Source organism: Cajanus cajan, chromosome 5 (assembly GCF_000230855.2).
Source record: "Cajanus cajan strain Asha chromosome 5, NIPB_CcT2T_4, whole genome shotgun sequence".
Classification (NCBI taxonomy): Eukaryota; Viridiplantae; Streptophyta; class Magnoliopsida; order Fabales; family Fabaceae; genus Cajanus; species Cajanus cajan.
Window position 1 is genome coordinate 44,833,252 of NC_138521.1, and position 72,089 is coordinate 44,905,340.

Genomic DNA, 72,089 nt, shown 5'->3' on the forward strand with positions numbered 1-72,089 from the left:
GGACAGAAAGGTGCCACTTGGATCAGATTAAGGTATTAAAAAGTCATAATAAGAAGGACACCACTTGATATTTAATGCTCTTTGGAGAGAAAATGGCATAAAAGTACTAATTTATGGCAGTGATTTAAAAACTGGACCAAACCGGCCGGTCGGACCGGTTGGACCGGGAACCGGTGGTCTAGCCGGTCCGAATCTTAAGTTGGATCGGTTATGCAGTCGACCCGTTTCAAATCGAATTGAACCGGTCAATTTTCCGGTTCAACCGGTGAACCGGTGGGTCAAACCGGTTCAACCATTTTTTTTTTCTTTTTTAAATTTTTTTAAGGGACCATAAACCATAAAAAAATAATAATGAAAATTGAATCTCTTAATGAAAAAGGAAGGAGTCATATTAAATATAACAATGACTACTTGTTCTAATATATTTGTTTGCAATATATACAACTTAAATAACTTTTATAATATATTATTAATTTTAAATTATATATTTAATAATATAATATTTATGTAAATATTACATATATTATTTTGTGATATTAATTGTAAGCATATTATATATCTACATATTATTTATATTTTTAATTTGTATTAATATACCGTTTAACATGTAATTTTTTATGTATTTTTTTACAAAATAAAAATAAAAATAATTTTAAATAAGATAAAAAAATTGAAATTTAAAATAAGATATGAATTTATTAAAATTTATAAGTATAAAATATATTTAATATGAATATTTTTTTAATAAAAATAAATAAAAACCGAGTCATGCGGTTCAACTAATGACCCACCGGTTCAACCTTTGACCCACTGACCCAGTACCTTAACCGGTTCGATGACCGGTCCGGTTTTTAAAACTATGATTTATGGTGTGTTAGGTGACGTGGCTATCAATGTTGTTGCCACGTGATTATTTAATGGAGATACTCGACTATAGGAACCAAAAATGTGAATGGAGGAAAGATTTAGGGACTAAGAACGGTCAAAATTTTGTTTAAGGACAAAAGGTGAAATTCGAGAAAATTCAAAAGATTTAAAATATATTTAATCCTAATTATAAAATAATTACCAAGTATAAAGTAAAAAAAGTGTACAATCAAAACTGGCTAAGGAGTATGGACTTAAAACTTTTAGTTTTCTCTTTGACAACATTATTGTATTAAAGTTGTTTTGCTAAATTTTACTGTATCAGTATTGAGTATTTCATTTCATGTTATTAGATTTATGTCTATTTTCTTTTAATGTTTTAGCTCATTTTTTGTATGCTTGTATAACTCCTACCGCAACATAGTGTGAAGGTATAAAACATTAAAATCAAATTATCATTAAGATGTCATGACTTTAGAGTTTACGTGAACAAATAATTAGATTATCGAGCAAAAAAATTGAAATAAAATGGTGAAACCCAAACATAAAAAATAATAATAATAAATACTTTTGAAAATGTGCTTCAAATTATTATGGAATAATTACAACTCATTTTTCTATTCTTCAAAAACAATTGATGATATGTAGACATTGTAAAGGATATTCCCGTTTTGTAAGAGAAACCCAAAATTTGAAACATGGAAGTCACTCAAGCATCCACATGAAGAAGGTGCACCACAACGTGAGACTAAATGTAGCAACAGCATATGACCATAACATGATAAGAGAACATTCGCTCTCACCAACCCCATGCAATTGGGCAACGGAACCTACCAAGTTCAAATTTTCGACATATATGTAAAATACTTCTAAAGTAGAAGATTTAATAATAAAAGATAGCATGAAAAATTAAATCAGTAATATATAGTTGCGTATTTACTAAAAAAATATTTATTGCTTCTACTTGAGGTGGGTCAAATGACATACGACAATAAACATAAATGCATTTAGTTACTCATTTAAACACATGTCTCATTGTAAAAAAAATTTACTAAGATTAATTTTTATTTTTCTCTTACAAGTTTCATCCTTCAAAAATAAGATTTATATTTGAGATATAAAAGTAAATACCTTTCTCAAAAGAAATTCAAATTGTGTGATTCCTTACATTTTAAGGTACCTCAATATGGCAAACAACTAATCTTTGTTGAAATTATCTTGCACACAGCACACATATGTTTAATTAAATTCAACTTTTCAAAATTAGTTTCACTTAAATCATGGATCATTCACGTGATAGCACCATGATGCCAATTCTAAATTAATTTTATCCAACTCTTGGATCGTTCCTGTGCAATTGCATTAATGTAGTCATTTTTTTCTATTTTGGCATTTTCAACCTCTATCAATGTTGTATTACTATTTTTCTTCATTTATTTTACACATATGATTTACTTAAAAATTTTATTAATAATTAAATGTCCTAAATTTTGAGTATTTGTTGAGAAATGCACATAAAACTATGTATAGAATATAAATTATGCATATATATATCATTTAGTAATTTTCCACTATACTTACTATAATCTTAGATTGATAACTATGGCCAAAATTGAAGGATTTAATTATTGCAAATCGTTAGAGCTATATAATCCTTAAATATTGTTAATAATAAATTTATAAAAATATTTTAAGTAAAAACTTTGTGCCACCATTTTCTATATATAATTTATATGTAAATCCTAAATCATGTATGTTTTTCATACTCACACATTGTCTTGGAAACTTTTCTAGAGTTAAATGACTTTAAAATTGTAAGTTATGAAATATGCATAGCATGGTAAAAACAAACCTAGAAATTAAACACTTTATGCAAGCTAAGTTGCTTAAAAATAAAATCTCCTAGAATTGATCCAATCATATGGAATTTGGATAGTTCAAATGAAAACATAAGTTTAAATCTCATTGTTTTCATTGTGCCTCCAAAACATTTCTTAAAAAACTACCTCACGTAGTGGTAACCTTCATAATTTTTTTTATCTTAATAAATTACAACAAATATTGAAAAGTAACATCAGTTACTAATGTTAAATGCACACTAGAACTAAAGATGGGATATAGAGTCAAACTAAGTGATGAGTCGTTATTTTTCCTTATTTATTTATCTTTCTGTATTTATTTTAACTGTTGATTTGGGCTTAATCGCTTATTAATTATACAATTTTACTATTTGGGCTTCATTGGACCAGTAATTTGAATTTTAATTAATTTCGATTCACTTTGTCTAATTTTTATTTATCAATTATCTTCAGGCTAATTGTGGAGCATTTTTGGGCTTGGATATTAATTTTGGACTTCAAGAGATAAATGCCACGTCAGCACCACTTCACCACATCAACGCCACATCAACATTTTGTTTTATTTTATTTTTCATTTATTTCATTGTAAATTCGGGTCAGACTTGGATTGGGGGCCTTTTTTGACTTTTCTAGGGTTTTTTGGACCTAGAGTAGGGACCATGCAGCCACCATCTGAAGTGATCACGTTGCTCTCCTTTTCTTTTACGTTTTTCTCTATTTTTGAGCTCATCTCTGGGCATTTTTCTTTGCTTTTCTCTTCTCTGATTGTAGAAACTGAACCTTTATAATTGAATAATACAGATTACTCATTTCTTGTTCTTCTTCTTCCTTGCATTTTTGTTTCTGTTTTTGTTTCTATTTCCATTTTAATGGAAGGCTGAACCCTTGGGGTTGGCTCCTTGCTCTGGATTGTAATCTCTATTTGGGGTTGGATACGTTTTGCATATCTCTGTTCTACTTGGTCATTCTTCATTAAATCTCTGTATTAAGGTGTTCATGCTTATGGGTTGTCCTTAATGCCACAGTTGCTTAATCTGTGAAGAGGTTCAATGTTGTATATGTTTGCTTAATTCGTGTAGGAAAGTCTTGAGTTAATCTTCGCTTAGTTGGTTAACTCAGATGGAACAAGGATTAAGTGGTTGACAGAGTAATCTCATTGTGAACCAAGGATAAGAGAGTTACAATCCGAACAAGGAGTCAATCTATTTTACTTGTTGTGTTACCTTGCATTTTAGTGTGTTTTTAAACTGAAAAACCTGAACCAAACCCTCCCCCCCCCCCCCTTCGTGTTTGAACCTTTGGCAGAGACAAGTGGTCCTTGAGAGACGACCTAGGAAAGCTTCCTAGTATTACATTTAACTGTTTTTATTTGACCGGGTACGGCCTCGATCACTAATAATTATATTGAATATATTTTTGGTTATTATTAATAGGACATTGTTCACTTTTAGGATCTCAAAAATAAATTCACTCTTTTATCCCTTATATAGTCCTTATTTCAATAAATAAAGAATAAAAAAATTATTTGTGACACATTTCTATAAATAGTAGAGCAAAAAAAAGGTTAATTATTTTTAATAGACTAAAAATGAGTATTGTCATTAAAAAAAAATTTAATCCAATAAAAAATAAGTTGTATGTCATGCATGTTATAAGCATAATGAAGATTTAATGAGGCAAATGCATTTATCTAATAAATATTAACAACATAAAATCACATTTAAAGTATAAAGAACTATTGAAACATATGGCAAGATGTGAAAGTGTACGACAAACAAAATTTCATACAATATGCATACAGCCCAAAAAACAACAAATACATCCTAAATGAAAACACAATTTACACCACAAGAAATTATTACTTGTTTGGGTCACATGACATGTAATTAACTATTATTATTTCTTTATCATAAATTGAAAGAGATAATTATGAGTAATTTAGAGATGTGTTAGGATTATTAACACATGGTGGTTCGATAATATCTAAAATATGTGAATCATCCATAACTTCAAATTATGTGTAATGTTTGATTATAAATTTAGGACAAAAGATTCTTGCATAAATAAAAATAATAAAACACATAAATCATCGAAAAATACATTTACAAGGTCAATGGCATCTCATATAAGACTAATCATAACACTACTTGAAATCAAGTTTGAGAAAGTTATCATACCTGCGGTGGTTGCTGGTGGAAGCGCATATTGAAGCATAAGAACAAATTGATATAATGAATATGATCCTACGAATCCCCAATAATATGCAGCTTTAACAATCAAAATACCCAAGAGAGGTGAAATTATAAATCGCACTACCATAATCCCCATAATCAAGTAAAAGCTTATTCCTGACTTCTTTAAACCTAACAATGGAAAATAAACCATTATAGAGAAATATGTAAGAATACTTAGTAACACTTTCAATTTCAATAAGTTAGAAATGTAAATTTTAAAAAGAGAAAGGGGGAGAAAGAAATAAAATAAATTGACAAAGTACCATCAAGAAGATTTGCTCCAACTATCAAAGTCGTAGACACAATCATACCACCCCTACAATTTCCACAATTTGGATGAGAATGGTGATAGAATATTGTACATTATACATTTATCTTTTAAGTATCTACTATTTCAATACATTTAGGAAGCGTTTGGTACACAAAATTTTTTCTCATGTTTAAGAATCATGATTCATAAAAATCATAAATCTTGAAAATCATGAAAATCTGTTTAATTGGTCCTAGGTGTTTCTAAGAATTTTTTAAATGTTACATGGGAATCAATAATCATTACTGCATTAACTAAGCAAATAAACCTAACATGATATTTCTACTGCATTAAAACTTTTTTTTACCTCAAAAAAGTTAGTTCCTCACCTCTCTCATCAGAATAATTTCATTAGAAACCTAAGTAAAAACCATTCCAAAAAACGATGTTTTTTAGGAATTTTATTTTTAAATAACAAATCAAACATGGAAAACTAATATTCCTAATGTTAGAATTTTGAGAGAAAAATTTGTATACCAAATGCAACCTTAGTTTAGTTGAACCAATACCTCAAGAATATCCCGTACTTTATTAATTTCTATATAAAATAAGGAATAAAAAAGTTTTAATACAACATGAATGTCAAAACAAAAATATATTTTTAACAAGTTCACACAATCTTGGTTTTTGGGAAAAGTGCAATCATGCATCCAGTAACTATTACGATGATTCGCTTATATCAAAATTATTGAGAAATACAAATTTCTAAGGAAAAATATTTATTGATTGGCCTTAAAAGTGTAAACATCCAAAAAAGTGATAAAAGAAAATGAGATATAAGAGATGATAAGGTTGATGATATGATGTAATAAAGAAAAATATAAGGGGTATCAGGTGGGTGGATGCATTAGTTAGAGTGTCAACGGATCATTACTCAAATTCTAATGTCATGATTGTTGCTCCACTATTTTTATCAATAAATTATGCCTCACAATGTTATCTAATCTTAGTCATCACTTGTTGGGAAAAGAAGTCTTCAACAGCGAAAGTACACACATGAAAGAAACAAAAATAGATAAATAAATTTAGAAATTATTTTTATTTCTTCACTTGTAATTTTTACAAGGACAAAATTACAAACACTCTCATTCACAAGTTTTTAGGTGAAACTTGGAAATCTTCTCAAACAATTTTTGCACGAAAAAATTACAAACCCTCTCATGACACACAACTACCCAAGTCTCCAATATACTCAAAGACTAGTGTTACTGTGGTAAGTACGTAGACCCAAACTATCACCTCTTATTTATAGTAGTAGTCTACCACTTCTCTTCTTCAAAACTACCCGATGTGGGACTTTGGAGGATACCCACACACTTTAGGCACAACATCATTGCACTTAATGATAAACAATGAGTAATAACCTTTCTAATCCCCCACACCAAAATAGAAAGAGCTATATTTGATTATTAACACTTCATATTTGAAGCTTTCATACTAATAACTCATCTATAACACATGGTAAGAAATTTATGCATATATATTACAATACCATTTTTTGCTATCTTAGGGAGGAGAGTCCAAGAATGTTTTCCAAATAAAGAAAAGTGAGACTTTTCTCCCCATGTATACGAATTGAAATTATGGATAGCAAGATTATCCTTAAACTTCTTTAGGAATTCAACTGCATATTTTGGAGGGATTTTGAATACCTTGAAGGGGTTATGATTTATATTTATTTTTGGTTGAATGATTTGGTGAATAGCCAATTGAATTGCTTTGACTTTATTAAATTAGAGTTAATGATGTTTTGCCTAATTTGGATATGTTAGGGTTCCTAAACCATAATTGAGTTGTGTATTCAATGTTTTAGTTAATCATTTGAGTAATTATGCCTTATAAATGAGAGACAATTCATAATGTGTTAGAATGGATTAAAATGTTAGAATTAGTGTCTTTTTGGATTGCATTCAAAGAATTGTGAACAAAGTTTTGAAGGCACAAGTGTGTGCATGGGAGCATGATCATGCTAAGAGAGACACAAGTATGCTCAAGCGGAGCATGATCGTGTTGAGTAAACAATGACCTTGTTAAATTAGCAATAATCGTGGTCCTTTTTCTAAACAAGATGGTGAGAACCTAAACACGGTGATGCTCGAAAAGATAACAAAAATGTTAGTTTATGAACATGACCTTGCTTATTGAAGGGCACCGTGATTAGAAACAAGGAAGAGATGTGATAGGAAACATGTAACATCTTGATTTTCAAAATAAAAATAAAATAAAGTTATTTAAGATAAAATTTATATTATGAATTTAATTAAATTATTTAATTGGGTATATAATATAAATACAAAAGTTTTAATTAATAAAATAAAAGAGAGTAGGTAGTGGGTTAGAGATTCTTGGGTTAGGCTCTTTAGCCGAACCCAAAGATTTATTTTTTAAAAAAAAAAGGTTAATTCATTTTGTGAATCTATTTTGAATCCTAAAAGTGCCTATAAAGGAAACATTAGAGCGAAACATGAAAGACAATGGAAAAGTGTATCAATGCCTCAAAAGTTGTCACCTAAGGTAAAGGTAAGTGAGAAAGTCTCATTCATGGGCACGTATAAGAGGTATATGTAGTGAGGCGATCCCTAAGCCTCTTATGTTGTTGGTTAGATTTTGTTGATGTCCACGTGGGTAAATTGAGATTGATGAAACTACATAATTATATAATTTTGTAATTTTTGTAAATAGTCATGATGAAATTTTGTGGTCTAAGATGAAAAATTGATTGTGATGTGCTATACGTCGTCTTTTTGAGAATTAGGTTTTGTATGAATTGAGGATTTTTACAAGAATGAATTGATTGGAGTTATTTGATGTTACTTTATATTCTATGAGTGATATATGACTGTTTAACTGATTGATCTGAGGCAATAAATGATTAGATATAGTCATATGGGTTTTGGGGACATTGAATCGCAAGGTTCACAATTTTGTGAAGTGCAAGACTTGTTGCAATGTTGGGTGCACATGTAACGCGTCGAGCATAATAGGTTTAGTTCTTTACCTTGGGAATGGAGAAGGCCACATCGGGCATGTGAACCATAAAGATGTCTTTGACTTCTCAATAATGGCGATGGGTGTCTTGCCTGGCGCGATTTGATGTCATTTTTCCAAAAGATAATGTTGGGAGTGACCAAGATGACGCTAGGTGCAACAATACTAGAGAGGTTCCTAACCTTTTTGTGTTGGGGCTAGGAGTATCCACACTAGGCACGAAAGCGATAGAAAAGTCTCTAACCTCTCCACACTAGGTGTGATCATTTTCTCATTAGGTGCAACTTTGTTAACAAAAAGGGAGCAAGAGAGAGATAAAGAGTTTTAAAAGTAATAGTTAATAGAGAAGCCAATGAAAATGTAATACAAGTCATAGTTCAAAGAAAAGATAATTAAAGAGAATAGATAATCGTGGATAATCAATTATAAAGAAAGAAATGGGTGTTGATAAAAAATAGAAAACAATAAAAAGAAATAGAAGAATAAGATGACTAACTGAGTAAATATAGAAAATAAATGAGTATAATGAAAAGACATAATAATAAGAATATAGGGGTTATTGATGATGATGATGATGATGAGATGAGTAAGCCCATGTAGAGGCTTGACAGTGATGAAATCCAAGCAGGGCTTGGTATTTTGTGGAGAAGCCCAAATAGAGAAGTATAGCTAACAAGTTGTTTTTGTGACTAAAATTTCATTGTCGTTGTATTGAGAATGTTGTAAGGAGTCCTTGCATTTCATGAATACTTTCTTTGGGTGATGATGATGAGATGAGTAAGCCCATGTAGAGGCTTGACAGTGATGAAATCCAAGCAGGGCTTGGTATTTTGTGGAGAAGCCCAAATAGAGAAGTATAACTAACAAGTTGTTTTTGTGACTAAAATCTCATTGTCGTTGTATTGAGAATGTTGTAAGGAGTCCATGCATTTCATGAATACTTTCTTTGGGAGGTGGAGTGAATCTATGTAGGAGGATCTTTATGGTCTTTTACATAAACCTTGGGGTGTTATGATAAGGAGTTCCTAATGATTATGGGGGCAACCAAGGCCGACTGTAATGCTTCAACTAGATTCATGTTGATCTCTCCTAGTCGAGAATGGTTTGTAAAGGTCACTCAACATGTGGTGATTCAATCCATGTGCTCCTATGTTTCCTTTATGTTGGAGCATCTTTTGACGATGTTGGAAATCGATACCACATGCTACCTATATATATATATTGAGTATTATGGGGAATATTTAAATAAGAGTACATACTTATACAACAATTGAGGGGTATTAGTATGAATAATTTTACAATTTTAGAAGTATAAGTTAATGCTTAGCCATTTGTGAGAAAAATAAGTTTGGGGCTTAGCCATTGGTTAGGTCTAAGTTGAACACTTCTTAGTGCATGGTATCTTTGTAAAGTTAAAAATATCTTCTTAGTGCATGATATTTTCTTTAAAATAGTGTGAGATATATTCTCACTCCCCGTGTGTTTTTGTTGTTATTCTTGTTGTTTCTTTTTTTTTTTTTTTTTGGATTGAACACCATGCAAGAATTGATTAGGTAGATGATGTTAAGTATGAGGGAATTGAAGTTTGATGCTTCGGCTTGTTTTTTGGATTTTTCTATGATTAGCATGACATCAAAGCTAGTGAACAATGATGTTTTATGTCTTTTGAAAACCATGTTTTAGACTTAGAATTTGTTTTGTTATATTTCATTTACTTTGAGAATTTGTAAAGGCTGATTATGCCTTCATTTTTTCAAACTTGTTTCTTGTTTTATTTTCTTTATTAGTTAGAGTTTTATTTTATTTAAATCCCTTTCTAAATGATGATTTTTTTAATAAATTCATATTAAACATTTTGATGTAAAAGGGAATCACACCCATAACCTAAATAGGCATCAATGTAGAAGATTGAATTTAGTCTAGGCCTTTATGGCCCAGTCCATTATAGCTCGTGGCCAACATTGTGTTAACCCGCAATAGTTTGGGTAGTCAATTTTGCTATCTCTTGTTACGTTGTTGTGTTGTTTCACTGATGTATGGCTTGTTGTGTCATTACATTCCTTGCCACCAATATCCAGCACTCATATCTCTAGAACCATCACACCTTTTTATAAATAGAGACCTTCTCCAAAGGTCCCTCATAACCATCCATAAGTTTGAAAAAAAATTCACTTAATAGGATGCTAGTGAGGAAAATATTGATGGAAGGAGAGAAATTTAAGAAGAGTCTCTCATTCTGGTGTGTCACACCCAAGAAAAAGATATGGGGGGAGGTGATTTCCTTCATTTTGATCTTGTTTTGGTAGGAGAGATGAGAAGGGTCTTAGCACCCAAGATCCTTTCACTCTAAGTGATTCTTATGAACTAAATGTGTTGTTGCATTTTTGGTTCTTGTCCATGTAGTTGTAAATCTTGACAAATGATGTTTGAATGTATATAACTATGTTATGACTTGTTCATTCTAGGTAGATCTACAAAAATGTTTACTATACTTGCATGTTTATATTTTGTGTATAAAGTTAACTCATGATAACATGATTTCATGTGCTTTTATGGTCCTATGATGTTCTAGAAGGAAAAAAAAAAGGTTCATAAGTAGCAAAGATGTTCAAAACAGTTATAAAATTTTTCTTTTTTCATTTTTCAAACATTTCATTTAAACAATTCAAAAACTCATTTTTGAAGATTCTAAAATGGATTTAAAGAGCTAGATCACTTCTTGCATTTTTACAGATTTAGAAAAGACCTCCAGGTGAGAGAGTTAACTCTCTAAATAAGGTCTCTCAATTTTAAAAACATTTGTAAAAAGTTGGCTAGAAAATTATTTTTATGAATTATAAAATTAAATATAATTATTTCAACCTATAAAAATTGGTTCTTACTTGTTCTAGAAAAACAACACCTTTAGAAATAAATGGAAAGAAAATAACATGTTTTGTAAATTAACTAAACAAGATACATATTTAAGTATTTAGTTACTTTTATAAAGAAAATTCATGGTTTTATGTATAAAAAGTGACAAAAAAATATGAAAATAATATATAAAATTTCATAAGTTTATTTTAGAGGTGCCTTGGTAAAATATTTAATTCTTAAACTAGTTACTTAAATAGTAACACCTAAGTATTTTTCTCAAAGACCAAGATATAAGTATTTTAAACCATTAGGGTTAATCTAATGTTGGTGTTGTGCCCACGAACCTTGTTGTCATCATTGTAATTCCTATGGATAAGAAAGATATAAGTATTTTACATATAGCACTATGGCCCTATTTGAAAAACTTATGAACAACTTATTTTTTCTTATCTTATTTTCTAAGTGCTTATTTGTAATTTCAAATATAACAATTTATTGAATTTTAAGCCCTTATAATATAAATTATTATTATATAAAAGTTTATTAAATAAGATCTTAATAATTTGTTTGTCGAAACAGGTCCTATGTAAAAATTTAATTACTTACAACTACTTTATAATTGCACAAGAAATTAAACAGGATACATTTTTTAGTAAAATATAAATAAATAATTGATAAAGAGAAAAGTTACTATAGTAATTAAGGGCCTAAACACTAAGTTAATTATGACTTTAAATAAGGTAATCTAATCTAAGTATTAAAATAAATTTCAAAAACTAAAAGAAATTATATTCTTAATCTATAACTAAAAATAAATCGCTTATAGTTTTCCAATACAAAACTCAATTTGAAATAAGTAAATTCACATTTAAATAGAAGTTAGCAGCTTATAATTTATCTTTTTACTAGATAGAGTAAAGTTCCTATTAAAAACATTATATATACAAGGACATCAATTGATAATATAAGTTACAATTAAATTACAAGGTATAAAGTTAAATATCAGAATTACTAAGAAAGTTTGAATTAATTTTTATAATATTAATAGCTTATGAATATTATGCAATATGATTGGCATATTATATATTTATACGTGTTTTTCACGCTTTTATAAGTCAACATATTTACGTATGAACTTTGTAGAGTTTATATATGAAAGTTTGTACTTTAGTAATTCGAAAGACTTGGATAGCTAAGTTAGTTGGAATGTTGATTGGGTATGCAATAGGAAGTAATACTTTGGATAGCAGAAGATTGAAGTGCAGGCCACAAGGTCTAGGGATGACGATGTGACTACGGGATCCCAATGGATAGGATCGCATATATGCATCAGGATAAACAATGTCAACTTGTACAATCCTAATGTCGCCAAACAATGGGTAAAGAGTATATTTCTTGTAGGTCTATATCAAGGTTATATTTAAGAACATATATGATGTTTGAAAGTGGGTATAGTGTCAGGGTACCATGATTTGGATCGAAGATAATTTACTCCACATCACTTTCAAAAGGAAGTGTCAACAGTGAATATGGACCCATACAAAGGAATTAAGGCTAGGGGAGAAAGCCTTGTGAACCCAAATCAGGTTGTAATGTGTGAAGGTTGAGGGGGGAAAAGCCTTGAGAGCCCAGTCGAGTTTGTTTAATTTGGAGAACTTCATTGAGGTAGTTTTTAAGGTTGACATTGAGGTCTAGATAATGTAGTTAAACTCTCAGATTTTCCTCTATATGTTTTTGTGTTGTCTGTGTTAGATAAAGATAAGACCTAACTCATTCCATATAAATGAAGATAAAAGTATAAAAGTTCCCTTTATACGTCTTCTCTATTTTCTTTTGCATGTAGTTCTTTACGTGATGATATAATTGGATCGACAAATCGAGTTTGTGCTTGTTTGACGACTCAATTACCAACCATGAGAGCTACCTAGGTGACAAAATAGGAAAGAACTAGAAGTTTAGGAATTTGATTTGTAGGATTTAGTAAGGGTCTTTTATTGTAATGGGAATCCTACATATAATGTACTAGTTTCTTTCTATGTAATTTTGTTTCAAGATAAAATCATTGGTGTATTATTTTCTTTGTAATTAATGAAAAATCTATTATTAAAGTTATATTTATATCCTTCTATTTTTGTTTTGTAACATGTTATCCAGGAAAAAAAATCCATTGATTTAATTAAATATAATGATTGAAATAAAATAAGTTAATTTTGGGTTAATAGTTTAATGTAATAAGGTGTTACAAAAGAGTTGTACTTTAGTGAATAAAATCCAATTAAAGCTACTTATTTAAAAGTCAATAGTTGAGATGCATTTTATCGTAATCTCAATGCATTTTATCTTCTAAAGCAGACCTCTCACTTTTTTTCAAGAGCTATAAATAACATTGCAATGACTCTTTAAGTGTTCTTATATGCATTAATGCAAATTCAAGTCATCCACATGTATGAAGAACACATACCCCACTAAAGATGCCGAAGAAATGATCACACGAAGGGGAGCATTGTCACCAACCATGAGCTTTTGAATTGGAGAAATTGCTCCAATGGCAAATCCAATAATCTAAATAAAACAAGAAGAAAAAATTGAGTTAAGGATACAATTACATACAACGATAGTAATAATTCAAAATCCATTATATTTTTCACTTACAGATTATGGTATTCACATTTAGATCTAATTCAACAACTCAACTAGATCAAATAATTACCAAAAAGTAGTTAGATTGGATCCACTATGCCTCAGTAAAGATTGGAAAATCTAATGTTATGTAGAGTTACCACACTATACATGTTAAAATTGCTTAACATTGTCATATTTCTTTTTGACCGAAAATAACTTTAAGATATTAATTCTTTAGCATGTACTTTGTTTAATTTAATCAATTTTATTTTTTATTTTTTAGATCATAGCCCAATTTCTCCTTGGAAATCATGCTCATTTTTTTCCAATAAATCAAATAAAAAAAGTTATATTATAAATTTAGTTCTTATTTTCAACACTATTTTTGATTTAGACCTTGGAAAAAATTATAATTCGTTCCCTACATAAAAGTTTTTTTATATAAATTAATTATTCTTTATTATTTATTAAAAAATTTAATAATGTTAGAAATTTTTATATAGAAACCAAAAAGAAAAATAGAATGTAACATATAAAGACTAAAACATTAAAAAAAATTATGTAAGGACCAAAATGCAGTGTAAAATACTTTCACATAAGAAAAAAAAATATAGGTATGAGGATCAAATATAATACCATTATAACTTTGGAAAATGGTAAGGGAGAATTTATAAATCTTTTTTATTCATTAACTACACTGTAAAGATTTTCATATAAGGGTTAAAACGAAAAAGGATATCAACTGAAAGGATCACATTTTAACTTAACGGTAAAATAAATTTCAAAACTTCAATTAAAGTAATGTTTAAATTAATGGAGATTAATAAATTACTCGAGGGACAACAAACCTAGAAATACCAAAATTTATGCATTGTAGGTTATGATATATATATATATATATATATATATATATATATATATATATATATATATATATATATACCAGATGTCCCGGAAGTGGATCTAGGGAAAACGAGAAAGGAGGAACATGCAGATGAGCATGCAACAATTAAAACCAGATTTACGCGGCGGTAGTCCGCACAATACTGGGTATCAAGGGCACACCTGACGAGTCAGGCTTACGAATCCCAGGTTTTCACAAAGTTTTATGATGCAAGAAATAAAAGAAGAAGAAAGAGTAATACAAAATTGTTGTATTGATTTAACAAGAAGATACAAAGGCAAGAGAGAAGGAGGAGGTTCTCACTCTAGACTCTCTTCACGCTTACCAGTCCCCCCTCTATTGTGGGCAGGATACAAATTTATAGAAAACTTAAAGATACTATTACAACAGTGATTACTATTACAACAGTAAAATGAGTTTTCCGCTACAGTGAACAGTACACTTCCGCTTCCGCTACAGTGAACAGTACACTTCCGCAAAATGAGCAGTAATTGTTGACTCTGGGTTGTTGACTTTTTTCGTCAGGATGACGTCAGGATGTCGTCAATATTCAGAGCCGGAATAGTGCTTTAACAGCGATTGGAGGAACTCAGTCTTCTTCGGATGCTTCATCAAGGTTGATTCCGAAGCAATCATCTTCATTCTGGAAATATGACCCGGATGAAGAGGATGGAGAAGAGACTTCCTTCTTGGCTTTTCCTTTCGACGAACTGGACTCTGAGTCTGTCTGCAGGAGCTCAAGAATTTGATGAAGATTTGTTGCTAAAGCTTCATCGTTTGTGGATGCTGCAAGGGCTGCTGCGATCTTAGCCTTTCGATTAAGAAACTGGCAAGTTTCTGGATCAGCGGCCTTGAGGCTCTTTGGATTCTTTTGGAACCAAAGCGCTACTCCTTGTGTATTGGCTCGGGATGCATCAAACTGATCCCACCATTTGACAGAGGCTTGCTTGCCTAAGATTGGAAGAAGCTTGGAGGTCTTCTTGAACTGGTGTTGCTAGGCAAAGATCCAAGCTAAAGAGAACTTTGAGAAGAAATGAAGAGATGTATGGAACTGGCTGGTCCCCTCTTCAAACCTTGATTTGAATTGATTATATCCTTCTTTGATGTCTGGGGGAAGGATACTCAGGATTGGTCCAAAATACTCCCACCACTCGGCGAACCATTGTGGAAAGAAATACCGAATATTTTGTTTAAAATAAATAAGCCAGGAGTGCTTGTGGTGTTTGTTTTGAAACCAAAAAACATTTGTCCAGGCATTAAGATAATCCCAGTAATTGTACCCAATTGGGTCAAATGGCTGAGAAAATTTTCTGACTTGATTGGATTTATTGTCAAAATCTTTGAAAGTCAAAATTTTGAGGATTTGAATTATTGAGTGCGTGATAAGCTGGTTATCATTTTTGTCAAAATTGTGTTTAATTGAAACAGATTTAGAATCCACCAGTATGAATTCGTAAAATCTCCTTGTCTTGATAAGACTAAGGGGTTTGAAAAGAAAACCTGGTGGAAAGATTTTTTCGCAAATCTTGTTTGGATTTGGATCCCAAAATTCGGGTTCCATTTGGATTGTAGGATAAAACCTTCCTTCTTTTGGTAGATAGGAAGATGGTTGTTTTTGGGCAACTGGCTGAGGCTGCTCAACCAATTCTTCTGATTTGGAAATTTTTGAAATAATTGATTTCAGATATGGGTCAGGTTCTTCTGCAAGAATCTGTTTCCAGGCCTTGGAAGGTTGTTTTTGGGTAATTGGTTGAGGCTGCTCGACCAATTCTTTTGGATGTAAAGTTACCTTTGATTTGGAAATTTCTGAAATAATTGATTTCAGGTTTTGATCCCAAAAGAGGTCATTAGGTTCTTCTGAAAAAATTTGTTTCCAGGATTTGGAAGGGAGGTTGGTTAACCCACAATCCTGAAGGGCTAGAAGGGTTGGAAGTGCCATGGCATAGTCCGATGGCTTGGTTTGATGGGTAGATGACCCTGCTTTGGTTTGCTGAGTAGATGACCCAGCGATTGGTTTATTTTGCTGAGATGACCCAGCTTGGGTTAATGACCCTTTGTCTGAGGTTTCTGAGGAAACCTTGATTGATTTGTCATCCTCAATTGAGGATGCTGATTTTGCTGGGCGATTTGGTTTGCCCAGAACGATTCCCTTTCCCCTTCCCCTAGAAGAGGATGATCGCGGCCTTAATTTAGGCGTCATTGCATTCTGTCTTTCCCTGTAGAAATTCACGGGTAAGATAGTCAGGTAAAGTGTTTGAGGTGCCTTTGATATATTCAATGTCAAAATCAAAAACACTTAAAATTGCTTGCCAGCGGGCAAAGATTTGTTTTGATGCTAAATTTTTAACATCCTTTTGCAAAATATCTTTGGCTGATTTACAATCAACACGGACTAAAAATTTTTGATTCAACAAATCAGATTGAAATTTTGAAATACATAGAACAATGGCCAAAACTTCTTTTTTAACAATAGAATAATTTTGTTGGGCCTTGTTCCAATGTTTTGATGTGAAAGCAATGCAATTTTCAGAATCATGCATGGCTTGTTTGAGAACACCTCCATAACCAATATCAGAGGCATCAGTTTCGACAATCTTTGGGAGATTGGGGTTGGGTAGGTATAAACAGGGTAAAACTTTAACCTGCTGTTTGATCTGTCTGACCACATTGGTATGGACAGTAGTCCATGGAGGGGGAGATTTCTTGAGCCTTTCATGAAGAGGTTTAATTATGTTACTGAGTTGAGGAAAGAAATCAGAAACATAGTTTAAACAACCAAGAAATCTTTGAAGTTGTGTCTTCTCAAGAATCTGATTGGGAAACTTATCATCAAACTCTATGACTCTACATATTGGCCGGATAGTTCCCTGAAAGATTTCATGACCAAGAAACTTGATCTTTGTCTGAAAAAGACAGATTTTGGTTTTAGAAACAGCAAGGCCATTTCGTTTAATTACCTTGAAAAATATTTCAAGATGTTTGAAGTGTTGATCAATGGATGTGGAGAAGATAAGAACATCATCAATATAGACAATGCAGAAATTTGAGTATGGATTGAAAATATCATTCATGATATTTTGGAACTCCGAAGGAGCATTTTTAAGACCAAAGGGCATCACGTTCCATTCGTATTGCCCAAACGGGACAGTGAAGGCTGTCTTGTAGCGATCACTAGGATTGATTTGGATTTGCCAAAATCCAGATTTCATGTCGAATTTAGAAAAGATCTTTGCCGAATGTAATCGGGAAAGAAGATCTTTCTTGTTGGGAATTGGATATCTAATCCATTGAAGGGCTTGATTAAGTGGTTTATAGTTGATGACCAACCTAGGAGCACCACGCTCGATTTCAGAAGCCTTATTGACATAAAAGGCTGCACAAGACCAAGGACTCTTGCTCTTCCGGATTAAACCTTTGGAAATAAGATCGTTGATCTCCTTTTGACAGTGGATGACAAGTTCATGACTCATCTGGATTGGCCTAGCTTTGGTTGGGATTTGCCTATCAGTAAAATCCTTTTCATAAGGAAGGCTGACCATATGTTTCTTTCTATCCCAAAAAGCATTAGGAAGATCGGAACAAACATGACATTGAAATCGATCATGAAGACTCATAATCTTTTGTTTGATATGGGATTGAGAAAGCTGACTTTCGATATGTTTGAAAGAGATTTCCTCCTTAAGGAAATTGATTTGATTAAGCTTTCTATCAACCTGATTGATGTTACGAAAGAGGGGTTTATTCAGAAATTTGAACATGATTGTTTTCCCTAGATATTGGGTAGATATACCTTCATCAGATATCTTAATAGGGAAAATGGATTTAATGAATGGTGTTCCAAGGATTACATCATTCTTAAGATTTTTTACCAGGAGAAATGGAGTTTCAACCTGGAGATTATCATTTTGAATGATTGCAGATGGGAGCTTATACTGGATTTCTAGTCGTGAACCACTAGCAGTCCTAAGCTTCTCGGAGGTTTTGTGGAAGTATTTGGTTGGAATGAGTCCTTCCAGAATACAGTTAGAATCAGCTCCAGTGTCAAACAGAGCGATTGTTTTTAAGACAAAATCTTCGACTGAGATAGTAACATCAATATAGAATTTTTGAATGCTACAATGATTGATCAGAGCGTTGAAGAGGGTATCATCATCAGTGGAGACATGGTCAGATTCATGATCATCACTGGGATTGTCATGGTCATGCCGGACCATGTTATCGGAAAAAGCTTCAGTTATTTGAGATATGAAAGTCTCATGTAACTGTTGCTTCTTTTTGAGGTCACGAACCTCAGATTTAAGAGAACTGATTTCAATCTGCAGGTCTTGAATTGTAACTGGCTTAGCTGCAGATTTTTCAAGGCGTTTGAGGGTTTGAGTAAGATCAAACTTATTGTTAACAAACCTATTATGAAGCTGTGACTTGTTAGGTTTATGGAGGATTGTCTTGAGCTTTTCAAGATATTCATTTCTTTCATGAGGATCTTGAATGGACTTTAAGACATCAAGAAGAAGATTTTGCTCATCATTGTGGATGACATTGATGAGAGGAGAGTCAGAGCTTTCGTCACTAGAGGAGGAAAGGTCATCATCAGCTTGAATATCCTCGGAGGAGGACATTGGTGTATCAACATCTTCATTGCTACTATCAGAGGAGTTGATTAGAAGGTTGTTAAGCTGATCCTGGATGGTAGAATCAAGATTGAGTTCTCTAACTTTAGAGGAGATTCTGCAGAATTTTGCTAAGTGACCTTTACGGCCACATTTGAAACAAGTCCTAGTTTCCCTAGGGTTTGTGGTAGGATTGAAGCCCCGAGGGGTGGGTTTAACCGCATGAGGCTTACTGGTTGTGTTAGTGATTTGTCTAGACTTAAATCTAGGGGTTCTTTTACCAGGCTTGTGAGAATTACTCAACTGGAGCCTAGAGGATTTTCTGTGTTTGGTGGGTTTACCAGAATCCTTAGAACAAGGAAGACCAAACTGCTGGCAAAAATTTCCCAAATCTTTGCGGTTCTGGGCCTTTTCTTTGGCCAATTGTTTCTGGATTTTGTCATCTTGACAGATTTTGAGGGCTACCTTTTGGACGTAAGCTATGAGGTTACCATAACTTAACTGGCCGTAAGGGATGTCACCATTAAACTGGGATCTGATCTTCTCCCTAACTTTATCTCCTAAAGATTTTGGGAGACCAGCTAAGAATTTTTCTTTCCAGAATGGTTGATTACTATCATCCCGGGTGTAGACTCTTGTGAGGAAGGTATCCTTATACCACCGTTCCCCCTCTATTGTGGGCAGGATACAAATTTATAGAAAACTTAAAGATACTATTACAACAGTGATTACTATTACAACAGTAAAATGAGTTTTCCACTACAGTGAACAGTACACTTCCGCTTCCGCTACAGTGAACAGTACACTTCCGCAAAATGAGCAGTAATTGTTGACTCTGGGTTGTTGACTTTTTTCGTCAGGATGACGTCAGGATGTCGTCAATATTCAGAGCCGGAATAGTGCTTTAACAGCGATTGGAGGAACTCAGTCTTCTTCGGATGCTTCATCAAGGTTGATTCCGAAGCAATCATCTTCATTCTGGAAATATGACTCGGATGAAGAGGATGGAGAAGAGACTTCCTTCTTGGCTTTTCCTTTCGACGAACTGGACTCTGAGTCTGTCTGCAGGAGCTCAAGAATTTGATGAAGATTTGTTGCTAAAGCTTCATCGTTTGTGGATGCTGCAAGGGCTGCTGCGATCTTAGCCTTTCGATAAAGAAACTGGCAAGTTTCTGGATCAGCGGCCTTGAGGCTCTTTGGATTCTTTTGGAACCAAAGCGCTACTCCTTGTGTATTGGCTCGGGATGCATCAAACTGATCCCACCATTTGATAGAGGCTTGCTTGCCTAAGATTGGAAGAAGCTTGGAGGTCTTCTTGAACTGGTGTTGCCAGGCAAAGATCCAAGCTAAAGAGAACTTTGAGAAGAAATGAAGAGATGTATGGAACTGGCTGGTCCCCTCTTCAAACCTTGATTTGAACTGATTATATCCTTCTTTGATGTCTGGGGGAAGGATACTCAGGATTGGTCCAAAATACTCCCACCACTCGGCGAACCATTGTGGAAAGAAATACCGAATATTTTGTTTAAAATAAATAAGCCAGGAGTGCCTGTGGTGTTTGTTTTGAAACCAAAAAACATTTGTCCAGGCATTAAGATAATCCCAGTAATAGGAATTTCCTCCATTGATTGGTTTTGCTCAGTGAGCAGATTTTTGGAAGATGAAGAAGAGGAGGAGGATGCTTTGACAGTAAGACGTTTTCTTTGAAGATATTAATCAAGCAATCGACAACTGGGAAATCCCCAAAATCCCTCAGGATGAGCTTTACATCCCTGATGAAAACAAACATGTCCGCAGTTCTGATTATATTATCAAGACTGCTGAAAACAATATCCCTTTGGATCCTCAAGCTGGTGAAGAATTTCACCTTCTCTCAAAGCAATCTGTTACCGAACACTCTAGGAAGTACAAGTACCTCCATATAGGATGTGTCCAGGTAGCTGTTAAACCCCTCATCCGAGAAGGGCTTAACGCTTCAATCCTCATGTGTCTTAGAGATATTAGGCACAATGATTTCCATGATTCCCTTATAGGAACCGTAGAAACAAGTTTAGGACATGGTCCTGTTTACTTCAATTGTTTTCCAAACAAAACTGTGAGTCTCTTAGACAGAAACGTCTTAGATTCATTATTTTTAAATATCAGATTGCATGGGTTAAACATGAAAGAAGGTTCTATCCCTGCAGCACTCCTGTTTAGGATCCAATACAAGGTTATGAACACTTGCAACTCAAGGGTTCTCCTTAAAACAACCGATCGGGAAACCACTTTGTTTGTCACTGACATGACAAAGGCCAACGTGGCTGTTCCCAAACTTATAAAATGGAATGAGGTTGAATTACCCACATCCTGGCAAATCGATAGAGCAACCCCAACCTTGCCCAGACAAGCCCCTGAATTCCAAGAGATTAGGCAATCTGAGGCTGGTAAGGTAGAGATCATTTTTGATCGGAGAAATTCTTTCTCCACTAGATCTGAAGCTACTAGATCTGAGTACAATAGTGCTAGAAGATCTTTTTCTGTAGCATCCCAATCTTTTAGGAATCCTAGGATCATCATTCCTGAAACCAACCTTCAGGGTTTAGACAATTCTTCGTCTATCCCTAGATCAATCTATAGTAGGGCTGAAGAAGAAACCACATCTGAAATCCATTCCCCTACTCAATCTGAAATGCAATATGGTCATCTATGAATAGTTACACCATAGATAAACCATCCCTTCATAAGGAATTTTACTCTGATGTTTGGACAACTCAGAGGAAGTGGTTCCTTAGTAATTTTAAGGGTGACCGTAGGTCAGATATCATAGATTTATTCTATACCTTCCTTAATAATGTCCAAACCCATGTTTGTTTCTTCGTTTGGTTAAATGTTTACCTTCGAAGGAATAATATCCATCCGCCTTGGGTTATTACCATCACAGAAGACCTTTCTGTCAATACACTTACTGTTTGGCACCGTAAGGACGGTAAATTGGTCAAATCTGACCTTCCGCCTAACAGTAGTTATTTTATCCCAAACTTAGAGGACAAATACCTAGCTTCGCCCTTTAAGTATAAATCTGATGAAACCATAGGTGCTCAGGATATTAAAGCCCTTATGGAACAAAACAACTACACCAACAAGTACCTCCAAGTTCTAGGAGAAAATCTTGTAAGAAAACCCTCATCCTCTGGGACCAAGGATGATGATTCGGTTATCAAACCTTTGTTCAAACCTTTTAGTCTTACTAGTCAGACTAAAAACAAATTTAGAGCCATCCATCTTAACTGGACTAAGTCTTTAGAAGAATCTACAGAAGCCAAAAATAGCTCTATTATTATCCCTGATACCCCTAGTTCGTCTCAGGTCGGATCTGTCAAGACAGGACCCGTCACTAGGAGTACCTCCCAAAAAGACCAATCCCTTAGGATTAACAAGCTAGGAACCTCTTCTATAGGTTCTGATTCTGAAGTTACTGAACCCAGTAATAAGTCTGTTCTTCAGGTTAATCCTGTAATCACCAAGGCTGTGAACTGGAAGCAGCCATCCAAACTTTACTATAATCGGGCCACTGCCCCTGATCTCCTTCTTGAGGAAAAGAATGATCAAAGTTTTCGATCATTCAGTGCCACAAACATCTATGAATGGAATATAGATGGTTTAATCGAGTATAATATCCTCAGTACTCTCCAACATATGACAATGGTTTCTACAGCATATCAAACTGCTCTTGATAGTACTGATGATGCTATTGTTGAAATCCTGACGTCTGGTTTTTCTGGACAACTCAAAGGATGGTGGGATAACTATGTTTCTGAAGAAGAAAAACATGAAATTCTCACTGCCGTCAAAACTGATGCCGAGGGTAACATCATTACCACAGTTAAGGGTGAATCTATCCCCGATGCTGTAAATACCCTTATCATGGCCATTATCAAACATTTTATCGGAGATCCCAGTATTTGGAAGGACCGATCTGGTGAACTCCTGTCCAATCTTAAGTGTAGAACCTTAGGAGACTTTAGATGGTATAAGGATACCTTCCTCACAAGAGTCTACACCCGGGATGATAGTAATCAACCATTCTGGAAAGAAAAATTCTTAGCTGGTCTCCCAAAATCATTAGGAGATAAAGTTAGGGAGAAGATCAGATCCCAGTTTAATGGTGACATCCCTTACGGCCAGTTAAGTTATGGTAACCTCATAGCTTACGTCCAAAAGGTAGCCCTCAAAATCTGTCAAGATGACAAAATCCAGAAACAATTGGCCAAAGAAAAGGCCCAGAACCGCAAAGATTTGGGAAATTTTTGCCAGCAGTTTGGTCTTCCTTGTTCTAAGGATTCTGGTAAACCCACCAAACACAGAAAATCCTCTAGGCTCCAGTTGAGTAATTCTCACAAGCCTGGTAAAAGAACCCCTAGATTTAAGTCTAGACAAATCACTAACACAACCAGTAAGCCTCATGCGGTTAAACCCACCCCTCGGGGCTTCAATCCTACCACAAACCCTAGGGAAACTAGGACTTGTTTCAAATGTGGCCGTAAAGGTCACTTAGCAAAATTCTGCAGAATCTCCTCTAAAGTTAGAGAACTCAATCTTGATTCTACCATCCAGGATCAGCTTAACAACCTTCTAATCAACTCCTCTGATAGTAGCAATGAAGATGTTGATACACCAATGTCCTCCTCCGAGGATATTCAAGCTGATGATGACCTTTCCTCCTCTAGTGACGAAAGCTCTGACTCTCCTCTCATCAATGTCATCCACAATGATGAGCAAAATCTTCTTCTTGATGTCTTAAAGTCCATTCAAGATCCTCATGAAAGAAATGAATATCTTGAAAAGCTCAAGACAATCCTCCATAAACCTAACAAGTCACAGCTTCATAATAGGTTTGTTAACAATAAGTTTGATCTTACTCAAACCCTCAAACGCCTTGAAAAATCTGCAGCTAAGCCAGTTACAATTCAAGACCTGCAGATTGAAATCAGTTCTCTTAAATCTGAGGTTCGTGACCTCAAAAAGAAGCAACAGTTACATGAGACTTTCATATCTCAAATAACTGAAGCTTTTTCCGATAACATGGTTCGGCATGACCATGACAATCCCAGTGATGATCATGAATCTGACCATGTCTCCACTGATGATGATACCCTCTTCAACGCTCTGATCAATCATTGTAGCATTCAAAAATTCTATATTGATGTTACTATCTCAGTCGAAGATTTTGTCTTAAAAACAATCGCTCTGTTTGACACTGGAGCTGATTCTAACTGTATTCTGGAAGGACTCATTCCAACCAAATACTTCCACAAAACCTCCGAGAAGCTTAGGACTGCTAGTGGTTCACGACTAGAAATCCAGTATAAGCTCCCATCTGCAATCATTCAAAATGATAATCTCCAGGTTGAAACTCCATTTCTCCTGGTAAAAAATCTTAAGAATGATGTAATCCTTGGAACACCATTCATTAAATCCATTTTCCCTATTAAGATATCTGATGAAGGTATATCTACCCAATATCTAGGGAAAACAATCATGTTCAAATTTCTGAATAAACCCCTCTTTCGTAACATCAATCAGGTTGATAGAAAGCTTAATCAAATCAATTTCCTTAAGGAGGAAATCTCTTTCAAACATATCGAAAGTCAGCTTTCTCAATCCCATATCAAACAAAAGATTATGAGTCTTCATGATCGATTTCAATGTCATGTTTGTTCCGATCTTCCTAATGCTTTTTGGGATAGAAAGAAACATATGGTCAGCCTTCCTTATGAAAAGGATTTTACTGATAGGCAAATCCCAACCAAAGCTAGGCCAATCCAGATGAGTCATGAACTTGTCATCCACTGTCAAAAGGAGATCAACGATCTTATTTCCAAAGGTTTAATCCGGAAGAGCAAGAGTCCTTGGTCTTGTGCAGCCTTTTATGTCAATAAGGCTTCTGAAATCGAGCGTGGTGCTCCTAGGTTGGTCATCAACTATAAACCACTTAATCAAGCCCTTCAATGGATTAGATATCCAATTCCCAACAAGAAAGATCTTCTTTCCCGATTACATTCGGCAAAGATCTTTTCTAAATTCGACATGAAATCTGGATTTTGGCAAATCCAAATCAATCCTAGTGATCGCTACAAGACAGCCTTCACTGTCCCGTTTGGGCAATACGAATGGAACGTGATGCCCTTTGGTCTTAAAAATGCTCCTTCGGAGTTCCAAAATATCATGAATGATATTTTCAATCCATACTCAAATTTCTGCATTGTCTATATTGATGATGTTCTTATCTTCTCCACATCCATTGATCAACACTTCAAACATCTTGAAATATTTTTCAAGGTAATTAAACGAAATGGCCTTGCTGTTTCTAAAACCAAAATCTGTCTTTTTCAGACAAAGATCAAGTTTCTTGGTCATGAAATCTTTCAAGGAACTATCCGGCCAATATGTAGAGTCATAGAGTTTGCTGATAAGTTTCCCAATCAGATTCTTGAGAAGACACAACTTCAAAGATTTCTTGGTTGTTTAAACTATGTTTCTGATTTCTTTCCTCAACTCAGTAACATAATTAAACCTCTTCATGAAAGGCTCAAGAAATCTCCCCCTCCATGGACTACTGTCCATACCAATGTGGTCAGACAGATCAAACAGCAGGTTAAAGTTTTACCCTGTCTATACCTACCCAACCCCAATCTCCCAAAGATTGTCGAAACTGATGCCTCTGATATTGGTTATGGAGGTGTTCTCAAACAAGCCATGCATGATTCTGAAAATTGCATTGCTTTCACATCAAAACATTGGACAAGGCCCAACAAAATTATTCTATTGTTAAAAAAGAAGTTTTGGCCATTATTCTATGTATTTCAAAATTTCAATCTGATTTGTTGAATCAAAAATTTTTAGTCCGTGTTGATTGTAAATCAGCCAAAGATATTTTGCAAAAGGATGTTAAAAATTTAGCATCAAAACAAATCTTTGCCCGCTGGCAAGCAATTTTAAGTGTTTTTGATTTTGACATTGAATATATCAAAGGCACCTCAAACACTTTACCTGACTATCTTACCCGTGAATTTCTACAGGGAAAGACAGAATGCAATGACGCCTAAATTAAGGCCGCGATCATCCTCTTCTAGGGGAAGGGGAAAGGGAATCGTTCTGGGCAAACCAAATCGCCCAGCAAAATCAGCATCCTCAATTGAGGATGACAAATCAATCAAGGTTTCCTCAGAAACCTCACACAAAGGGTCATTAACCCAAGCTGGGTCATCTCAGCAAAACAAACCAATCGCTGGGTCATCTACTCAGCAAACCAAAGCAGGGTCATCTACCCATCAAACCAAGCCATCGGACTATGCCATGGCACTTCCAACCCTTCTAGCCCTTTAGGATTGTGGGTTAACCAACCTCCCTTCCAAATCCTGGAAACAAATTTTTTCAGAAGAACCTAATGACCTCTTTTGGGATCAAAACCTGAAATCAATTATTTCATAAATTTCCAAATCAAAGGTAACTTTACATCCAAAAGAATTGGTCGAGCAACCTCAACCAATTACCCAAAAACAACCTTCCAAGGCCTGGAAACAGATTCTTGCAGAAGAACCTGACCCATATCTGAAATCAATTATTTCAAAAATTTCCAAATCAGAAGAATTGGTTGAGCAGCCTCAGCCAGTTGCCCAAAAACAACCATCTTCCTATCTACCAAAAGAAGGAAGGTTTTATCCTACAATCCAAATGGAACCCGAATTTTGGGATCCAAATCCAAACAAGATTTGCGAAAAAATCTTTCCACCAGGTTTTCTTTTCAAACCCCTTAGTCTTATCAAGACAAGGAGATTTTACGAATTCATACTGGTGGATTCTAAATCTGTTTCAATTAAACACAATTTTGACAAAAATGATAACCAGCTTATCACGCACTCAACAATTCAAATCCTCAAAATTTTGACTTTCAAAGATTTTGACAATAAATCCAATCAAGTCAGAAAATTTTCTCAGCCATTTGACCCAATTGGGTACAATTACTGGGATTATCTTAATGCCTGGACAAATGTTTTTTGGTTTCAAAACAAACACCACAGGCACTCCTGGCTTATTTATTTTAAACAAAATATTCGGTATTTCTTTCCACAATGGTTCGCCGAGTGGTGGGAGTATTTTGGACCAATCCTGAGTATCCTTCCCCCAGACATCAAAGAAGGATATAATCAGTTCAAATCAAGGTTTGAAGAGGGGACCAGCCAGTTCCATACATCTCTTCATTTCTTCTCAAAGTTCTCTTTAGCTTGGATCTTTGCCTGGCAACACCAGTTCAAGAAGACCTCCAAGCTTCTTCCAATCTTAGGCAAGCAAGCCTCTGTCAAATGGTGGGATCAGTTTGATGCATCCCGAGCCAATACACAAGGAGTAGCGCTTTGGTTCCAAAAGAATCCCAAGAGCCTCAAGGCCGCTGATCCAGAAACTTGCCAGTTTCTTAATCGAAAGGCTAAGATCGCAGCAGCCCTTGCAGCATCCACAAACGATGAAGCTTTAGCAACAAATCTTCATCAAATTCTTGAGCTCCTACAGACAGACTCAGAGTCCAGTTCGTCGAAAGGAAAAGCCAAGAAGGAAGTCTCTTCTCCATCCTCTTCATCCGGGTCATATTTCCAGAATGAAGATGATTGCTTCGGAATCAACCTTGATGAAGCATCCGAAGAAGACTGAGTTCCTCCAATCGCTGTTAAAGCACTATTCCGGCTCTGAATATTAACGACATCCTGACGTCATCCTGACGAAAAAAGTCAACAACCCAGAGTCAACAATTACTGCTCATTTTGCGGAAGTGTATTGTTCACTGTAGCGGAAGCGGAAGTGTACTGTTCACTGTAGCGGAAAACTCATTTTATTGTTGTAATAGTAATCACTGTTGTAATAGTATCTTTAAGTTTTCTATAAATTTGTATCCTGCCCACAATAGAGGGGGAACTGGTAAGCGTGAAGAGAGTCTAGAGTGAGAACCTCCTCCTTCTCTCTTGCCTTTGTATCTTCTTGTTCAATCAATACAACAATTTTGTATTACTCTTTCTTCTTCTTTTATTTCTTGCATCATAAAACTTTGTGAAAACCTGGGATTCGTAAGCCTGACTCGTCAGGTGTGCCCTTGATACCCAGTATTGTGCGGACTACCGCCGCGTAAATATGATTTTAATTGTTGCATGCTCATCTGCATATTCCTCCTTTCCCGTTTTCCCTAGATCCACTTACGGGACATCTGGTATATATATATATATATCCCTAATTTGACATTCACTCACCACCTAACTAGATTGATTTATAAGTTAACCCAAATACAAGATCTATAATTTACTCTATTTAATCATTTTCTATTTATAATAATAGTTATTAATGAAAATTCATCTCACAATGATTACAAATATTTACCACTGCAATTGTTGATGGTGTAAACACCAATTCTAGTTTGACACATCCCATGCATTTTGTAATGGGATATGTGATATAATCCAAGATTCGCATCTGCATAAGAAGATTGAAAACGATATTCAACAATCTACCTTTTTAATTGAAAAAATAAATCTTAACCCTATAATTAACATAAACTTTGGATCAAGTGGTTGTTGTATCAAAGTTAACCAAATGATTTAGAATTAGATCCTTAACACATTTCGCCATAATGAAAACTTCACTTTATAATTAGAGTACAAAGAACGTAACTTCATTGAATGATTTTATTTAGACATCTAATGTACAATGTAGAGCCATATGAAAAAGTAAAAATATGAAACCAAAAATATCAGCCAATTCCACAAATGTAGTGTTTATTGTTAACCTTTCAATTATAAAATTTGGTGTATCTACTATTTCTTTTATATTTGTTTTCCAACATTTTAATGTAGTGTTTTTCACTACAGGAATTGAATTCCTATGGGCTTCCATTCTAGGAAGGTATAAGTAACAAAGTTTTAGAAACCATAATAATGGCCTTACTTAAGATGTACATATGCATTTTAATTTTAATAGTGGTTGGTTTGAGAAAATTTCTCTAGAAGTACTTTTAAGAGGAAAAAAATAATAAGAAAAAATAATATAAATTTCTTTATAAGTTAAAATTAATTTCTGCAAAAGTAAAAAATAATTTTTTGGAACAATTAATATGAGAGAACTTCTACAAATTAGCTTATAAACAAGCTAGTTTTACCTTATGGAGAAGTTTATCTCACTTTCCTCCCTATTTTATCTTCTAGAAGTGATTAATGAGAAGTTAATCCAAATGAGCCTAATAACGTGTTTGGCTTCACAGCACATGTTCAAAAATCATGTTGAAATACTAGGTAACATAATTTTCAATAAATAGTCACATGTTTGGTTTCATATTGATGAATTGATTTTAAGTTTAAATAACTTTTGACAGATTATGTGTTGGTTGAAAATTTTAAGCTTAAAAAGCTTTTTAGTCTTGGTATAATAGGGTGGCTTTTCTTTTAGTCTTTTGATTTTTTTAATTTTGTTCTTGTAAAATCTTTTTGTTTCATTTTCTTCTTTGTCATCAGATTAGTTGTTGTAACACTTTGGTAATAGACATATTAAGGTTACATTAGTTATTTTAACACTTCTACTCTACCCTCTATGCTTTGAAGAAATTGAGGAGCTACTGGTAGATCTAAATGGTGACCACCCTAGAAGCATGCGATTGTCCGCAATTTCTTATCAAGGTAAGGAAGAGTGTGTAATCTTGCTCTAGGTGTGAGATATCTGTGAAGTAGGAGATTATCCCCTATTGTCGTTTTGTTGTGTATGTTGTGTGGGAGGAAAACCCCAAAACTATTGTTGTAACATGTGTTATGTGTCTTATATGATTATGTTGTGCCCTAGTTAAAATTAATTAATAAGTAGTCATGGTAATTTAGTCTAATCATAAGATATTGTCAATCTATGGGTTTTTGGCACAGTCCATATATTTTTAGTACCTTATAGGATATCCACTAAGGATTTAGTCGAACTTAGAAACAAATAAAAGAACTTCAAGAGAAACAATTTATTAGGTCAAGTGTATCACCTTGGGGAGCACTTGTGCTGTCAATCAAGAAAAAGGATGGAAGTGTGAGATTGTGCGTAAACTACTACCAACTTAATCAAGTAACTATTAAGAATAAATATTTTTGCCTAGGATAGATGATCTTTGTTGAGATAAGGAAGAGAAAATAATCTTGCTTTGGAGTGTGGGATATCTGTGGGTAGGATATTGGCCCCAAATCTCATTCTATCATGTATGTTGTGTGAGGAGGAAATCCTAATCCTATGGTTGCAACATGTTTTGTGTTCTATATGATTTTGTTGTGTCCTAATTAAAAGTAATTAATAAGTAGTCATTGTACTTCTGTCTAATTATATAAAATTGTGATTTATGGGTACCTATACGAATAAAATAAACTAAATTAGTAATGAAAAATTAATATGAGCATGTAAATTGATGATATTACTATTAGTTTATGCTTATCATACATTATTACTAACTGGGATTCATAAAGTTGTATATTGATTGTCATGTGCGAAATTTGATATTTTCAACAGAAACTTCTATTTTAACACTATGTTGAGTGCCATGAACGATTGTCAGGCACGAGAGTGAAAAAAAGCAAGGGTTGCTCTCTATTACCTTAACATTAGGTGTGAAGGGGTTCACGCTGGGCATGGGAGCTCCAGGGGCTCTCTGTTGTAATTTCATCAGGCGCGAAAGGATCATGTCAAGCGAATCCTTACTAGATAGCAACATGTGCTCTCTACTTAGACTACACTTTGGGTGTAGGGTACCCCACGTCGGATGTCACTCTGTTCATGCATAATTATTAGCTTATATGTATAATATGACATTTTTGTGGGAATACTAATGTTGAATGAATTATATAGGTTAGCCAGAAATGTTGTGTTGAATCACTATTAATTGTACACATGTAGTGGTGAAAATGACCTCATGATGAATTTATGAAATATTTGATGAGTTATGTGTGGAGCATGTGATGGTCATGTGATATGAATTCTAAGTCAAGGCTTAATTAGCCGTGATAAAGATTGGGCGAGATTGCCTAGTTAGGATGTGATTGTTTTGATGTTTAAATCGAGTATGTGATGAATACTATGTTTGATATAAGTATGCATCGAGTCTTGTATGACATGTATCACATACATAATTTATTTTGTGATGGTTATGATACAAAATACCTACTAGGGAACGTCTTCCTTGTATAAAAGCTTGGGGATTCATGACCTTACGGATAACCAAGTTTAGGAGCCCCTGTAACACTATGAATTTTTAATAGTTTATTTAATTTTATTAACCAAATGATTTATGTGATTTGTTGCTTTAATGTTTTAAAACTCTAAGGATTAAGAAATTATTATGAATTTAGTTGCTTAGTAGTTGTTGTGAGTTGAGGTCATTATCGACCAAATTTAGGAGAAGATATTTAAGGTTTTCTATAGACTTGAACTTCATAAGTTCACATCCTTAAGAATTATAGAGAGAAGTTAAAGAGTGAAGCTCTAAAGCCAAGGGAAAGCATTCTTCTTTCTAACTTCACATATTGGCTCTAATTCTTCCCCGAAGCATGTTTAGTAAGAGTTGAGTTGAGATTCATAGTTGAGAATCAAAAGAAGAAGTCATCGTAAGAGAGTTTAGGATTTCTCAAGTTTCTTCCCTTTCTTCTTCTCTAGAAAATTCAAGGTAAAGGAAGCTTGTAAATTGGCTATTTTGTGTTGTATATGTTGATTGTTTTTTAATCCATCTATATTTAGTTGTTTTGATGAATTAAGAGGTGAAGATTCCTTGTCAATTAGTTTTTGTTGTTCTTGATGGAAGGAGAATAAAAATGATGATTTGAATTCTTGTTGGTTGCATGTTGAAATTTTTATTGCACTTGAGTTGATTATAGTGTATGCATTTTGTTTTGTGTGTTGCATGTCAAAATTATTGGAGAAATACAAGTGATTGAGCTAAATCTTGATTCTACCAAATGCAAAAATCATCTTCACGCCAGGCATAACTTCACACGTTGAGCGTGATACAAGTCAGAGGCTCAATGTTTCACTAACATTGGGAGCGTGTAAGTAGTGTCGAACATGAGTTAGTTATGAGCTCGTTGAGTTAGTTATGTTAGGCATGGGTTGAGGGGCATCGGGCGTGATTGTCCTAGGAGCTCTCTAACTTAGTGACATCAAGTGCAAGATGAGTGATGTTGGCTGTGAGTAAGTTAAAGGCTCTCTACCTTGATGATGTCTACTTCAGGTTATATAGCGCCAAACATAGGTAAGGTAAAGACTCACTACCTTGATGACATCAAGCGTGGGTTATGTAGCATCGAGCGTGATTTACATAGACACGCCTTATCTTATATTCATAGGGCACAATAGGATTAGCATCGGGCATGAATGAGTTAAAGGATCTCTACCACACGAGTATCAAGCCTTGGGCATGAGTTGATCACGTCGAGCGTGAGTATGCTTAAAACAATGTTAATAACATGTATCTTGTGTTGTAAATGTATGAGAAGTGTGTGATGTGTAGTATTGTGTTGTGTTATGCATGTTGGAGTGTTGAAATATGTTGGTGAGTGATGAACTATTGAATACTTGACTATGCAATTTCTTATTTGTTGATATATATATATATATATATATATATATATATATATATATATGATGTATATATGTAATGCCTTAATGTGTGTGGCTACCTGGACATATCTTACACTGGTAGCTAGAGTTATATATTTCTAAGTCCCTTTCTCTAGGTTGGTGTTTTGGTGTATGCATGTTTGCAAGTGAGTTTTACCATGAGAATGATGAAGCTGGAGACGAGGCTTAGGCCTTATGCTAAGTTGTACTCTGATAAGATGTGATATTGGAATGGTAGTAAGGATTATAATTTTGTTGGCTTGGTCTTTTTATATTAGAAATAAATGTTAGATTTTGCTTTGTAATTACTTTACTAGATCTCAATTTTGTTTATTATTTTGATTTCGTTTGTATGTGATACTTCCACCCAAGGAATTTGAATTATTCATAAAGTTATTTTCCAAAATTTCTTCTATCATTATTAAATTATATACTATGTTAGCATGTGAGATAGAGAGTGTCACAATTGTTAAATCTAATAGAAAATCCAAAAAATTACGGAGAACAAAATAAAAAAATGAGAAAATTATAGAGACCAAAATAGAAAATGACCAAAATGAAAAGAAAAGAAAAACTAAAATTCAAGAGAACCAAAATAATACAATTCAAAATTAAGAGGATTAAAATGAAAAGTAGCTAGAATTAAAAGGATTAAAATTAAATTAATCTTATTTTGAATGGACTAAACTTCTATTAATTTAAACTAAATTTATAAATTTGAAACTTTAATGTACACTTGTACAAAGTAAAGTTCTTAATTTTTAGTGACCAACTAAAAAAATCAAACCTTAAACATAAAGCTTCATAAAAATCAATACAATTGCAATCACCTTCAAATTATGAAGGAAATATAAAAAAATTAAGAACAAAAAAGAAAATATGACAAAGATGTCAAAATGAGTGGTATTGCACATGCATGAAATAATAAAAAAGTTATTTTGCTTAATGTAGTTTAAAACAGATATCAATGTGATGCAGAAAGAGTGCTAAAGTAATTTTGTTTATCCTTCATCTAATTTTTTTATTATTTCATGTTCATGTGCTATGATTCATTTTTCTATCTCTACCCCTTATTTTATATTTAGTTTTTTCTACTTATATGTTATATTTGCTTTTTGTACATTTATAAGAGTGATTATGATATTTTATGCATATTACAAACTTATACTTTTTTTTTGTTAGTGGCTAGTCCATTTGTTATAGATTTTTACTCTATATTAGTGTATTTATTGTATTTCAAAGTTTAAGTTTTACAAATTTAACTCAAATAAATATTTAATCACTATAAAGTAAGTTTTTTTTTTTTTAATCCTTTTAATTCTTTTTAATTTTATTTTTATCCCCTCAATTTTTTTTGTTTTCATTTCTATCCTCCCAAATTTTAATTGTTTTCGTTTTGTTCCATATAATTTTATGACTTCTATTTTTGTCCCTATAAATTGTTTAGCTTTTCTTGATTAAATTTAACTATAAAAAAATTATAAAAAAAACTTTATAGGGATGAAATTAAAAAAAATAAAAAGATTAAAACCAAAACTTTTATTTATAGGGATAAAAAATTATTTAAACCAAAATTTTATACTAAGTTCTTCAACTTACTTTAAGAATGGAAACATCCAAATATAAATAACATCACTTAAAAATCAATTTAAATCAAAATTAATTTTGCAAACGCTCGTCAAAACACACATTATTAAAGAAATGTCCAAGATCTAATGATAAACAATGAGTCTTTGTGCTTTCACTTTATTTTATGAATGAAAAGTGCAAAGTCATTATATATCATTCTAAACACTTACAAAAATATTAATTAGATAAAATTGTTATTTTAAGAATGCATCATTTTTTAAAAGATTTAAAGTCCATTTTTTTCATTTCAATAAAAAAAATTTCTTAAGTAAAAATAAATGAATAAAGATAGTGAATTGTTAGAGTTAGGGGCAATGACCTTTCTCCCATTTCTGTCTGATGGTGATTGAAGATGAACTGGAAGGTTGTCAATGCTCACAGACTCAGTTGAAGTAAGTAATGGTTCTGTGATATTTGCCGGAAGTTCTTCCAAAGTTCCAGCAGAATAAATTGCACTGGTTGTGGTGTCACTAGAATTCTCATTTTGAGTGCTTTTATCTTTACTTGGACCCATGATGATTAACAAATATGACCATATAAAAGCTGTACCTACCTACAATAAAATAACAAAGTTGATAAAATTATGGCTACAAACAAGGAAATTAGCATATTCAATAAAAATACCTTGTATGGAAGGATTGAAATAAATACTCGACACTACATTGTGTCCCATTATAGTTTATTACCACTTAGATATTGATAAGTTACTCTATACATAAACAAGTAGTGGACTTAATTCAAACTCGTGAATATATTAGAACACACAAGTGATACAGGCATGTCATTTGGTATATCGTGTATTCAAAACGTGTTTCCTTTATGGTTAATTAAAAAATATAATTTGGCATATATAGAGAGAGAAAGAGAGAGGAGGGATTCACTTACATTTATTCCACTTAATAATTTATGTTTTACATCAAATAATTTCAATGATTTAATCATTAAATTTAAAAAAAATTCTTAATCATAGATCAAGTTTGTAAATTTTTTAAAAAAAGTTGAACACTATTTGATATTTCAATTTTTTAATTCAAATCAACATATAAAATATTTTTATAATTATCCATCAATTTAAATTAATAAAACAGAGTATCAAATAATTTTTAATTTTTTTTTTAAAATTTTTAAATTTAATCTATACATCAAAAAATTATTTAACGATTTGATATATTTGAAATTTTATGTAAATAAAGAATCATTAATTGATCTTGAAGTAAGTGGATCTCTCTCAATATATATATATAAAAAGCAAACATAATCATACTCCTGTTGATATTGCTGCATAAGCATCTCCATAAGTCGAGCAGGTGGATGAATCTCCAAATATGCTACTGCTCTCCTCACAAACTGCAGGGACAATAATAAGAAGCAAATTTCCCAAATTCCCTGCATGCACAGCCACTCTCACATATAAGAAAATGAGAGTAAAGGTATTAAAGTAGATTAAGTAGCTTCACACAACTGTATGTTTGGTAAATGATTAATTTTGAGAAATAATCATTTTGTAAAGTTATTTAAAAAACTATAAAAAAAATAAAGAATTCAATTAAAATGAACTATGGTAATGTAGATGTTTTTTACACACACACATTGAGTTCATTAACTTTTATAATATGTATCTTGAACATTGTATAAAAATGATTTTTATTAGTTAATAATGTAAATAACCTTTAGACTTACACACTCCATGAAATTATTATTGAACCAAATACGTTTATGTAACTATCAACTTTTCAAAGTTTTAATGATAACAAAAATAATATAAACTTTGATAGACTAATGGTTTATAAGCATGTGTACGATACATGCATCCAAGGGAAGAGCAAGACGTTTATAAACTTTGAGTTATCATAATCTTCCTAAGTACACACATAAAATTAACTAAGTAAATATTTGTCCCAATATGTTTGCACTTTTAATGAAACATTCGTCCAACATCTAAGAGCACTTTCAGTGGGGGGGTGTTTGTTGTGTGTCTTACTTGTAAGCAACGGTGCTTACAAGAAATTCCCGTTGGAGTAAATATACGTGGCAGCAACGGTTCTTAAATTTTTTTTCTTTGTTGCTTGTAGAAGCAACGATTCTTAACCCTGTAAAATTGAAAATGGAGAGATTTGATTGGATGAGGTTCATCCAAGGTGGAACGTGTTTTGCAAACTAAAAAAACTGATAAAACTTTCCTCACCTGTTACTGCTCTTGGTCGACCCCCTCCCTCCGACGGCCATGTTCTTAGAGCGCATCCATGTCTAGAAATCTCTACCGCGCGGAACTCCCTGACTGGACCCCCCCGTCGTGCGCGCAAAACTCCGACCAGACTTCCATGGTGCGCGGTAAAGAGAGAGTGAAGAGTGTTAAAACTGTGCTTTTGTAACTGAAATTTAGTTATTATTATTTTTATTAAGCATTAACAGAGTCAATAAGTGGTTCCTAAACGTTAGGAGCAAGATAATTATGTTTTAATTTTGCTGAAATCCTGGTTAGGTGCATTTTGTTTTTCAAATTACATATTGTACTGCAGCTCATTGAAATAAAGTGTGAGAGAATCAATTATTCCTTTTACTCTTCCACAATACGTATTGTCTTCTTCTCCCAGTTTTACGATTCTCACCATAAAACCTTCAAATTGGTATCAAGAGCCTTCTTCTTAGAAGGACTTGTGAGTGAACCTAGTAAAACCCACCATAAAAGCCTAAACATCTTGTTTCAGTTCATCAAAGATGGATTCTGAAACTCCTTACACAGCACTAGCACCGCCTGTGTTTGATGGTGATAATTATCACATCTGGGTAGCAAGAATGGAGGCACACCTTGAGGCAAATGACCTTTGGGAAGCTGTTGAGGAAGACTACGATGTTCCTCCTTTACCAACCAATCCAACTATGGCTCAGATTAAACATCATAAGGAGAGGAAAGCAAGAAAGCCAAAGGTAAGAGCTACTTTGTTTGCTGCTGTCTCACAAGACATTTTTACCAGAATCATGACAATCAAATCAGCATTTCAAATCTGGAATTTCCTCAAGGATGAATATGAAGGAGATGAAAGGATCAAGGGAATGCAAGCACTGAATCTGGTTAGAGAATTTGAGATGCAAAAAATGAAGGAGTCAGAAACAATCAAGGAGTATGCTAACAAACTTCTTGGCATTGAAAACAAGGTGAGATTACTAGGTACTGAATTTTCTGATTCAAGAATAGTTCAGAAAATATTGGTAACAGTTCCTGAAAAATTTGAGGCTTCTATTACCTCATTGGAAAATACTAAGGATTTGTCAAAGATCACCTTGGCAGAACTTGTAAGTGCTATGCAGGCCCAAGAGCAAAGGAGCAAAATGAGGGATGAAGTTTATGTGGAAGGAGCATTGCAAGCTAAATTGCAAATCAACCAAGCAGAAAAGAAAAAATTGAAGAATTACAAGAAGAACTTCAAAGGTTCAGAAGCAGCCACCAACACCAGCAAAAATAATGAAAAAGGGAACAGAGAGTTTCCTCCTTGCAAGCATTGTGGAAAAATGGGTCATCCTCCTTTCAAATGTTGGAGAAGACCCGATGTCAAGTGTGAAAAGTGCAACAAGCTAGGACATCATGTGAGAATTTGCAAAAGCAATTTTCAACAGAAGAATGAGGCTCAAGTTGCTGGCCAGCAAGAAGAAGAACAATTGTTTGTAGCAAAATGTTTTACAAGCAGTAGTTCAACTGAATGTTGGTTAGTAGACAGTGGTTGTACCAATCACATGACCCACGATCAAGAGCTTTTCAGAGAGCTGGACAGATCAAAGGTATCAAAAGTCAGAATTGGTAATGGTGTTTTCATTATTGCTGAAGGAAAGGGAACTGTAGCCATTGAAAGTTGCAAAGGTACAAAATTAATTCATGATGTTTTGTATGTGCCTGAAATTGATCAAAACTTGCTTAGTTTCGGACAATTACTTGAGAAGGGATTTAAACTCAACTTTGAAAATAAGCATTGTTTTATTAAAGATGTCAATAACAAGGAAATTTTTAGTATTAAAATGAGTGGCAGAAGTTTCACACTTGATCCCATGGAGGAGGAGCAGGCAGCATATCCAGCTACTACAAATAGTACAGAGATTTGGCACAAAAGGTTGGGTCATTTTCATAATGCAGCTGTGTTGAATATGCAACGAAAGGAATTGGCTCGTGGCTTACCTCACTTAGATTCTGAATTACCAAGCTGCGAAGCATGTCAATATGGCAAGCAAACAAGATTACCATTCAAGCAAGCAACTTGGAGAGCAACAGAGAGGCTGCAATTAATTCACACTGATTTGGCTGGACCTCAAAGAACGGCTTCACTTAAAGAGAGTAAATATTATATCATCTTCATAGATGATTTTTCCAGAATGTGCTGGATTTACTTTCTCAAGTCTAAGTCAGAAGTTGCAGGTGTATTTTGGAGATTTAAGTAGTGGATTGAAAAGCAAAGTGGCTGCATGATTCAAGTACTGAGGTCTGATAATGGCAAGGAGTACACTTCAGAACAATTCAACATGTATTGTGAGGAAGCTGGCATTGAGCATCAATTAACAACTCCATATACCCCTCAACAAAATGCGGTTAGTGAAAGAAAGAACCGAACGATAATGGAAATGGTCAGATGTATGCTTCATGAGAAAGGGTTACCTAAGGAATACTAGGTAGAGGCTGCAAACACTGCAGTATTTTTGCTAAATAGACTGCCCATGAAAGTCGTTGATGGGAAGACTCCTTTTGAAGTTTGGTATGGCTATAAACCTTTTTTAAAAAACTTTAAAGTATTTGATGCTTTTGTTTTACTTATGTGCCACAGATTAAGAGAGACAAGCTTGACAAAAAGGCTGAACCTGGTGTATTTGTGGGATACAGTTCAGTTTCTAAAGCTTATAGAATTTTCCAACCTCACACAAAGAAAATTTTGATAAGTAGAGATGTGCACTTCATGGAGAATGAGAAATGGAGTTCGAATAATGTAGAAAAAATTTCAGCAGTTGACCCTTTGCACAATCAAGATGAGTTAGTTGATCATATTCCTGTAAGAGGCACTAGATTGGTCTCTGATATTTACCAAAGGTGCAACGTTGCTGTCCTTGAACCTGCAGGGTACTGGGATGCACAAGAAGATCCCAAGTGAAGGGCTGCAATGCAGGAGGAGCTAGCCATGATTGAAAAAAATCAGACTTGGGAACTTGTTGAAAAGCCTGAAGATAGAAAAGTCATTGGAGTTAAATGGGTTTTCAGAACAAAGCTTAATGCAGATTGCTCAATCAACAAGTACAAGGCCAGACTCGTAGTAAAAGGGTATGCACAAATTTTTGGTGTTGATTATTCTGACACTTTTGCTCCTGTGTCTAGATTGGATACAATTAGATTGGTGCTAGCAGTGGCTACACAAAATGGCTGGAAAATATTTCAATTAGATGTTAAATCAGCTTTTTTAAATGGAGAACTTCAAGAAGAAATATATGTGGAGCAGCCAGAAGGATTTGTGAAGAAAGGTGAAGAAGATAAAATCTATCTTCTTAAAAAGGCCCTCTATGGCCTAAAGCAAGCACCAAGGGCTTGGTACAGCAAGATAAATGATCACCTATTGAGCATAGGCTTTGCAAAAAGCTTATCCGAGTCCACTCTTTATGTGAAACATAAGGGACATAACCTTCTCATAGTTTCCCTCTATGTTGATGATCTTTTAGTGACTGGAGATGACACAAGACTGGTTGAGGAGTTCAAACAAGAAATGATGCAAGCCTTTGAAATGACAGATCTTGGTCTCATGACCTATTTTTCTTGGAATTGAGATAAAACAAAGTGTGAATGAAGTTTTTATCTGTCAAAGAAAATATGCAAAGGAAATTTTGAAGAAATTTCAAATGGAGGAATGCAAATCTGTTAGCACACCAATGAATCAAAAGGAGAAGTTGAGCAAGGAAGATGGTGCTGATAAAATTGATGAAGGATATTATAGGAGCTTGATTGGATGTCTAATGTATCTCACTACAACAAGGCCGGACATTCTATTTGCTGTAAGTCTCTTGTCTCGTTTTATGCATTGTGCAAGTGAAATGCATTTAAAAACAGCAAAAAGAATATTGAGGTATGTTAAAGGCACTATTGATTATGGTGTCAAATTTGAGAAGTGTCAAGAATTCAAATTGTACGGATTCTCTTATAGTGATTGGGCTGGATCTGTTGATGACATGAAGAGTACTTCAGGATATTGTTTCAGCCTAGGCTCTGGAGTTTTCTCATGGTGCACAAAGAAGCAAGAGATTGTAGCACAATCTACTGCTGAAGCTGAATTCATAGCTGCAACAGCAGCTGTAAATCAAGTTTTATGGTTGAAGAAGATTTTAAGTGATTTACTTTTACACCAGAAGAACAAAACTGAAATTTTTGTTGACAACCAAGCAACAATTGCTATTGCAAACAATCCAGTGTGTCATGGGAAGACTAAACATTTCAATATCAAGCTCTACTTTTTGAGAGAGATGAAGCAAAGTGGAGAAGTAAACTTAGTTTACTGCAAGACTAAAGATCAACTAGCTGACATATTTACAAAGTCATTACCTATCAGCAAATTTGAACTTCTCAGGAAAAGAATTGGAGTTTGCAGTTCCTAAAACAAGGAGGAGTGTTAAAACTGTGCTTTTGTAACTGAAATTTAGTTATTATTATTTTTATTAAGCATTAACAGAGTCAATAAGTGGTTCCTAAACGTTAGGAGCAAGATAATTATGTTTTAATTTTGCTGAAATCCTGGTTAGGTGCATTTTGTTTTTCAAATTATATATTGCACTGCAGCTCATTGAAATAAAGTGTGAGAGAATCAATTATTCCTTTTACTCTTCCACAATACGTATTGTCTTCTTCTCCCAGTTTTACGATTCTCACCATAAAACCTTCAAAGAGAAAGAGAGAGTGAAGAGAAAGAGGCGGTGAAGAGAGAGTGAAGAGAAAGAGAGAGTATTTAATTTTTATATTTAATTTTTTTTGTAATTTTTGGTATTTTTTTATTATGTAAATTTTTTTTATTATTGTAATTTTTGGTATTTTTTATTATTTAATTTTTTTATTATTGTAATTTTTTAATTATGTAATTTGTTTTGTTAGTTATTCATATTTATATATTATCCATAATAATTAATTTTATAAAAATTTATCATAAAGTGTAATGTGAGGTGTCAAAAAATATAGTATGAGTTGTAAAAAAGTAGGGATGTTTACAAACAATTTCTATTAGAGAAAAAATTGTAAAAATATAGTATGAGTTGCTTATGAGTGACGTGACACAATAGAACCCATTTAAAGTGGTTGGAAGTTGCTTATAAGCAACTTCCATTGTAGATGCTCTAATGCACTTAAACTTGTATCTTTTATTCAAACGTTTATCAAGTTCAAATCTAGCACTAGCTATGAATATATGTTTGCGCTCTTAAAATGTCCAAAGACCTTATTCAAAAACTTGAAATATTATTGTTGTGATTACCTACTCTGATATAATGGTTTTATTACAATATTTACTCTTTTGCATATAAGTGGAGATCGAGAAAAAAAAAAAAAAAAACGTGTTGTCCCCTAGGCACCTAATAAGGCATATACACAAAGATAGGAAGATGAAATTCAAAGGTAAACCCTTTTTAAAGCATATTTCGTCTTCATCTAACCGATCAAACTGCCTTTGCTTTGAAGAGCCGGCATATATGCATGCATGCTTTAAAAGAAAAAATTCATGCATTTAAGACAAAGTCAGAACAGACTTATGAAGGGATCTTCATCTTACAATAGGTAGAGCTTAAGAAGCCTATAAATACAAGACCCCTTGAAGATTTGAAGAGGATACTACCCGCTAACTATACCAAAACTTTATTGCTTTGGATATTCTTCTCTCTTGTATTAAGTTCTAACTTAGTCCATTGGATGATTAGTGTTTTAACCTTCAAGTCTTATTCTTATCTTAGCAAGTTACTACTTTGTGAGCTCAATTTATATATCATCTTCTTAAGAATAATTTTTGTAAACACCAACCTTACACCAACCTTACTTCTTAAGCTTAACTCGAAGAGATCTGCTAAAAGAATACTTATAAATACGTTTTCACAATTTTGGTTGTAATTGTATAGAAAATACTATGTAAACCAAAAGTGACAATTGGTTAGTAGAACCTATCTAGTTTGGAGATAACTTGGCGTAACTCAGATAAAGTGAGTTAGTATAAAAATTTGAATATCCTTTATTTTCTGCATCCTCATTTTTTTTTTTTGGATGAAATGATTTTAGAACATATAACTATTGTATTCATCCTTAGAAAAAGGTTTGGTAAACTTTCCAATTAAACACACGTTGAACCCTCATTTATGTGTGTTTCTTTTAGTTTCAATTATACTAGAAAGTAAATTTGTTATTCCATTAGAATAAGTTAAATGATAGCCTAAATAAAATGAAAAACTAAGTTTCAAGTCCAACCCAAACTACAACTGATTTTCTTTCCTTATCTTCCTCCTAATTGCAATTTTGTAAAGCCTTTATTAGTGGGGGAAATGATTTCATGTTTCAAGATCATTAAAGTCTCAACCAATCTCCACATAACAAGTGATTTCTATTCATTTTTCATCATAAATTGAAATTTTCAATTACATGTCAAGTTAAAGATTTGTGGAATTAAAGACAATTTCCTCTTTTGTGAATGTGTGTAGAATGGTATAGTGAAACTGAACGAGTGCAACATCCAAAAAAGAAAAGTCAACCACAAAGAATTAACCGTGCATAAGCAACTCATTTGGAATCAAAGTTATTTGCTTCATTCCCTTGTCAAGCCTAAGCATTTATGAATCCTTAAAGCATCTGAACAAGTGAGAAGAATGACCATATTAAGAAGATCAAAGATCACTTTCAAATGACCAAGTGTTAAAGGCTCTACCAATAGATATAACTCTGAAGCCTATAAATACAATAAAATTTGAAAAGAAAAATAACATTGGTGTATATTGTGTATAAACGCTCTTTAGTTGTGTCAAAACTCTAAAGAAATTCTTCTAATTCTTAAACTTCTTGTAAAATCATCGTCCAGTGAATAATTAGTGAGAAAGCATAAGTTATTTATCATTACCTTAGCAAATAAAACGTCTTTCAAATGTACTTAAACATACATATTCTCTCTCTAAGTGTTAGCTTGTAAACACTCAACCTTTTCTCTTGTAAACCTAAAGAGGATAGTTAAATAATACTATAATGTGTTGTTGTGTTTTGGCCAAGAATGACATAGAGAATATTTGGTGTAGTCACTAGTAGCATAGATAAAATGCTTGTTGTAAAAGTTTTTTTAAGTTAAGGAACCATTCTAGTTTAAAGGTAACTGGAAATAACTTAATTGAGTGAACCAGTACAAAAATATGTTTATTCTATCTCTCATCTCTCACACTTTTGGACAAACAACTTTTATTAAATTATAATTGTCTACTTGTGAAAAGTTTTAAAAATACACTCAAATTCAACCCCTTTTTGTATTTATTTCAACTTCACGATTAACTGAGACCATGAACACTATGTTCTCCTATAGTGTTTAATAATTTCTTTACTAGTAGACCAAAAAACAATGACACAAAACTAAGTGCAAAATTAAAATCAAAAGGAAATGATATAATCAATAATATGACAAAAGCTATGTTAGTCACATTTGGAGGTACCAACCAGTAGCGCAACAACCATTGACAAGGCCACGTAAGTGTTCAGGGGTTTTGGCAAGTTTATTAAGCATCCAACCCAGAATAGAGCCAACCAAGAATGTTAAAAATATATTCACCACCATAAACCACCTGAACGTACATAACATTTGATAATTAAAAAAGACATAAGAAATAGAAGATGAAATGGTGATAGGAGGATTCATTCACTCACATTTCAACCATTCGTTCAAACGTAATCGATTCAGCTAAATCAGCAACGAGGAGTGCCGGAGTGAATATGTAAAACAAAAGCTGTTCAACCAAACATGTGCATTAGCAATTGAAGCACTTATATGCTTGTCATTGTATATGTGAATTGTAATAAGAAATTTGTGGGCATGAGTCAAATGAATTGCAAGCATTTGCCAATGTTGGACCCCCACAATAGTAGGTATATTCACAAATGTTAGCGGAAGAAATAAAGAAAGAAGAACAAATAAGAGAAAATATTACTATACTAGATTATTTTGTGAATTACATTATCTATGCAATTTTTTTTATAGTATTAATCACAATTTTTAAGTCTTTTGAGTATTATAATTCTTTTATGAAAGAATGCTAACGATAACACTCCTTTCAAATCACACTCTATTATTAGTTAAAAAATAATGAGAACTACAAAATAATGAAAGATTCATTAAATAAAATGTAAAATCTACAAAATTTTATGATTTTGAATAAATTTCAACAATAGGAGAGAATTTTTTTTTTTTAAATATTAGTGGGTTTATTCCTATCATTTCTTCTTGTTCAATATTAGTCCTTAAAATTTTATTTGTCTTAATCGAGTCTCTCAATTTCTCTACAACTTATAAACAAACTCTTATATTATACTAATTTCATCAAATTTTTAATGAAATTAGTTGATGTAGCAACAAAATTAATTAACAAAATAATTTTGCATAATATGTCATGTTAGATCATTACATCAACTAGTAATGTTGTCATGTTAGGCTAGCAGCTAATTCTATCAACAATTGATTATATTAAATACTAAATAAAATTATGATGGAGATGTAACATCTCATTTTTTAAAATAAATAAATGATGAATTAGATCAATTTAAGTTATAATATAAAGAAATATTTTATTTAATAAAATAAGTGGGGTTGTAAATTAGAGAGAGTATGGTGTTGGACTTCAAACCCAACTTGAAGGCTTATTAAAAATAAAATAAAGGGATTAGGTTTTCTTATACATCTTTTAAAATTTAAAGAACACTTGTAGAAGGAAACCTAGAAGAGACCACCATAGAGAGTATGGAATAACGACCATAGCTACAGGAAGTACATAGAATCATAGGATCCTCACTCCAAGTGTGAAGGGAATAAGATTGTCACATCCATGAGCATATATGAAGGATAAGGGTAGAGTGATAACTCCTAATCCTCTTAGGTTGTTGTGTTAAATTTATGTAAATGCGTATGAATGCGATTAGTAATTGATTCCTATTATACTTCATGAATTCGTGTACTAGTTTTTGGTTGAATTGACATAGTGATGATGAAGTGATGTGTTTATGGGTTAGGGTTACTATGTGCATGAATTTGAGAATTTTGACTTGGCTGGATGATTTTGTACAACTTAATGATGTTCATTCATTATATGTGTAGTAAGTAGTTGTTTGATCGATTGGATTGTTAAATGAAATGAATGGACGTGTATGGATGAATGTGGGGAAAGTGAATCGAACAACTCGCGATTCTACCTAGTACAAAATTTGCAATCGGGCCAAACGTGAATAGGGCTCACGTTGGGCATAGGGATGCATAAAGGTCTCTAATTTCTTTGTTTGGGCAAGAAGTGCTTCACCCAACACCACTTGACATCAATTTTTAAGGAAGTGTAATGACAAGTGTGACCCATACCATGTTGAGTGAGAAGGTTCTAGAGGGGTTCTTGAATCCTTGACTTCGAGCATAAGAAATCCACATCAGGCAAGATTTAGATAAAGTCCCAAACCTCATAACATTTGGTGCGGGTGACACCATGTCGAGTGTAACTCTAGTAAAGATTAAGGAATCGTGAGAAGAGATTAAGGATTAAAATTAAGTAGATAAAGATAACGAGATAGTGACAAAATAGATATTCAATAAATAATGTGTTCTTGGATGTATGAATAATGAGTAAGCATTATGTGTGAAGAGTTATATAAATGTATGATATGAAAAGTCACCATGGGTGGTGTGATGAGATTTGGTGTATAAGTCCAGTGTTGTAGACTAGCAAATGAAATTGATGGATGTTGGATATATGTAATGATGCGATGTGGCTATTAGAGTCCTTGCATACATATTTTGTTTGCAGGATAGTGTGAGTTTATGGAGGTAGTTTTCATAGGTCATATACCTATGCCTTAAGAGATGTTATGGTGAGGAAATTTTGATGGGAATGAGAGGCAACCATAGCCAACTGTAACACTTCAACAAAATCTTGATAGACATCTTTTGATGAAGAGTGGTTTGGAGGGAATCACCAAGGATGGGGTGGTTCCATTTGGTTCCTAGGCTCTTTTGAGTTGGGGGTGATGAGGAGATTTGGTTCCACATGCATGTAGAGTTAAGAGCATGCATCTACATAAGTATTATGTTTATAATTATGAATGATTGGGTTACATATTATTGTTAGTTGCTGAGGATGAGTGAATGTAATTTTGATTGGTGTTATTATTAGGAGTTTTTTCTTGGATGTGGAGATGAGAATATATATATATATATATATATATATATGGGGGATCCGTTTACTCCAAGAGTAAGTCTACTTAGACTTACTTTATTCAATAACTCATGTTCTACATCAAATTTTAAAGTTCTTAATGTATAGATTAAATCTACAAATTTTAAAAAAAATTGAAAATCATTTGATACTTTGTTTCATTAATTTAAATTGATGAATAATCATAAAATTATTTTATACTCTTATTTGAATTAATGAAATGAAGTATTGAATAATTTTCAAATTTTGTAAAAATTTGTAGTCTTGATCAATGCATTAAGAACTTTAATTTCAATGCTTGAATCGTTGAAATTTAATGTAAAACATAAGTTATTAAATGAAGTCTAGGTAGACTTACTCTTAAAGTAAACAAATCCTTCCCTCATGTGTGTGTGTGTGCACGTGTGCGTGTGTGTGTGTGTGCACATCCCTGAACATCCATGCATGCATATATGTGTGTGCATGTGTGTTTATATGTGTTTTTATATATGTTGCACATGGATGAGATGTATTCTCCCTCTCAATGTGTTACTATGTTTGTTTTAGACTAATCGCCATTTGCAGGAATAAATTGGATATAGGAAGAGAAATTTGATGAAGGGAAAACTTAAAACTTCACTCATACTAGGTTTTGCTCTTATTAGTATGACAACATGCAGATGATTTTTAGTTTTCTTTATTTAAGTTGAAGTTATTTAAATATGATGATTTATGTTTTAGATGAGGATTTTGTGTAAACAAGGAGTTGTGCCTTGTTTTTAACTTTACAAAAGTGTTTGGTTATGTTTATTTTTACTTAAAGAGTTTTATAGAATGAATTGTGAATCCCATTTATATAAATTGGTGATTATGCAATTTTATAATATGTGCACCTTTGTTAATAAATCGCATTATATTTAAATTATTTATTAGATTATTTGAGGTAGGACTTAGGAGGGTGTCACAAGAACAACATAGTTATAAATTGTAAAATATTTGAGAGACTTAATTATAACAATTAGAACTTAACAAACTAAAATCACATCATATCAGGATAATATTTAAGATATTAAAAAACAAATTATGCATTTATTAATAATAATTTTCTATATCTCTTTATTATATGATTTTCTTATTTAATGCATGCTTCTTTTTTTTTTTTTTTTTACTTTTCTATTTATTATATAGAAAACATAACTTTTTTATTTTATTTTATAGAATGTTATATAAGGTCCAAAAAATAAGAAACTTTGTTTAGGATTGCCATGTTTGAAAATAGGTCATTTATCAAATTTTTAATGAAAAAATACTCATTAATTTTTTATACATATTTTCTCATTTAATTTAATGACATATTTATTAGCAAAATTTCTCTTATCGAATACTCCTTTTAATTCAAATTATTTCTATTTTAATATAACACGTATTTTAAGAAAAATATGTATTAATAAAATGATCTTTTAACTTTATTATAAATAATTAAAAAATATATCAATGACCAATATTTACAATCGTATAATTATTAAACTCTTTAACTTTAAGTATTTAGAAAACACAACAATCAATAAAGGTGTTATCCAAAAGAAATTAATTATTATTGTTCAATATTTTAAAGAGACGGATATTTTAACTATAAAAATTGTTATATACTAACATAATATTTATTATTAAAAATTATTTTTTATATTATATATATATAATATATTAATATCTTGTTAAAATATATATATTATAATAACACATAATATATATTATTTGTAACGCAGTTGGTAGACTGGAACGGGGCGTTCCAAAATTGAAACGGGTTGTTCTAAAAGACTAAAATAAGGGTGATTTAGTAGCTCAGAACAGGCCATTCTCAAACTAAAACGGGCCGTTCCAGACTACTAAATAGGCCTGTAAACCCTAGTTGAGAACGGGTCGTTCCAAATATAGTTGTTGTGAGTTAAATTCAACTCAAGAACGGGCCGTTCTGGTTTAAGAATGGGTCGTTCTAGACTTGCCAGAATGGGTCGTTCTGGTCTCAAAACGGGCCGTTTTGGTCTCAAAATGGATCGTTCTGCATGTGAATTTTACACATGATGAAGGAGCCCAGAACGGGCCGTTCCAGACTCGAAACGGGCCGTTCTGGTCACTCCTAACCTATATAAATAAGCGTTGAGGAGGAGGAGAAAAGGGGAACTTAGAGAGAAGTTTTAGAGAGAAAGACTCTAGGCCAGGAAGCTTGCTTTTGGAAGACGGAGGTTCCCGGGCTGAGCTTCGGAAGGAAATTACACTTCTTCTAAGCTCTTGGCGATGCTGAGTTAATCTTCAGGTTAGGGAAGTTTCATGCATTATTTTCCTTGAAAATGGTTAAGTTGCTAAGTTGCCTGATGAAGATTATTTGAGTAGTTATTGACTTACATTGTTTATATGTTGTGTGTTGATAATATGTAATATGTTGTTAAAGTTGCTATATGTTGTGTATTTGGTGAAACTAAGTTGTTTTTATGTTGTTTATTGTTGAATTATTAATAAGTTGAGATGTATAAGTTGAAGTAGTTCATTGTTGAAAAGTTGATATTGTGTTGACTATAGTTGTTTGATTAAGTAGTATAAAGATATTTATTGCTGAAAGTTGAAAGTTGCCTATCGTTGTAAGATGCCTATTGTTGTAATGTTGTAAGTTGTCTATTATTGTAAGATGTCTATTGTTGTAATGTTGTAAGTTGTCTATTGTTGTAAGATGTCTATTGTTGTAATGTTATAAGTTGTCTATTGTTATAATGTTGTAAGTTGTTTATTGTTGTAAAGTTGTAAAGCTGCCTATTGTTGTAAAGTTGAAAAGTTGGGGACATATGGTGAAGATATATGTCCTATGTTGAGATATATAGTAATAAGGAGATAAGTTGAAAGTTGTTTTAAAATTGAATCCCTTAGTACTGTATGGGCGACATGGAAGTAGTCGATCCATGTCATGGTTAAATGACCAATTTGAGTAAGGTATCTTGTTAGAGATGTAGTCTTTGACTAGGTACTGGGGGTGCATGGTACTTGGAGGACAGTGAGTGGGCTAACTCCATATGCGGATTGGTGATGCTAGCCAAGGCCGTGGTAGGCTCATACCCAAACCCTTCTGTCCAGACAGTAGTATTGGACCTCCGAGATCTCCTAGTTGTATATGTGTGACGACGCATTAGTTAATGTTGCATGGGTTGTTGCATTCAAGTTGTATATAATGTTTTATGAATGATTTGATAGTTGAGCTATTGTGATAAATACTATGTGATTGTGTTGTGATGAGTTGTTGATCACTAGGAATAGAGGAGAAGTTTTAGAAGTTGCTCATCCCATTGTGCAGATTGAGATAGTTGTGGTGCTCTAAGAGCCCAATTTGTTTAAAAACCCTCCTTGGAAAGTTGTTCCTCGGAGTGGATGATGTGTTGTTCTCCTCTAGGACTTGGTTGGTCCCGTGTGTGGGCAAGGTCGAGACAGACATGTATGAAGCGACCACGATATAAGGGTCAGGCCGAGCTATACCAATTACAACGACCAATTTGAATAAAGTGCGATGTGTTGAAAATGTTATTGCTAGTAGATGATATTGTATATCTATTATAGTAGATGTTGTGTTGCTTTAAGTTGCAAGTTGAAAGTAGAATTCTATTGCTATTTATTATATGTTGATGCTATTTTTTTATGTTTATTGTTGTGAGCTTACCCTAGTGTGTTTTTCTTATGTGGTTGGGACTGCAATGACCATATCTTGGTATGCGAGCAGATCAAGATAGGTGCTTTGCTGGACTGGGTGAGCTTCGAAACTCGGGAGGAGGGCTAACGTTGTAATTAGTTGATTGGTAGCTTTTGACTACCTAGTTGTTGTATAGGATATTATTTCCCTACTTTCAGTTATATATATTATGAGACTTTTTAGTTGTGTATTCTCATTATATATATATATATAATTGTTTAATAGTGAGATTTTATTTTTATACTTGTATTTGGATGTTATAGACAGTGTGAGACCTGGCGGGTTGTTACACTATTGAATATTAAATAGATTTATATTTACGTATTTTTATATATTATTATATATAACATTTTTATATGAAAGAATTTTCTTTTTAGTTTTTATAAAAATTAATTTATTAGATTTTGATCCTTCAAAATGTGAAGATATTTTTTTTTCTTGGTATTATTATTATTATGTAACACTTATTATGCGTTTATCTATTTAATTAAATGACAACTGACTATCTAAAATAACGTCCAGATGTATTTATAGTATCATGTTACTAGTAACAAGCAACAAGTCTAAAAATAATTTATATATTCCTAAAATGAAAGTTATTCAATTACTTTAAAATGATTATTAAGAATTTAAAATTGTGATTTTATATTTTATAGAGATAAAAAAAAATTTAGAATGACTAAAATTAAAATTTACTTGTTTTTTAAGATAAAAATAATAATTGTAAATTTTAAAAGATGAAAAGAATAAAATAAAGAAATCATATAAGAACTACAAACGTATTTAAATTATATATAAAAGATGTAACCGGTGTCTATATTTATCGAATTTATCAATATTTGGTGTTGATTTGATTTTTAATAGATTTTCATTTTTTGCTTCTTTTTTGCTTTTTAGGACTACCAACATTCAAATACCATTTTTATGAATTTTGAAACGAAATTTTCTAATTAAAGTTAAATTAGATTAAAGTCAAACAAATTTCCACAAATCCATATTTAGTTGTAATGTTTAATATATCATAAAAGAAAAATAGTATGTGACATATAAACACTTAATCGTGTTGTTCATACCTAAGAACGGTGGCCGATGGTCACACCAAAAAAATTCATTTCATTCGACCGACTAAACTAGACTTGCTGATATTTCTTTTCTCTATCATTTTTTTTCTGTAATATTTTTCTAAAAAGCAAGAAAACCAGAGATGACCCATTTTATACTAAGAAAAGAAAAAAAATATTAAAAAATACTTGGTCAAAGTTATATAAGTAATATGTATGTTAAGTCCACAAATATTTAGTCATAATTAGTCTTAAGTTTTATATTTTAAAAACGATAATTTTGATCATCATTTTTTCTTTTTATAATTGTTGAATTTCTGTTTGTTTATTTTCAAAAGTCAAAATGTTAGTATAATGGAAGAAATTCTCCCAATTATAAAATATTAAAAGAGAAAAACATACTTCGTATCTCTTAAATTTTTAAAATATAAAAATAAAATAAAAAAAATAAAATAAATGATTATAAATGATTATTCAAAAAAAATATGAGAAATCAATACTTTCTTAATAATATTTGAGAGATATAATGTATAGATATATTGATTAAAATTATTAATTTTAAATTATAGAAATTAAGATCATTTTTAACCGGAAAATTAAAGAATGTTCCGGTATGAAATTAAAAGTACATTTTTTAAAATTATAAATATTAATTAAGCAAATTTAAAAAATTATAGATATTAATTAAACAGGATGAAGGAGCAAGTTCCAATCTCATATATATATATATATAATTATAAAATTATAAATATGGGAAATAATATAATAAATAAATAAAAGTTTTAAAAACCAGTATTGTTGACAGCCAGTGTGATGTGAGATATGAACGACCAAAATGGGGCAAAGGTCCAAATTAATTGGTATGTTAACAATAATGTATAATTTTTTCTCGGATCGATTCCTACTCATGAACTATATTCAACATGCATTAAATTGTACAATAATATAAATCAAGCACAATATGGGTATGTCTTTGGTTAAATTTAAACGAAATTAATTTTGCAACTATTAAAAAGTAATTTTATTTAATTTGAGAAGGATGGGTATGAATAGTAAATTTGTATTCTTTTAGTATGTGGATATTATTTATTTCATAAGTCTTATTATATAACTTTATACTTTTCGATCAATTTTAATCAATAATAGTGTGTTATGTTAGATAATAGATAGTGCATTGTTAACACTTCAAATTTAAATTGGTTTCGAAGTAAAGTAATTTATAATATTTGTTTTCTCTTTTATTTTTATGGCATGTTAGTAATAAAACTCAATAAATTTTTTTCAATTCTTTTTATAACAAAATATATTTAATCTCATATTTTTAATTTTACTTAATGTAAAAATTATCATAAATTTTTTTCAATTCAAACAATAACTAAATATATATATATATATATATATAACCTCTCTAAAGTGAAAAAAAAAAACTAAAACAGGTATTTTAATTAGGGGTTTCAAATACAAATTAATTTAAAAAATAATCCAAAAACTCCAAAATTGATGCAACTCAATAGTTTTTGGATTTCTTTATATGTTCTTTGTGTTAAATTAACCGGTTTGGTTTTGAATTTGCATCTCGAAAGTTGATCCAAACTAAGTTAAATCAATGTTCATATCATTGACAGGATCAAAACACTAATTGATATTGTATTTAGTTTTTAAATATAAAAATTTAGAGTTGAAGTCTTCTCTTTATAAAAATGATTAATTTTTATTATTTTTGAAAATTTAAAGATAATATCATCTAAAATTTACATACATTAAATGAAAGATTCTCCTTTATTATATCTTATAGATGTAATAGATAAGGGGGCTTTCCATTATTGCAGTTTGTCTCATATGTTATATTTGTTGCGGTTTATATTTAGTGTGTAACTCGTTGCTTGTTGCAGCTAAAATAAATTGCTAATTTTTTCAAGTTTGTTCACATGCTGAATTATTGTATTTGTTGTTATAAAATATACAACATCGAAGGTCATTTACTTCTAAAAAATTGGTTGAAATTAATGTATTTGACAGATATATACGACAACTAATGTTGAGTTTACATATTTTTTTACTCTTATGTTTTCTGGTTCTGAGAGATGATCTATGTTGTCTCCATGTAAATATTGTGGTGTCCAAATTGCCTATGAAAAAATTTAAGATGAACAGTAAAATCTGAACCAGCCAATCAACTCCAAACTACATTGGATTAGACTTATCAGCTCAAATTTCTTTCAGAAAAACATCCAAACCAAATCGAAAGTTCTGTTTTTTTTTAAGATAGGATGATTTTTTAGTTCAAAATCGAGCTAAACTAGTCCATTAACATCCCAAATTTAGTAGTTAATGAGAAAATTAATGAGACATTACTTACTTTATCTTCTTATCCGAGTTGAATCCTAACCAACTAAATATGCAAAGACTTAGTTAAGATCTTGTTGGATGAATCTTCAATCATCCAACATAAGCAGAAACAGGTACCTAAAGACTAACAATTTACTTAGTACTTAAAAAAAATTCCAAAATCTTTTTAAACTTATATTAAAAGATAAACTCTTAAAAACATTTCTAGTAAGTTATGTTAAAACATGTTATACTATGAGAAGAAATGAACTTACATTGTTCAAACAATTTCTTGCATCAGCACTTCTGAGGAGATTAAAGCGTTCTGTGGCAATGAATAAACCAAGGAGAGTAATCAAGAGGGTCTCCATAACCGGCACCAGAGCCACGAAGAATAGGGTCCAAAACGACATTGATGAATATGATGCGAAATGGTTGATTGCAATGAGGAACACCTTCTGCTCTGCTTTTGCATAAAAATAGCAATTATTGTTAGTATCTATCAGCTTTTGAAGATGTTGGTGTCAGGTTCAAAGTGTAATTTCCCTTAGGCCAAAGACAGAGAAACAAAAATTGTCGAAATATTACCGAAGGAGTTGCTCTGTTTTTGGTGCCTTGTCTCTGCAATGTAGTGTGACAATGACATTGGGGATTTAATTTATTTAATCCCCTATCAAAACAAGTTACCAACTTGTAATATCACACCAAATTTGCGACTTCTAAATTATGTCACCGTCACCATGTAAATCGTTATATAAATCTACCCCTTGACGATCAATATTGTCAATAAAAGATATATGTGATACTCATAAAAGATTTAATTGATTTAATTTATTATTTCAAGAGTAATGTTATGGAAGTAAAAGTAAAAAATTAAAAATTGTTGTAATTTCTAGTAAAATGTTATTGGTTGGTTTTGTTTTAACTATCCAATGATTGATAAAATTGTAATGATTGAAAGAGACATGTAAGCAAAGGGGTCCTATTCACATGGGTGGGCAATATCATTACGTTAGAGACTATAGAGATGGATGCTTATTGGGTGTAACCATCAGCTCTTCTTCATCTAACCGTCAAAGCATAGGGAAAATTCTCTCCCTATATGCGCATGCAAGTGAATAGTGAATAAATGCTTGTTTTTATCCCAAGGCTATAATTTAGAATCCGTGATAGATTGATTTGTAAAAATAGAAATTAAATATGACGGAAAAAATGGATTATTTTGATCCTTAAAAGATAATTGAGATAGTTAATAGATAATTGAAAGATTTTCTGCGACATATGAATTTTTAACTGTGTGTGTAACTTCTCTTTCTTTAGCTTTTCCCATTAATATTTAGACATTTAGTTTTGGTTGGTGTTACTAAAGCAATTTACTTTGGTATAGCTTGTGTTGTCTTATAATCTAAATTTATTTGCATAATTACTTCAACATGAAAGGATGAAAAAACTATTTGAGAATTGAGATGACCAATTTTAATTACGAACCAACTTTCTAACTTCCTTCTTTTATTGTCATGTACTAACCATTATGATTTATGTTGTAATGCCTTTTTTTTTATTTGTTTGTTTTTAAGTAAACATATAAGTAATTTATTTTAGACTCAAATATGTTTTTAGTCTCTAAAATCAAAAGATTTTAATTTTGGTTTTATAATTTTTTAATCTATTTTTCATTGATACCATGTCAATGCATCATTAAAAATAATGACTTAAGATTTTAGAAGGATGAAAATTAAAGGAAAATATCTTACAAGAATTAAAACCAAAATTTTCTCATTTTACAAAGATTGAAATTAATATTTACAAATTTTTAAGGGATGAAATACAAATAAAAAGTTTTACAAGGACCAAAATCAAAACTTATTTATTTTATGAGGACTAAAAACCTATTTTAGTATTTATTTTATTGACTTAAATATATTTTTACTCTTTCCAAAATGAACATGTTTTGATTTTGGTTCTTATTTTGGTTTTTCATCCTTGTAAAATTCAAACTATGGTTTTAGTCTATACTATTATATGACATTTTCTTAACTACTTATGTATTCATTAGAAGATTATGTGACACTTCCAAAAAAAAATTTATAAACCCTTAAAATAAGTGTTATATATATACACCTTAAAATAGTCGTTAGAGACTAAACTAGTAACTTTAACTTTTAGAGGGATGAAAATTAATGAAAAATATTTTCTAAGAACCAAAACCAAAATTTATCTATTGTACAGAGACCAAAAAATAATGTTTACAAATTTTAAAAGGATGAAAAATATAGTAAAAATTTTATAAGGATTAAAATCAAAACTCACTCATTTTTTGTCATAATCAGAGAGAGAACCTGGCTTTGATACCATTTGTAACACCCTCAAATTTGATGTCTCGATTACTTCACTCCATGGTACTTAACACAGTAACACTTCATAAACTTCCTGGTTAACTTCCTAGAAGATCAATCATCCTTAAATTATTCCAAGCCAAACATGTTTAACTATGAGGTTCTTAAGTGAGAAATCATCAAAAAGTAGATGCATCTTGTTGGTATATGTAGTACAAATTAATTTTTGTAAGTCATCCTCAACTATACAAACTTACTCCTTTACAAATCACTAGATCACTCTCATTTTGATGTCCTAGCAGTTACAAGCATACCATGACATTGGTATGCAATACCAAGCCCTTACTGGATTTAACTTGTCGCCTACCCCTAACATATAGTGCACCCTTCTACCATTATGTTGTGGTACACCTTCATGATTATCCACGACTTACGTGCCAACTCAACATTTAGGTTCCCAGAACCTAACACGACCGTTTATAGCAAGTATAAAGTGGCTTGCTCCATACCATACCACTTTCAAAACACATTAAAGGAAAACCATCTATTTTGAAGAAACACATCCATTCTTTAAATCGTGAATCTCTAAGCTTTCAAAGATCTAATCATTTAGTACCTCTTGCTGAACAACTTAGCAAAACACTCCACAAGAGAACCACAACATTCTTCTTTAAACCATTTTAAAATAATTTTCAGAACATAGTGGACAAAGGCCTAGCCTTCCTCACAACCATTCTTAACAGTATGCCCTATGCATAAACAACAAATCACAACACATCCACACATGCCCACACCCTTGCAATGGGACATAAAACACATCATGCAACAAACATGATAATCATCAATGGTCTATCTTGTTAGGTCTCAAGGCTCACTAAGAAAGCGAGGAGGTTGAATTGCTATTTAAAAATTTTATGCATAGTGGAATCTTTTCCCCCCTTTCTTTGGTATTGGAAAACAATTTCTTGAAATTTAAATCTTGAAAAGATTTTCTTTCACAGTAGAAGCAAATTAACTCCTTTCTATGTTTCTTGAAAATCCTTTTCTTGAAAATATTTTCTTGATCTTTTGGAAAAGATTAATTCATCTCGATTAATAAAAAGATCAACCAAAAAGTTTCAACACAAAGAAAAATTAGAAACAAGAATTCAAGATACAACAAGCAATATCAAGAAGTAAAGAGATACAGGGTGTAAACACCCAATTTCGTCCAGGATACCAAAAACAAGACAAAAGACTACTAAAGCAAGGCAAGAGATCCTTGAAGGCCCAACATGACATCAGAATGGACTAGAATAGCATCAGAAGGCCCAGAAGATCAAAAAGGTCAAACTAGGAGCTCGGAATGGGCCGTTCTCAATATAGAAAGGGCCTTTCCAAACCACCAAAAAGGCCTGAAAATCTTAGGTCAAAATGGCCCATTTTGACCCAGGTTGTTATGAACAAAACAATAGTTTGGAACAAACCGTTTCGATTTTGAAACGGACCGTTCTGAATTCAAATTTTTGCCATAACAAACCAACCCAGAATGACCCGTTCCGATGACCAAACTAGTTATTCCTGTTGGGTCTGACGCCTATAAATAAGTGTCTCGTGCACAGTGCAAAGGGACCGAAATTGGACCGAAAAAGCGACAACTTTTAACTTTTTTTCTAGTATTAGTTCAGATACTTTCTCTCCTTTTTTTCTTTTTGTATTTCTTGACTATTGTGAGGATTATTTGTAATGTGAAGGGTTGCCAAAAAATGCATGGACCCCACATTATTCTATAAAGCTTTCTTCGAAGGTAGTTTTATTAAATTCTTTCCTTTTTCTTTATTACTTTATTCATATAATAATCATTATAAACGAATAGCAATCATGTAGACATACTGTTCTAAACACTCAGGGGTTTAAATCCCCCATCTTCACATGTAGTGATAATAAGTAACATGTAAATAACAAAAAGGGGAATAAGATATTCAAATTATTATTCTTTATTATGCTAATTTCATCATAGGGTACCAATTTAGGTCGTTGTATGGTGTTTAATACCTTCCCTACACGTAAACGATCCCGAACCCAATTCTGGGGTACATTAAATATTAGGGTTTTATTTTGTATTTTTATTTAGCCTTTGTATTATGGGGCAAAATTAGTCTTAGGATTTATTTTGGGACTTAAACCTTGACTTGTGAGGTCAAAAGTCCATTTCTCTCCTTTTCTAGGCCTAAGGGTACTTTAGTGTTTTTGCAGAGATGAGAGCCATTTCATTTGGGCCGCATCTAAGGTTCATTTAGGGTGAATTTGGGCTTGAAAATTTTGGCCAAATGCTCCCAAGAAACCCTAGATGCTCTCCTCTCTTTATAAGTACTATAGGTCCTCAACCTTGTACCCACTTTGGAATATATGCATTTTGAGTGAGCCTTGTTGCCTCAAAAAGCCTTCCTTAGTCTCCTAGGTCCTCACGACCATTCTCCTCCCCTCTCCACCCTAAAGTGAGGTTGAGTTCCCTTGAGTGGCCTCCACCATCCCTTGGTGGAGAGAGCTAGCCAAGAGCACCAAAAACACCTTCCACCTTTCCTTCTCTATTTTCGCCCACCTTCACCCTCACCCTTCCAATATTTTTTTTCACCACCCTTGAGGAAACATCTAGCCATCATCCTTCTTCCTAGTCCGTGGAGAAAGAGGGAGCTCCTCCTTGGAAGTCAAAGAACACACTATGGAAGGAAGGAGCCCATCACAAGGAAAAAAAGAATAACATAAGGATATATACTAGTTCACTTTCCTTGGAAAGCTATATCCAATATTCTACAATCCACTATAAGCAATAGCGTAATTAAGGACCAAATTAATTGAATTAACCCTAGATCATAGGCCTACCTATTACCATCAATAGAAGCCATTGGCTACAACTCTATTTAGAGAACCTTACTTTAACCTATAAGCTCAATAAACTTTATCTTGAGTTATACCCTTCTTACAAGGAATTATACAAACTATTAAATGAAATCTACGCGATTTTCACAAAAAAAAGTAAAAAAGAAATGATACGACATGTTTGAAGCTTGTTGTGTTTAACTTTCACACTTCTTAAAAATCAAGAACAATGTTCATACATTATGAAATTCTTAAAAAATTTGGTTGTTGATTTCATAGTGTTTCTTGATGATTAGCATATGTGGTTAACCTTTTCTTGCACTTAGAGATAGAATACATAATTTTGACGTTTTGAGAAAATCTCACATGCGCCCTCTAAAATTCTAAACACTTTTTTGAAAAAAAAATAAGACTTAAGGGTTTGTGTAGAAAAATATTTCATAACTAATGTAATCAATTAAATTGATCATGTAATCATTTACATTGGTCATGGTTGTATTGTTGAATTTTAAAAAATGTGCACATGTGTTGTTGTAATCAATTACATTTGTTTGTAATTGATGACATCTTGTAATTGATCGCAAAAGATGATTTTGCTTTTCTTACTTTCACATATTTATTTATGTAATTGGTTACATCTTAAATGTAATTGGTTACATATGCGGTATGAAAAACTTAACTCATTTGAAACTATGTTACAATTTTATAAACCTTTCTCACAAAACACCTAGACTCTTATGTAATTGATGAAATCACAATGTAATAAGTTAAATCAAAGTGATTTGATTTTAAAAAGAATTATATAATCAAGTACATTGTTTATGTAATCAATTACATCTAAATGTTTTAAACTTAGAAAAATCAAGTACTTGTTCAATCAGTTACAATGTTTTGGTAATCAATTACTTCAGAGATTTCTTCTTTTCTTTTTTGAAAAACTTAAAGCTATTTTTAAATTGATTGTCATTTGATTGATTTTACTTATGAAAGTATTGTTTTTATTTTTATCTCATTCATTTTTAAAGTTCTTGTTTTGGGAAATCTCTTTACTTAAGGTGGACTTACTTCACCTGACTCTAGATAACTAATACCTAAGCACATATACCTAAATTTTTACAACATGATCTCATCTTGAAACAATCTTGACTTGAATTTTGACTCTTTTATTTCTTCATGTGAGAAGCCATCACATTTTTGCGTTATATCTTCAAACATCTTCAACCTCTTCTTTTAAATGTTACATATCTACCACAAGTAACACATCATAAGTCCTTATATGCAAGACTTAAGACATATGCCTCATGTTCCTTGCCTTTAAGCTATTTGGAACCCATCATTTATCCTTCCAAAATAAGCACAACACATGCTCACACATATAATACGATATCACACGTATTTCTAGACTCTAAGGCTACGAGAAACACACCATAACAACATTAGATAATTATCTAGAAAAAATAGGGGTTTTTGTTAAGAAATACTTTTTCGTTAAGCCATCCTCATCATAGAGAGGCAAACTCGCTTAGAAAACACCCCTAGTTGAACGACCATCAAAGTCCTAAAATGAAAGGGGCTAAAAGTTAAAAGTAGATATGCTAACACCTTTAACTAACTGAGACTCCTCAACATGCCCACATAAAGGCATAAATTTGCCTAGCAAGACCACCCTTGCTAAGAGAATTAAAATGGCTCATTCATAGGAGCCAAAATCTCATTAAGCAACCCACACTTGGTTTTTTACTCGAGACCAAAATTTGTTGAGTGAATTATCATGGCCACTTAACAAGGGTCCAACACTGTTGAGTGACCGATAGTCATATTTTAGTACATCTTTCTTTATATATTTTTGCCTTATTTGATTTATTTTAGTGTCATATATTCATGTATTAGTTTATATTTGTGTTATTGAGTCATTTAGGATTTAGTTGTAAATTTTATTAAATTTTTGTAATAATTTCCTATTTTGACACAGTTTCTTATGTAGTACAGTTTCTTGTGTAGCCCATATTTTGAGCCATACAACTTGAAATTGGGAAAACTTGGTGTCTCTTGAAAGATAAGAGAGAGATCTATAACTTCTTTGTTGGGAGAAAAACCCAGTTAAGATTTTTTCAGACCCAAAATCGCGCCTTAATCTTGTGGCCCTGCACTAAAATTTTCAGATTCTCTCGAAACTATTTAGTTGTAGTTAATTAGGCTTTAAGAGTGTAATTAGTAGGTTGAATCCTTAGTTTATGCCCATTACTTTGTATTTAAATACATGTAATGACTCTTTGCATTTAACTTTTACTCTCATTTTTCATATTTGAGATTTCTCGCTCAAGAAGTTTCTCTCAAATTCTCTCTTCTCCTTTCTCTCTCTCTCTCTCTTATGAAATTTCCCTTTTCTCCACTAGAATTGGCTAAAGCAACATGTTTATGAGGCAAGGCTAATCCATCAATCGGTTTAGGGTTTCAAGAACTACGATAAATTTTAGTTCTTAATTTTTACCGAAAGAACTCTCTCTTCCTCCTCTCTTTTTTGTTTAGGATCATTTCATTTTTCATGATATTGAATTTTCGTTTTGAATCCTAAACAAGTATGAGATGATGTAATTTTGGATTAAAAATAACCTAAATCTCCTAATTCAATTGATTATCGTTCTTAAATTTTGTTGGAACCTTGAGTTTGTGATTGTAGTTCTTATTTTAATGGAATTCATAATCTAGATTTAAATTTTTGTATTGATTAATTTTGAATTGAATTAAGTTGATTGAGAATCATATTTGTTATGAACAATGAAAATTACACTATAGGAATTGAAACCTTGAACCGGTAGTTGATAATATTGAAATTATGTGTTGGGATTCCATCTTCTATTTTTTTTTGTATTGTTATTGACAATCTTTTTGAAATAAAATCCCCAAACCTAACTCAGTTGCATGAAAAAACTGAAAATAGAATGAACTTGTGACCTAGGTTAGTTCTCTGTATTACAAATTTTTTGACCAACCTTGTTTTGTTTGATAGTGACTCGACAACGCTATTAGTGACCCACAACTTGGTCCAACATGGGGACCAAAATTCATTGAGTGACATGTCGTTGCTAAGTGAATTAACATGGTTTATCACAAAGACCAAGTCTTGTTTAACAAACCTATTTTGCTTGGTTGTGTGTCATCGTGTTAGCAATTTTGCTAAACAAGATCATTCTTGTTGAGTGAAACCTACTTTTGAGCATTGGGTATTCAATCTATGAAGGCTCACTGGCCGAGGATTGTCTTACTGAGTGAAAAGCCTCTACATCTTTGACATGAAGGGCTATTCAAGCCTCCATCACCTCTTGCAATCCATCAAGCATAAACTACAATATCAATCTTTCAAATCCATCATAAAACACCACGTGCAACAACACTTTTGGCACAAAATCAACATCTCAAGATATATACCCAAAAACCCCAAACCCCACATATGGAAGACGCCAAATTTACAACATTCTAACCACCAATTTGGCCACATAAAACACCAATCTTGTTCACATAATATATATGAACAAAAATCAAACTTCATTTACCTTAATCAAGATCCGAAGGAAGAAGAATAGAGGTAAAAAGAAAACTCCCCTTGAAAGCCCCAAAACTAAGATCCCACGACTTCAATCTTCAAGATGTTAAATCTAATGATATTTTTTCAACTTCAAGAATCCTCAATCTCCATGTTGAAGAAGATCTCGAGCCTAAGGGACAATCATAAAACATGATGATGTTCCTAAGGTCCCAAATCCCTTGTCTCTAGTTTCTCTATGCAAATTTTGAAAACTAAAACTTATGAGGTTTCCTTTTCAAAATCCCTATAAATGCAGCAGCCCTCTCTAGGGCCAACTATAATCACTTAAGCTATTATATTTTAACTTAAGATTAAGGTCATCTCATCACTAATCCTAGTCCTCACAACAAGTAAAACCAACATAAATACATCATATAAAACAAATATGTATAAAATAGAAAACATGGTGTTACACCTTGTATGATATAAGATGTATCTTACTCTCTTTCCTTTTGTTTTGTTTATTTGAGTTTGATTGATTGTATAAATGATGTCCATCAATATTTGAAGGAGTGATCTTGAAGTTGAGGCAATGGCCACTTTACGATTAAGTTTTCTCAATTATTAACTTTTGGGTTTGTAATGCTTTCATAAGTTTGGCATCATGGCTGGATTTTATTATTTGTTTATCATTAAATTGGGTCTATTTGATTTGCTAAAGATTATCGTACTAGACAAGAAAAATATAATTATTCCACATTTAATATTTTTTATATATAAAAAAGAGCATGAGATGAGACATATTAGATGAAAAAGGACAAAACAAAAACTCTATTGTTTGCTACTTAGTAATCCATGGGACAATTTTTTGTCCCCAATAGCATTAGTAAATTACAATTAAAAAAAAAAACTAGATTCCCCTTAAATTTGCAGTGTAGGGACATACCTATGTCATATTTCTCAAAGATGCAAATTTATTGAATTTAAAATTATCATCCAATTAGGGAGGAAATTTGGAATGGAATTAAACGAAACCACAAAATTAACAGGGAAATAATGAAAAATTAAGATAATTAAATTGGAAAAGCATCCATTCAAGATTCCAATTCTTATGATGGTAGTATATAGTTATCAAATAAATTTGAATTCGATCATCTTCATATCAACACGAAAAAAGGAACCAATGCAATTACATTTTAATAAAGATATAGATCTAGATTTACAAAATTTGGGAAAACATAAACCACAATCACAATCCCTAATTTTCATGAGTTCAAGAATAATTAATGGTTGATTGACAAAATTAATCAAATACCTAACCTCAATTAGATCTGATTAGTCAATCCTAATCTAATTTAGATCTAGATCTAAAAATGCAATGTAATCATGAACCACGAAATTCAAATCTAGAAAAGAGAAGAGGAAGAGATGAAGAATTCGCAAAAAATAATAAAATTAGAACTCAAGTTCTAACTACAATTCTTGAAAAGTTGAATGATACCCAAAATTAGTCTTCCATCTTCATCAAAATGTAAGAGCCAATTTGTCCAACACAAAGAAAATGCAAGATAGAAGTGAGAAAATTCATGAGAGAGAGAGAAAGAGAAAGAGTTCAATGAAGCTTTCATTGGAAGCTAGAATGAATTCTAATAATTGAGATGTAAGTCACCAACTCAAGTCACTTAAACATTTTTATAGAAACTAATTTGTGGGCCTAAATTATATTTATTTGTAGACCTTTTTCTTTGATTTCCAAAGCTACCAAGATTGTCTAATTATGAGATTAATAGATCCATATATATATATATATATATATATATGCTCTACTCAAGACAATGGCTAGAAAAATTTTGAAATCTAGAATTAAGAATTAAAATCATTAAGTCCACCAAAACAAAACACATTCAATTTACCAATATCAAACACCCACAAAAATCAACTAAGCCAAATATAATGCATAAATAAATGAATCCAACATACTCTATCACTTAGAAGTACAAAATATTTAAAAGACAAAAATATTTACACGTCTTCATTACTATTATATCGCAACCAACTCCCCTCTTACTATTATTATTGTTGTCCTCCACCATTGTCATTATTACACCGTCACAACTTTTGTTATCTTCTTCACTATTAGTACCACTATGAATATAATTAATAAGAATTCACTATGATAACTACTAAAAAAATTACTATTGTAATTTTAACATTATTTTATTTATATTATTGATTATTCAATAAACAATGTATATAGAAAAAAAGTTGTCGTAAGTGTTTCTCATGTGTTGCAATTTACCTGATCAAATGCATCCATTATATTTTAAGTACTTGGACGATTCTAAAATACGATTTTGTATTTTGTTGCTCTTTGGAGCGCTAATACTTCATTTGGTAAAATTTTTATGAGGAGTCTAAGTTGTGCATGTAAATATTCTTTGTTCACAAATTTTTTTTTTTCGGAAAGATTAATCAGTATTTTATTTCTTTTTCACAATGCTCTTATAGTAAATGTATTCGGAGAGAAAAGGTGTCACACAACTAATGATAAATTTTTCATATTTAAAAAAAATAGAATTCAGAATGTTTCTTCCATTTTTGCGTTAATTATATTGGACCCATGCTACATTGAAGAGCTCCATACGTCTAATCACATTAAAATTTAGACAATTAGACTGCAAAAAGGATAATGACAAGTGATGGAGTCATATCAATTTGATTCAATCATTTTGAACCTTCAACTTCTCTTATCTACCAAGTTAAAGTTGTATGGAACGGGGTCTTTATTTTCCCATTTAATGAAATCGATAATGCAGTGGTCCACAATAAAAGAACCTGACACACAAGCACAAAAATCTAACATTTGGCAATTATGCATAGTTTGTAGTGCCAGAAACTTGCTATATTTTTGCTTCTATTGAATTATAGCAAGACATCATACATATTCCAAAGACATTTGTCTCGCATACGTTGTTTACGTTGTTGGGCACTAATCATATTTGTCGCATTACAATTTCTCAATGATAAACATCAAAGGGCTTTGTCATTATGTGTACGTGGATATCACTAACTATACGTGGCACGAGTAGTTCCACATGAGATAATTACTCGACTTTAACAATAATTTTCTTTTGATAGTTTTATTGATTAAAAAAAACAAACTAGTCATCATTTCAAAATAGCTTTTCCAGCTAAGAATTTGATGAAAAGATGTCAATAGGAGGAGAAAAGTATATAATTGTATTTTTTTTTCTATCTACTCAATACTAAAAGATTATGATAGCAATATACATTCCTCAATTTATTAACTTAATTAAACTCCCTTAGATACGATGAAACTTTATATATATATATATATATATATATATATATATATATATATATATATATATAATTCTGACCAAAAGGTGGACTAGGGTTTTTTTTTAGATCAAGTCTTCGAGATAGAGCATTCAAAAGTGTAATCTGTCTGTTTAGTTCTAAGGTTTTAGGTCTTATACTTCCTTGTTCATGAGCCTCATGGGCCCCATGAACATAGAAATTTTTATAACCGTTAATATTTGAGAGAGATATTCGATAATTAAAGGTAAGATTTTGTCCTTGACTTAGGTCCAACGTCTATATGAGGAGGTTAGGATCGGGATCTGGCCGAGATAGCGTTCCAACGAGAAGGGACAGGTCAGATTCTGACTGAGTATCCCCCTACAGAGAGGCCAGATCGGATTATGACCGAGTGGACCCCTGTAGAGAGGTCTGATCGGCTTATAACCGAGTGTCCCCCTGTATAGAGGTCAGATTGGCTTATAACTGGGATGGTACACTTGCCTTCCAGCCTTGAGCCTGTAAGGCGAAAGGGCTTAACTAGTCACCACCTCGGGTCAACGCCTACGTAAGGGAGCGCGTCGGATTATCACCGAGACGGTAAACTTGCCTTCCAGCCCTGAGCCTATAAGGCGAAAGGGCTTAACTAGTCACCACCTCGGGTCAACACCCACGTAAGGGAGCGCGTCGGATTATCACCGAGATGGTACACTTACCTTCCAGCCTTGAGCCTGTAAGGCGGAAGGGCTTAAGCAATCTCTCTACGCGGGATTTTTCCGATGTATGTTGAGATTTTTGGCTATTTACCTACGAACGCTTGGGTAGCCACGAGTATGACCTAGTATGTCAACTGATCGGCGATGGTTATATCGTCTCATGATATTCCGAGTCGCGACCCTTTGCATGGTGGTATGGGGAACATGCATTTATTATAGTCGTTTTTTGCAGAGGGTTGAGTAATTACGCCGCCACGTGGTAATAACGCTTGGCTCAATTAAATGTGTCGGGCCCCTTCAGTCAGAAGTCGTATCGTTCCACGCGTGAAGGGACGTTTTGATGTGGCGTTTCACGCGTGGCCTTACACCTCTATAAATACGGGCCCTTTTTAAGCATTTTGCTTGCTTTTTCTCCTTCTTCGTCGCGTCTTTTGCTCTTAGTGGTGGGTAAACCTCTGTGATACTCCGGTGGTTCACGGCGGTCGACAACAGTTGTTTAAGTGTTAGAGGTTGGTCTGAGTGCTTTAGGTACGCGCCTATCTAAACCGAGTTTCTATTTAAGTTATCTTTATTTGTTTAATGGCATCCATAAACAATGGGGAACTGTATAAATGGGTAAAGGACGACGTTTTGCGTTGTGAGTCTTCCATAAACTCTTGGGTTGCTATATGTAGACACCCAATTTCGTCCGGACCAACAAAAGCTATGAAAAGGACGTCTATCATCAAAGAAATGGAGCTCCTAAGCATGGAAATAACAGGACAAGACATCAGGAGGCCTAAAAGCCCAAACAAGTTGGTTTTAGTAGCCTGGAATGGGCTGTTGCAAAACTAGAACGGGCCGTTCCCAATTTGGAACGGGCCGTTCCAAGTTCCTAAAAGAGCCTAAAACCCTAGTTTGGAACGAGCCGTTCCTAGACTGGAACGGGTCGTTCCCAAGCTGGAACAGGCTGTTCCAAGCTCCTAAAAAAGGGGTTAAAACCTTAACTGGAATGGGCCGTTCCAAGTTATTAAAAAGGCCTAAAAACCCTTGTTTGGAACGGCCGTTCCAGTCTTGTCAATTATGTGCTAATCTCATCTCTGGAACGGGCCGTTCTAGTTTCAGAACGGGCCGTTCCGGTTATAAAATTAACACAGAACGGTCGGATCCAGAACGGACTGTTCTGATTTTGGAACGGGCCGTTCTGGAAACTTTTTGATGTCTATAAATAGACAGCTCGAGCACAATTCTCGGGGCCACAAAATTTCGTTCAAGACTCCTTAGAGCTCAAAATTGTTCTCTCTCTCTCTCTCTCCTTCCTATTGTATTTCTTGAGATTTGTGAGGCATTTGTGTAGTGTGAAAGGTTTCCACAAAGCACCTAAAATCTCCATAGTTGAAGATCAAATAAAGCTTGCTACGAGGTATTACTCATCAATCTCTTGTTCTATCTTTTTCTTCTTTTATTTTAAATATTGTTATAATAAACACAATCAAGTAGAAATTTTAGAGTTAATTGTATAATTTAAATTTCAAGCATGTAAATAGTCATCAATAAAAAGGAGATTAAATATTTATATTATTATTGTTTATAATGCTAACTTCATCATAAGGTACCGATTAAGGGCGTTGTAGGGGTGCTTAATACCTTCCCTACACGTAACCGACCCCCGAACCCAATTCTGGTTATCAAAGCCATTATTTGACCTTTAAAAACCTTTTCTTTTTCCAATGTTTTGAGTAAAACATTGGTGGCGACTCCATGAACTTATTTTCAAAAAAACCATTAATTAATGATTAGTCTAGCGTCTGGGCATTCCTTAATTGATGAGATTTTCAAAAGGATGTCTAAACCATAGGTCGCGAGCTCAGAAATTTTCGGGTTGCGACACTATGGATAGTTTTTGTAGTGAGCACGTAGTTTGTAGTGAAGGGGATAACATAATTATTTGCGAGCCATGTGTAGACAAAGAGCCTGTGTGTATTGGAGGGGATTCTACCAAGCGGTTCACCTTCTGTTATGCAACTTTCATATCGAAACTTAGAGTGAGATGGCCTCTCACCGACTATGAGAAAGGCGTGATTCAAGTATTGAATGTTTCCCCTACCCAGTTTCACCCGAACAGTTGGGCCTTCGTCCGTGGGTTTGAGGTTCTATGTCTAGGTATAGGCATAACCCCGACTGTAGATAAATTTTTTTACTTCTTTGAAAGCCGTGCAAGTAAACGTAGTAGTTGTGTATCGGTGAATGAGGTTACTAGTCAGGGGCTTTTGACATTGTTCCAGTCGTTCTATAAGGACTTTAAGAAGTCCTATTTTCGAATACGTTGCACTCCGGGTAATGAAAGGGTACTTGAGGGATACCCCTTATACTGGAACCAAAGAATGGTACCCTATGGAGGGCTACCCTCCGAGAATATTTCCGAGCAAGATCAGGAAGAGGTTAAAAAACTTGAGGACCTCAATACAATTTTCAACACCGCCAAAATTCTAGACTTAGAAAATAGGCCCCATGAGTTGAAAATTTACATAGGTATTCGGTCTCTCGCCGATGACCTCTTGTGTGAATTTTGTGTAATTTATACTTGTATTATAAGAATGATATTTGTTTGATTGAATGCAGATAAAATGGCAAGCATGAGCAACCGTGAATTGACGAGACTGTGGAAGCAACAAGAAGCTTCCAAAGCTGCTGGTGCCGAAGTGGTCGGTGAGAAAACTAAAGATGAGGGAGCGTTGGTTCAAAAGGGTGCAGTCGGCAAGAGCTCCCATAAACGTCACCGGGAGGCCGAGACGCCTATCACCCTTGTGAATCTAGAAGCAGAGATCGGGGGAGAGGAACCCGAGAAAGATGCAGAGGTGCAATCGGCTGAGCGAACCTTGAGCATGTGCATCAGTGAAAATTGGGAACCCGTGGATCTCGGTACCGAGCAGGGTAAGGCCATGTTCTTTTGGGATGAGAAATTTAATCATTCTTCCCACATTCGCCAAACTGACCTGCTAGATGGCGACAAGGGCGATTTGGAGAAGATGAGCGCTTTCACCATTGCTAAAGGGGTGGAATCATTAGCGGATCACCTTTCTGCTCTCTCATTCATCAATGAGGATAAGATTCAGGTATTGGTAAGAGAAATCAAGCTTCAAGGGAAGAAAATCAACACCCTTGAAGTGAATGTGAACAAAATGAAGGCCGATTTAAAATGGGTGACCACCGAGCGAGATAAATTACTTGAGGGTCGACATGCATTTGAGGAAGAGATGAAAACTTGGGCCACTGAGAAGATGGCGATGGAGAGGGAGCTTGAAGAGACTTGCCTAGCTCGGGACAAGAATGTCGATGCCGCCCACATTTTTGAGAGTGATTTGTCTTTGATGAAGGTTGAAATTGAGATATTGCAAGCTGACCTTCAGGCTACCAAAATGGAAGCCATGAAGAAATTTGTGGACGGTTTTGATGCTGCCACAACTCAAGTAAAATTTCTTCACCCTGATCTCGACCGTGGAGGCCTTGGCAATTTCAGGGAAATTGTAGATGGTGAACTCGTTGATCCCCTCGAAGATGATTAAAATGCTTTTTATTTGTTGTAGGCTCTTTACTTTTGTATGAACTATGCATTACTCTCAGGTTTTTCTCTTTTATGTGAATGTAAGTCATTGACTTTAATGTTGTTGTTCAAGTTTTATTGTTTCGGATTAATGCACTTCTTTTCGAAAATAGGCTAAGTTAAAAACTTTCTCTTTGAACGGATAAAACTAATCGTCCAAAATCCGATCTCGCATAGAAAATTATTCTAAGTTAAAACTTTGTTTTTGAACGGGTAGACACATCGTCCAAATTCCGATCTCACATATGATGAGAAAAATAATCCAAGTTAAAAACTTTGTCTTTGAACGGATAAAACTCATCATCCAAAATCTGATCTCACGTAGAGAAAACTATTTTAAGTTAAAACTTTGTTCTTGAACGGATAAAACGCATCGTCCAAAATCCAATCTCACGTAGAGAAAAATATTCTAAGTTAAAACTTTGTTCTTGAACGGATAAAACGCATCGTCCAAAATCCGATCTCACGTAGAGAAAAATATTCTAAGTTAAAACTTTATTTTTGAACGGATAAAATGCATCAACCAAAATCCGATCTCACGTAGAGAAAAATATTCTATGTTAAAACTTTGTTCTTCAACGGATAAAACGCATCATCCAAAATCCAATCTCACGTAGAGAAAAATATTCTAAGTTAAAACTTTATTTTTGAACGGATAAAACACATCGTCCAAAATCCAATCTCACATTGAGAAAAATTATAAGGTAAAATTTTGTTCTTGAATGGATAGACACATCAGTCAAAATCCGATCTCATTGAAAATGAGAAAAAATAATTCTAAGTTACAAAATTTTTATTTTTGAACGGAAATACATCGTCCATATGTCGACCTCATTGAAAATGAGAAAAAAAATATTCTAAGTGACAAACTTTTATTTTTGAACGGAAATACATCGTCCAAATGCCGACCTTATGGAAATGTGAAAAAATATTCTAAGTGACAAACTTTTATTTTTGAATGGAAATACATCGTCCAAATTTCGATCTCATTGACAATGAGGTAAAATAATCCAAGTCTAAACTTTTTTGATTGATAAAAACATATTCAAAATCCGGTGTCTTCGAGTTATTTATACTCGCCCAGTCAGATTTTTACCAATCAATCACGAGTCTGGTCTTCGAGTTATTTATACTCGCCTAGTCAGAATTTTACCGATCAATCACGAGTTTGGTCTTCGAGTTATTTATACTCGCCTAGTCGAATTTTTATCGATCAATCACGAGTTTGGTTTTCGAGTTACTTATACTCGCCCATTTGGATTTTTACCGATCAATCACGAGTTTGGTCTTCGAGTTATTTATACTCGCCCAGTCAGATTTTTGTAACAGCCCGATTTTCACAGATTGTTTGAGGGCCCAAAGGCCCAATAGGGGTGATTTAGTAGCCCAGAACGGGTCGTTCCCAAATTGGAACGGGCCGTTCCAAATAACTAAAACGAGAGTGATTTTGTATCCCAGAACGGGCCGTTCCCAAACTGGAAGCCGTTCCAAAATACAAAAATTATCTACAAGTTTTAGATGGGAACGGGGCATTCCCAAATTGGAACAGGGTGTTCCCAAATAGAGAACGGGCCGTTCCAAAATATGACCGTTGTGAGTATTAAATGCACCCCAGAACGGGCTGTTCTGGTTTGAGAACGGGCCGTTCTGGATGTGATTTTTAGTTGTGAGTTAAGGGTCCAGAAT

The 72,089-nt window shown here is 32.9% G+C and overlaps 1 protein-coding gene across 2 annotated transcripts; it reads right to left on the reverse strand.

The window, feature by feature from the left end:
- Window positions 1-1,412: 1,412 nt before the first annotated feature.
- LOC109811492 (protein PIN-LIKES 3) lies at window positions 1,413-54,763 on the reverse strand. 2 transcript variants are annotated; one of them, XM_020375251.3, is made up of 11 exons: window positions 54,651-54,762; window positions 54,338-54,525; window positions 44,422-44,501; window positions 44,215-44,339; window positions 35,797-35,918; window positions 34,852-35,085; window positions 28,656-28,748; window positions 13,576-13,676; window positions 5,224-5,276; window positions 4,904-5,089; window positions 1,413-1,697 (listed from the first exon to the last, which is right to left on the reverse strand). In XM_020375251.3, exons 1-11 carry the CDS (start codon window positions 54,706-54,708, stop codon window positions 1,573-1,575), a joined length of 1,365 nt encoding a protein of 454 aa, XP_020230840.2. In that variant the 5' UTR covers window positions 54,709-54,762; the 3' UTR covers window positions 1,413-1,572. The 2 variants fall into 2 exon arrangements, with proteins under 2 accessions (XP_020230840.2, XP_082931378.1); XM_083075252.1 differs by lacking the exon at window positions 28,656-28,748 and having other exon boundaries at window positions 54,651-54,763.
- Between the last annotated feature and the right edge of the window lie 17,326 nt (window positions 54,764-72,089).

Bases quoted from the DNA above. Each gene is read 5' to 3' on its own strand.
- LOC109811492 (XM_020375251.3), bottom strand. From the start codon at position 54,708: ATGTCATTGTCACACTACATTGCAGAGACAAGGCACCAAAAACAGAGC. The intron at 44,502-54,337 runs GTAAGTTCATTT...TTGGTTGAACAG, and splicing joins CAAGAAATTGTTTGAACAAT to CTTTTGTTTTACATATTCAC. The intron at 1,698-4,903 runs GTATGATAACTT...TGAACTTGGTAG, and splicing joins TCCACCAGCAACCACCGCAG to GTTCCGTTGCCCAATTGCAT.